A 72,089-nucleotide genomic window follows, 5' to 3' on the forward strand; every position below is an offset into this window, starting at 1 on the left:
CTGTCATATCCATGGCTGATGTCATTATCGTTTGATAAATAGTATTTCAGACTTAGAGCTGAAGTGGTCTTTTCTTTCTATATACATAGTGAAGCTTAGCAGACATTTTAAACTTTCCTTTAAAATTTCTATTATGGACTTTTTCTAATGTAATGCCTCAGGTGCTGCTGACAGTGATTGTGGCTTTCCAAAATTACAGAATTCTGAAAACGAAAAATAAATCTCTGATGTGCTTTCTAAAGTTCTACAAAACTCTCAGTGTGGAGAGGCAAATTGAAACAATGTACCTGTTTTTTTTCCTCTTTACTCTTATTGGATATTACTTTTCTTGGCAGTCCCTTATCTTTACTTGGCTAGCATTCTTGAACTTTCTTAACTATAAAATCTGAATCTCTGAACTGCTTATTCATTGCACAGGATTTTTTTGTTTACAAATTTTTTTTTGCTACATTTTACCCTGAACCTATTTTACCTTCTCTGACCTGAAAGCAGCACATTCTTCCTATTGTATAATCTTCTTTGGGTTCATACCCATAGCATCCCTTATGCCTTATTCTGCCACCTTTTTACGTTTTTTTCTAGTTAAAGTTCACTGTATTCAGACTCCCTAAAAAAATAAGAAGGTAGGAGAGAATCTACTGTTTCTCTCTCATAAAGCTCCTCAAGATCCTGTTGAGGCTTGTGTTACTAAGAGCTGTTTAGATTCTTTGGTGACCTTGCTTGACCTCAGATCATTTATTACACTCTTCTTCAAGTGGAAAGCCGTATAAGAGCACACAGACGAGCAGCTGACATGTAGTAAGATTGGAAAGTATTTTTAATTCATGGATGATGGATCTTGGCAGGGAGTGTTTGTCCTTCTTTTTCTTTTGTATTTTCTCTCACTCCAATATTCTAGGTACCAAATATGAACATTAGGCTATAATGCAATAAACACATATCATCTCTCTTAATTGAAGAAGGAGCTCTCCATATTTTTGAAGGTAAAAGAAATTAATATACAGTATTCAATGTCAAAACAGGACATCTTTTCATCACTGCTATGGAGTTGAACATCCATTCATTCATCTCTTCAATAAAAATACATGGGCTTCCAGTATGTGTCAGACTTTACCACAGGCACAGTGATGAAATGATATTTAAGATATTGTTTTTGTTTTAAGGATTGCCTTGAATGAATGAATAGGAAGGCCTGGAGTGCACATATAAATACCATGAAAAGCAATGGACTAATAATAATAATAATAAGGCAAATAGCTTTTTGTGGGATCATATATTTCTGAAGGTTATAGAGTATTCCCTTCTCCTAGGTTCATCTAGGAATTTCCCAGTTTGGGGAAGATGATTTATGATCTGTTAAATCCATTATTTCAAGGCTCAGTAAAAACCAGACAGATTTGGGGGTTTGGGCATTAGGCCTGTGGTATTGGGTACTTTTTAGACAGAGGATGTCTTCATTCCTGCTCATGCCTGTGGCCATCACAGTCACTAGCCTCATGTTGACACTGGCTGAAGTTCTAGAACTGTGGCCCCTAGGTTAGCCCAACTTGGTTAGCCTTATTTTCAGGGTTTGAGATGATCACAAAGGTGATCTGTAATTTTAGAAGCTGCTGTGGCCTCTGGAAGTGCCTACTTTCCTCCCAAGGGAAAGACTCTAGCTCTCCCTTTCCCACCACCATTTCCCAAGGGCAATCACTTTCCCCTAGCACCTGCCACCCTGGTTCTGTCCTGCTTCCACCTGAGAAAGAACTTCTCATTGAGAGTCCTCTGGAGGTGGGCTGAGATTTTGTAGATATGTGGATCCATGGGTTGAGTTAATTTTTTGTGTTTCAGATAAAAGCAGCACCAATGAACACTGGCTTTCTCCAAGCCCTTTAGGGACTCTTCAAAGCTGAGCCACCTCAGTGTGGGGAGGCAGAATGATCACTGTGAACTCCTTCATCTAAATGGCTGAATTATGGCTGAATGCATTCTCCTCACTGTGCTGGGACATAGAATGAACAAATTTGATCTGAGTTTTAAATAGTGAGAAGGCAGCTCCTCATGAAAACATTTCCCCCACCTTGAGTCCTGAGGGTCATCTCTTTTCCCTTTCTAACAAAGCCCTGTGCTAAGGAGGAAGGAAAAAATAGCATCTTCAACGAATGATCTGATCCTGTAGGGATACTTACATTTCAGAGAAAATTAAACAAATACAATATTTGACCACTTATTTGGGTCAGTAGAGATGTGCTTTGACTCACAACTTTATTTCTTCTCTCTGTTAGGGATTATAAGTCTAGACTGTTTGGGAGAGTCAGTGATCTCATATTCAAGTTGAGTTACTTCTAATCACATCCTTCCACACTGACCCAAAGGATACACATTCTGAGGTAGACAAAGGCTGGTGATGGGTGGGAAGCAAAGAAATTTCAATATATGAGGAGACATTCAAAATTATACCCAGTTTGAGATTTCCTATGTTTCAAGAGAATCCTCCAATTAGGAAACCTTTCATGCCGAGTTTCTCCTAGGTATTTTCCAGCTATATTTATCCCAACCTTATAATCACAAATCCATGTTTCTCTGTGTCAGAACTACCTTTTTTTTTTTCTGTTAGTAGAATCCCTCACTTAGGAAACTTTCCTTCCTTTTCATTGAGATTGCCCTCAGCCCAGGATTCATCTCCATTATCCTAATGAGTACATGCAACTGAACCATAGAAAACAGCTGATGTTAGTACATTTTGACCTATGAAAATGGCAGTTTCAGACGTTTAAGATTGATATCTCCTGAATTCTGATTCAATATGTCCAGAGCAATACTCCAGATGTTGCACAGAACAATTCCATGTGACTACTGGTACTACAAATCCTCCCAGAGGGCTTGGTGATTGTAGCCTTTCCAAGTATATATTTTTTCAAGGTACCTCCACCAGTTTGAGTTGCAGACATGCTTAGTTGTTCAAGTCCAATCAGTAGCCATAGCTGCACGTTTGCAAACATGGTTGTGTGTGTACGCATGCGTGCATGCGCGCGCGCGCGCACGCGCACGCACACACACACACACACACACACACACACAGCAAATGCCAATTCAGTTAGCAATAAGAAGCAAGAGAAACACTTTTCTAAATGTTTTATAATTTGAAAGGCAAATTCTTCCACAAATAAGCAAGTCTCTACCGTCTTTTATGCAGAGATCTGCTGGTTCCTTTTATTCATCTCTTTGCCTTTATATCCATTTCCTCAGCTATGCAATCACCAAAGATGGGATATTGATTTTCCCAAGGGGACCTTTTATTGTCTTAGACAAGGTCCCTCTACCACTCCAAGGATAGGATAAGGTGGAAAGGATAAAAAATCATGGTAATGCCTTTGTTAATTCAGTATGAGTATCTGCTCTGGGCTGTTGAAGTTTGACAAATAATTTTCCCAGTGCATCTTAGGAAAGAAAATTAGGGTGCTATGCATTTGTCCTACCCACTTATTTAATCTGTTCCCTTTTGTATAATGAGGAATTATTTGATGTTTTGCCTTTTTTGTTACTAATGACAACACTGGTCACATGCAGATGGCCATTCAACTATTGGGTGAAGACAAAGCCCAATGTCACAATCTTACCTTTAAAGTAGTATAAGAAAATTTTAGATTTATCTGGAAATCACCATTTGATAAGTCACTGTGTTTCTTTTTAAATCACACCTTTCTACATAATAGAGCAGCACAACAAGGGAGGAGACTGGTCCTGAAGCCATATGCTCCTTTTGGGTCTTGAAACTGGAGCACAGAGAATGAAGCAGCTTACACAGAATCACACAGCTAGACGTGAAGGAAGCAGGATTCAAATCCTGCGTGCCCAGCTGTGGAGTCAGGAACTTGCCCCTACATTTTGCATAACTGTACAATGCGTACTACGCAGCATGAAGAATATCACCTCCAGACTCAGACTCCAGAGTGACAGCGAACACTGAGAAACTAAACAGAGCAGCTCCCACTCCGGCTTCCCTTCCTCAGCTTTTCCCTGATCTAAGGTACCTAGCTTTCCTGGATCTTTTTGTCCTGTATCAGTTTGAAAAGAAAACATGCTTTTCAAAGCAAGGCCAAGTCAGAGTAGGAGCTGCTGAGGCAACTTAGGTGACATCCTCCTTCAACATTGCCCCAAACTGCTTTTGAAGCACAGTTTTCAAACGCTTCCGATGTCCATGACCAGCAGCACTGGGCTGTGTAACTCTCTGGGGGTCCTTTGCTGCTGCTTTCCTTTCGGGTCACTTTTTCTTGTAAACTTGCTGACTCATTCTTTCTAATTCTGAAGATTTCCCTAAGTTCCTTTGTACACCACCTCACAGCTGCATATTTAACTCCAAAGTTGGATTCTCATGTTGTGGTGATGGCTCTCTGATGCCTTTCCAGGCAACTCAAATGAAGCAGAGAGAAGTCTTCTGGAAAAAGCATTGGAAAGGACACAAGCTCTGGAGATAGGGCGATGGTCAGAAGTTCTCTTCCTAATTCTGAGGTCAGAGGCAAATCCTTTAACCGCTGTGACTCTCAATTTGCTTATGGATAAAAGGGGGATGATGATAATAGTAGCTCACTTATTCTGAGTACTTTTTTTGGCAGGAGGCAGGCACCGACTTAGGCTCCTAGGTTACCTATTTGTTCACCACAACATTCTACACTGTAGGTAAAAAAAAAATTACAGAGATCAGGAACCTGAGCCTTAAGGAGGATAAACAAATTAACTAAGGTCTCACAGTCAGTAAATGTTGGAACTAGAATTTAAACCTAGTTCTGTCTGACGAGGGAGCTTTTGTTTTTATCTTTTACTACATACCAGTTGCGCTCTTAGTATTATATGCATAGTAGTTTCTTAGGACACTTGTGGAATTTAAATTAAATAATGTATCTAGAAAAGGTTCAAGTGCACTTTCTTAAGAAATAATAGTTGCCTTTCCTCGGCTCCCTTTCCCAAGTTCCTCCAGTGATGGGAAACGGCGTTGGCAGGAAAGATAGGGCAGCTATTTTTGGCTGGGTGAGCAGGGCTGCAGAAGGGGAGAACTGGGAGTTATTCTGCATCTCCAATCAAACCAGGCTGGCAGCTTTCAGCCATGTCTATACATAGGTCTGGCTGGCCTTGGTGGGTATGTCTTTATTTAGAATCTCATGTCCCTTTTTGAACCTTGTAACTTGAGATCAAGAGTGAACAACTGAGGGAAAAATGAAAAAGATTAATGGATTAAAACATATTTGCAAAAAATTCCTATAGGAATTGGGATTACTTAGCCTGGCGAAGGGAAGACAGGGGGGTATAATTCTTTGACTATGTTTAAGATTATATTCGTGATAGTGGCGATATACTTTTCTCTAAAAGTAAAAAATTGGACCGGTTGACATCCAAGTCCTTTCAAAATCTAAAATGTATCGTGTCTCTGAAAATGAAGCATGGAAGTATTAGGATGAGAAGAGAAATTTCAGAACCATGAGGACTTCATGACAGTGTAACTGGATGTTAATTTTTTTTTTTTTTTTTTTGTAGGTTGAATGCTTTGGAAAATATTCTAGATCCTTCCTTCTTCTTGTGGCTGCTTCTGCTGGTCTGTTTAGGTGAGATTCAGTTGTCTATGTTATGGATCTCAAAAATAGAGCTCACTTAAGCTTTTATTGATGTAAAAATTCTGTGATTCTTTTTCATGGTAAGCCCTACATATTCCCTTAAAAATAAGAAGACATATTTTACTTTCAGTGAATGAGAGTCATATGATAAACTATTCTCACTAATTTACACCTGAGAATAACTTATTTCATTTATTTTGGTAATCACTTAGGAAAGAAGACAAAAAGAACTTAGTAGAAGATGGGAGAATATCAAATGGCAATGATGCTTTCTTTTAGTCTGTTAGTCCTTTACAATTATGTGCCAAGTACTGAGTCAATGCCAGAAGCACAAATATTAATAAGACGTGACCTCATCCTTTAACAACTGTGCCAACTAGGATTGTGTTAGATGCTATGACAAACACTCTAAACACACACACACACACACACACACACACACACACACACAGAGTCATTTCTTGGTATCCTTAGAGGATTTGATTCAAGGACTTTTGTGATTACCAAAATCCATGGATGTTCAAATTCCTTAGTTAACATATTGTAGTATAAACTACACAATCTTCCCATAACCTTTAATTCATCTCTAGATAATTTTGGTAACTACTACAATGTCAGTATTATGTAAACAGTTGCAATACTAGGTGGTTAAGAGTAATGACATAAGAGACTTCATATGTTCTACACAGGCACATTTGGGTGGGGGGATACTTTTGATCTGCTGTTGGTTAAATCTATGAATACAGACCAGAGGACAAGGAGGGATGACTGTATACATAATTGTTCAAATGCAAGAGATATGTATTTACTCCTTTTATGATGGTCTAGGATAGATGTTCCTGGTTGATGAGTAGCTCCTCTATAGGCAGTCCTTAAGGGATGAAACCTCCTTCAATTCTGTGGCTCCACCATTTATTGGAACTCCACCATTAATGACATTCAGCTGATGGGAGAGGGAAGAGAGCATGGAGGAGAACTACACTCTTAGAGTGATTCATCTCACTGGAGTATTGTGACAATAGTTACATGGCCGCAACTAGAAGTCACCCTACATGACCATGAACAAATTAAATCAGAGTTTTGGTAAAGAACAGCTAGTGCAGACTGAACTTTGACGCACAAAATTTTGTAAGATAAGTTACCAGGTCTCACAGAAAGTTTGCCTGTTCTACCATGCCACTCTGCATGAATGAAATCCCATAAGCCCTGATCAGGGGCATTATTAGATTGAACTTCCCAGTGGGTTTAAAAATATAACTTCTTATCCAGGGCCCTTTCTTTCTCCCTCACTCTCCCCATCTTGCCTGCATCCCTGGGGCCACTCTTCTCCCTATATGCTCTAGAAGGGTCAGCAAACAATGGGCCAAATCCAGTCTGATGCCTACTTGTATATGGCCTGTGACATGAGAAGTTTTTTTGAATTTTTAAATAGTTAAAAAAAAATCAACAGGATCATTTTTGTGACATGCTAAATATAAAACAATATTTGAATTTTTGTGACCTTAAACGTTTTAAAAAATACAGCTGTGCTCCTTTATGTACACATTGTCTATGTTTGCTTCTGCCTATAACCAAAGAGTGAAGTGGCTGCAACAGAGAGGGTATTATCCATAAAGCACAAAATATTTGTCATCCAGCTCTTGGCAAAAAAGTTTGCAGATCACTGGTCTAGGGCATAAGACAGTGGGAGAAAGCCTCTATTGGGTATAAAGGTATGAAAACCATGCTCTAAGTGTGCTGCAAAATTAGAAGAAGAGGCAATAAGGAAGGGCAAGGTGAGCCCAAGTTCCCAATTCCCAGTATCAATAATGATGAGAAAGAGAAGGAGATCGGACTTAGAAGATGAGACTTATAATTATATCCAAGTCAAGAAAGCAAAGCAAGAAATTTTGTAAATAAAAGGGCCTCTCAGAAGGAATTCGGGGGGGGGCACCTATTAGGAGGAGCTACTCCTAATATTTTATTAATGTTTCTTTTATCCTTTTAAAATTTATGTTCACGTGCATGCTTTTGATCCTAAGGCTGCATTGTTTCATCTTTTTATTTTATTCAGTATCTACAATAGTGCCTTCCACCCAGTAGGTACGTAGTCAATTTTCATTGATTGATTGAGTAAGTGAATGAATAAATGAGAGGAATACAGGCTGTGGCATTGGTATGATACTTCTATGCAAATTTTAAAAACATGACTAAATTGGGCATATGCAGCCCTGTAGGCACACACCTCTTCTTGCTCTCTAGCCTGACAGTTCTAGGCAGCGAAGAACCTGTGCTGGAGGATGCCCTGTCTTTATTGGAATATGTTACTGGGCTTTTTTATTCAGCAGGACTTTTGAGTATGCAATGCAACTTAGCAAGTGTGTTGGTTAATTTTATGTGTCAACATAACTGGTTAAGGGATACCCAAGTAGCTGGTAAAACATTATTTTTTTGTGTGTCTTTGAGGGTACTTCTGGAAGAGATTAGCATGGAACCTATAGACTCAGTAAAGATCTACCCTTACCAATGCAGGTGGGCAACATCCAATCCATTGAGGGCCTGAACAGAACAAAAAGGAAGAGAAAAGGCAGATTTGCTTTCTCTGCTTGCACTTGGACATCATGTTTTGTCCGTGGACATTAACATGCTTGACTCTTAAGACTTTCGTGTTTGGACTGGAACTATGCCAACAACATTCTGGGACCTCTATCTGCACATGACAGATTGTGAGACTTCTTAGCCTTTGTATTGCACAAGCAATCTCTTGTAATGAATCTCTCTTTATATAGCTCTGTGTGTGTGGGTGTGTGTGTGTGTATGTGATAGCTACCATGTATTGGTGAGGGTGAGTGTGTATATATATATGCACATACACACAACCTATTCTCTGGAGAATTCTAATACAGCAAGATTCGTGCTGATACTCACCTATATGTGATACATGGAAGTTATCTGATCTCCTAAATTTGCCTAAAACAGAACAGAAGAAAAATGCAAAGAAATTGTGAAGTCATTTGCCTGCAGCATGTAAATTGCTTGGTATAAGGATACATCTTCAAATACTCAGGTGTTGATCAATTTTCAGCTTAAAAGATGACCAGATGCTAGTTCAGAGGGAAAGGTTATATGCTATAAAAATACTTCATGCCAGATATGGGAGTAGTGTAGAAATTGGAGCCTATATAAATGCTTTGGTGTTATTCCATTTGGAAACATGCCATGAAAAATAACCTAGAGTAGTTCTGAAAAAGTGTCAATAAATCATCTATTTAGCTCAACATTGCAATGTACCAATTTATTTCTTTTATAAGCTTAAGTGCTCTTCAAAGCCAGACAGCATTAAAGCTCTAGTTTGAAATTTGCCCTCAGATAGGCCTAAAGGATGACCAAAAACTAGTTTAGAGAAAAGATTAGGGAAGGTGCTCAACTTCATTTGTTCTAAAATAACTGACATTTCATGTAGGACCCCTAGCCCTAATAGGATTTTGAACTAGAAGACTTATGCAATGGCTTCCAGTATACTTTTCCTTCCCAAGTGCACCCTAGTCATTCCATTATCTTTTATTTCTTCTCTTCTGTCACCCCTTTCTTATTAACATGTCTTTGCCTCTTCCTGCACCTCTGTCATTCTAACTGGCTAGTTAGTAGTCTCTTGCTGCATTACTAAATCATGTGAGAGTGACCTCAGAACAAGGACATTGGCAGTTAGTTTACTGTAGCATTAATGGGGGAGAGAAAGGATTCAGCGGCATGGAAGAAACTCGGAATACAGCAGCTTAATTAAAAGGTGGCTTCATCAAAAGCCTTCAGTGTACTAATGATCATGTGATCCCATAAGGTATGGGACACATATCACATACAATGTCAAACATACTTGGGATACTTTTTTGACTTCACAACTTCTTTTGGTGAGAAGGAAAAATGTTCTGGGATGCCCTATGTTCAGAGCCAGGACAAAATGGCCCTTACTGTGTTGAAGAACAAAATTTAAAGTCTAAGACAGTTTAGGAAAGGTATATATTCAGAAACTTGCATAAGAGAACTCATCTGGAGTCTCTTACATTAGCAGGTGTACAAAGGGGTGTGTGTGATTTATAGACTTTGAAAGATGAAATAATGAGTCTCTCTGACTGTAAAGCATTCTGTTAGGATGGGACTTAGGAACTGGAGGTCACTTTTAAAATTTGTTTTCAAAGGTATTTGGCTCTTATCCTCCATAAGGGGACAAGTGATCAGTGTAAGTACATTTCACAGAAGGAAGAAGGTGTGGGGTCTGATGGGACTCACTGCCATCACCTGTCATTGTCCTTATAGAAGGAGTTGCTTATCAAATAGCTTCTCAAATGTGACAACAGGTCAGAATATGTAACTCTGGATTGAAGATTTCTGAGAGCCAGTTACTATACTAAGTTACTATACTATACCCTTGCATTAACTTTCCATGTAGCATTTTTCTTTATTTAAGGACACCAAACGTTCAGGCAGTTGTTATTCCATTTTACACCTGGAGAGGAATTAATTGTCCAAGTTAATGACAGAATGATTAGGAAGTTCAGTCTCTAGTCTGACCAACCCTGAAAGTTCTTCCCAATACACCATTCTTCTTCTCTTACTGAATCCTGGTAAATCCAGAAGTACAAGCATTTCATATTATTTTATATTTCACAGGTCACAAAAGAGTATATTACAAAAAAAGAGACCAAATTTTGGTTATACTGAAATACTGTCAAATTAAGAATTACTTGTCACAAATGTAATATTCATCTGCTTTTTACCACTCTGAGGTCCCTATTTTGGGAAAAGATGTGTGCTTTTTTTTGTTCTATGATATTTGCTGCTACTGTACTTGATCTAAAGTGTTTTTCCAGACCTATGATGATTCTCAATAAATACTTCAATAATGGATGAAGACAGAGTTTAGAATTAGAATAGAGTTATATTGTTTTTTTTTTGCATGGTTTTCAACGTTTGAGATTAACCCAACAATCCAAACTTGTTCATTTTTTGATATTAAAAAAATTTTTTTAGTTTTAGATGGACTCAACATCTTCATTTTATTTATTTTTTTAATGTGGTGCTGAGGATCAAACCCAGTGCCTTATGCATTCGAGGCAAGCGCTCAACCACTGAGCTACAACCCCAGCCCCTCCAAACTTGTTTTATACTGTTCCCCCATCTTCCACAACTCATATCCTCTTCTTTAAAAAGTCAGCTACTTTTACTTTATAGAAAATCTGTTAACATTTCGATTCAGTTTCTTTCTATCTTCCTTTTCTTTCTATTTAAACTTCCCCCATAATTCAAAACTCAGCTCAAGCCTTCATGAAGATAATTAGTGCAAAGGAATGTCTGAACAGAGAAAACTGGTCTTCTTTATAAAGTGGATATTTTCTCCAATTTAATACGGATTCAAATAATAAGGAATGGTCACCCACAGTTCTAGATCCAGGTTTAGGATCTAGAAACACTGCAGATTTGGGTTTATCTGTTGTCCCTACCACCACTCTTCCCCTTAATCTGCTAGTAGAATCCTGAGAAGCAATTCAAGACATCATATCATTCTACCTATATATTCTTCAGATAAGGGTTTTACTCTGAAATCTTAATTCACTTTGTCATTTATTAGTTGTGTGATTGTGGGAGGTTTTTCAAAATCATTCTGAACCGTTTCTTCTTTGACATGGTAATCGGTGATGATGGTGGTGGTGATGATGATGATGGCGATGGTGATGGTGATGATGATGATGATACAAACACATGCATTCATTTCTTGCAGTGGTCCCATCAGGCATAAATGAGATAATATCTGTGAAGAGTTTTAGCATATAGTGAAAACTTAAGCAAATTTTAGTTCTCTTATCCACTTGTAGCATTTTCTGAAGACATTTTATTGAATGCTTTCCTTTTAAATTATATTACTCCAATTTGTGTAGCTCTACTCCTTTATATTCCATTAGCAATTAAAAATTATATTCTACCTCATCCAAAATATATATGAAGCATAAGAGAAGACAGAAAAATAATCCAATAAATATGGACCAAGGGAAAAAATGAATTAAAGAAATACATTGGAGGGTTAAATGCAAAGAAAAGTTTAATATGCTATAGTAATGCAATGCAATTGTGAGAGGTACTGAAGTTTGGATATTTAAATGCACATAGATGTAAATGCATATATTTGTAAACTGTGTGTTAGTTCTGTATCTGTACTGAGGTTGCTAACTATAAACAGAAGAGTTCTTACCTTCACTGTTTACTTTCTCCTGAAGAATGACAGGCACTGAAATCAATTGCTGGTCCTCATGGAGATGATTTTTGTCAGAGAGATTGTTGAAAAATTATTGTGTTTTAAAATGCCATGTTTAATGATTTCCTCTGATTTCAACAATAAAACTGACTACAATTTATTGAGGTATAAAATACAGTGGAATACTAGCTCTTAGTTTACAACTATAGAGACTAAGTGTCTCACTGAACTAGAAACAATTTTACTTCCTTCTGTCTATATTTTGTCTTTCAATTCCTTCCTTTTGAAAGAATTCCCCACGCAAAGACACTTCGCCGGGAGAATTCCAATTTTATTGCAAAAAGCTGTGTGCTTATATAGAACTAAAGGGGAGATGGTAGGGCTTAGATAAATGGCACGCCACCCGTTTATTGGCAAGTTCTTCCAGATATCAGCTCCCGCGCCCAGGAATTAGTTCTCATTGGGGCTAAGGTTCCCCGCCAGAGAGGTTTGAAATTGGCGCCTGCGGGAGAGTTCACAAGGGCGGGAACTTTTCGCGCCACTGCAGAGAAGAAGAAGGTAGGAAGAAGAGGTCCTTAGGCGCCATGTTGGGGTTTTTTCTCTGGGGTACGGCTGCTGTTTATACTTTTCCCAACATTCCTCCCTTTTTGTTTTCTTAGGAATTGGGGCGTCGTTAGTCAGATCCGGCTGCTTCCTGCTGTGTGGGGGCGCCGTAGGGCCTAGAAAGGGAAGTGGAGGAATGTTCGGGGGGCAGGTCTGGGGATATCATGGCAGCCAGAAATAAAACCCAGTGGCTATAGACAGCTACTTCCGTAGGGGTGAAGTCTATGAAAGTTCCCTGAAGCCACAAGTCGTCGATGGCATCGAACCAGTCCTGGATGGAGGAGATTGTTGGTATCAGCCATTGGTCCTGTAACAGAGACTCTAGGAAATACTGGAAGCGTTGCCTGGACATGGCATCGCCAGCACCTGAAGAAGATCAGAGCGAATAAAAACAGAATGAAGATAAAAATTAAAGCAAAGGTCAATTTTTGGCAGAAGTTCCATGTTGGGGGACTGACTGAGAAGAGGCCAAGGGCCATGAGGAGGCTTAAAAGGACATAAAGACTTATGGATCCAGGATGGCAGATTAAGAGGTTCTTTGGGCTCGTTGTCTCCCGCTGTCTGATGTCCGTTGCATTCCATCGTGCCTGGTAGGGAGCCTCAGCACTGAGTGAACTGTTCTCTTGGAGATGTTGGGGGTTCATCGGTCATCAGAGGCTGGTAGTGCCTAAGCAGAAGCTGGTTGAAAGTTTGATTAGAAATTTTCTGCAATTGGGTTTGAAGGAACTTCATTATGCAGGGCAAGAGAGCACAAAAAAGGAGCATCCCAATAAGGGGCCCCAAGATAGGTAGTAAGTACGTGGCAAGAGAGGATTGGAAGAACCCCGTTATGGGATTAGAGGAGGTGGGTTTGAGCAATTGGATCGATAATTCCTGCAATTTAACAACATTTTTTTTATTAGCCCAGACTCATTAACATAGTAGCAACATTCCTCTCTGAGGAACAGGCATGTACCCCCTTTTTCTGCAGTGAGAAGATCAATCGCTCTTCGGTTCTGTAAAGCCACTTGTGCCAATGAAGTAACCTGCCGCTGCAAGGAGCCCAGAGACTCAGCAGTGGTATCGAGTGCTTCCTGCAGTTCTTGTTGCAGGTCATTGGATGCCCATAGAGCATGACCTATAGCTCCACCAGAGAGTCCGAGACTCGCCACTGAGGTTGTTAAAGTGAGGCCTACCAGAACCGGCAGAAAGACTGCCCTACGGGTGCGGGAAGGCAGGGCCAACTGTTGGAATTCGGTGGGAGTATACAAAGACAGCTGAGGGACTACAGTAACCAAGAAACAGGTGCCAGAGACATTGATTGTTGAGGTACTTAAAGACCCGTTACACCAGAGGAAATGTCCAGGTTGCATAAACGCAGGGCTCGATGGGGTGCTATAGCTCAAGGAACAAATGGGTAAAGGATTCATTGTTGGCGGGTGGAAACAGATGAAAGGAAATGAAGTATTGGTGGAATAACTTTCCCATAGTGGGATACGTGTCACGTGTAGGGGTTGTCCTTTCTTAGAGAAATTGTAGGTTTTTGCTGAAATATTTCCTGCTGCTAATGGGACCGCTGCTAGAAGTGGACGACTAAGTGAAGCACAGAGAAAGCACTGAGAAGTAGGCACAGAAAGAGGGGTGGAGTTTAATAATCGAAGAGTTTGGTGTAGCAAATTGAGCCATGTGGGAGGGAGGCCTGAGGGAGTTGAAGGCTCTGAATCCTCTTTGGATGGGCTATGGATAAGATCTCGAAGTTTTGATTCTGACTCCTTGATGTGCTCGACTACCTGGATGGTTGCCTTAGGTGGCGTAATCAGGGTGCGGCCAACAGTCATCCACCCTGTGGGTCTGGCTGAGGTTGTCCAAGCATAGACAGCAAACTCAACATAGTCCCAACGTTTGGCCTTGGGGTCAGGTATATCTAAAGTATACCATCCATGGTTATCGGATGAAGAGCCTTTATGCCATTTTAGGTAACTAGAAGTCCATCCTACAGGGTAACCAAGTGAGTGGTAAGAATAGCTACCATGTTCATCATGGAACCTGCATGACCAATAGGGGCACCCATTATATATCTCAGGCCACCAATGGCAATAGCCTTTGGTTTGATCAAAAAGGAAGCAAATGAAAGGCCAGTTCCAGCTACCAGGGACGAAGGTCCTGGAAGGTGACAATTTTAGGGAAATAGAGGTGCAGTTGTGGATGAAGCAAGTACTTGCATCCACTTCGCGGACCTTCAGCATGCCATGTTCTGAGTATCGTTCCCAAAGAGTGAATAGATACATGGTAGGAGAGGAGGGTAAAGACCGGTCCCGACAGAGCACAGAAAAGAAGCAGAGCACAAAAAACAAGCAGAGAGAGAAGACTGAGGTGTTGGGAAAGCTCATTGTGCCTTCTTTAAGAGGAATGGGGCTGCGGGGAACACCGTGTGAGCCGCAACTTAAAGGGGTGAGATGGGTGTGGAGAGCAGGAGTAAAGGGGAGGTTCAGGAGGTGATTCTTGGAGTTCCTCTGGGGTGGTCCTGTCGTCAGCAGGTGGGGCCTCCTGGTGATATAGCTTCAACCTAGAAATGTGAATCCAGGGAGTGAGACGGTTGTCTGGTAAGGAGAGTTTGGCGGCGGTGGGGGTACAGAGAATGACAGGATAGGGGCCTTCCCATTTTGGGGTAAGAGGCCCTTTCTCCTCTGGGGTATTATAGTAGACTAGACTTCCAGGTGTTAAGGGAGGAGTGTTTGGAGAGGAGACTGGGTCCGGAAGAAGCCAGTCTTGATATTTCCAGAGTTCTGAGCGGAGATGAAACAAGAGAGGCAAAGACAAATCTCGGGTGAGAGGTCCTTGTGAAACGACCAACCCAGGGGGTATAAGAGGTCTTCCATACATTATCTCAAAGGGAGACAGTAAAGATGGTTTCTTAGGGAGAGCTCTGATTCGAAGCAAAGCCAAGGGAAGGAATTTGACCCAGTCTAAGTTTAATTCCATTGTCAATTTGGTAAGGACTTCCTTTAGAATCCGATTTACCCTTTCCACTTTCCCTGAAGCCTGGGGGCGATATGGACAGTGGAAATGCCACTTGAAGGAGAGGGCTTGAGAGACCTTTTGTGTGATCTTAGAAATAAACTCAGGACCATTGTCAGATTGTAAGGAAGTGGGCATACCAAACCTAGGGATGCTGTCTGTCAGTAAGATTGAAGCTACAGTGGAAGCCATTTTATTGGAAGTGGGAAATGCCTCAACCCAACCAGAGAAGGTGTCCACAAAGACAAGGAGGTATTTAGTGCGCCGTACTGTGGGCATGTTGGTGAAGTCCACCTGCCAGTCAGCAGCAGGAGTGTGTCCCCGAGCTTGGTGGGAGGGGAAAGGTTTAGGCCTTAAAGGAGTATGAGGGTTGGTCCGATGACAGATCTGACAATTAGAGGCTATATTCTGTAGCATGGCTTTGTCAGAGGGGGTGAGGGAAAAGAAGCTCTGTAAAAAGAGGGTCAAAGACCGAGAGTTGGAATGGAATAGAGTATGAAGGAACTCGAAAAGATCCTTGTTCTTACTGGAAGAAGTAGGGGCTTCAGATGAGCTGTCTAAAGTGGCCATTATATGTCCCCCAGGGGGGCCATCATTGGAAGTGGTAGCAGCCATTCGTGCCGCCTGGTCAGCCTTGGCGTTGCCCTCAGTGATAAGAGAGCCGTCCTTCTGATGGGACCTACAATGGACAACTCCCAACTGGGTGGGTAAGTGGGAGGCCTCTATCAGATTGGTTATAAGAGCCGAATTAGTGATTGCATTACCTTTGGTGGTAAGTAGGCCTCGCTCCTTCCATATTGCAGCATGGGATAATAGAATATGGAAGACATATTTTGAGTCAGTATAAAGGGTGAGGGATTTGCCTTGAGCTAGAAGGCAGGCACGAGTGGCTGCTATGAGTTCAGCCTGCTGGTTGGTAGTTCCTGAAGGCAGAGCTTTGGCCTCTATAATCTCAGTGGCTGAAACTGCAGCGTATCCAGAGTAATGAGTGCCGTTCTGTCTAAAGGAACTGCCGTCAGTGAACCAGATAAGGTCAGGCTTGGTGAGTGGTCCCTCAGAAATGGAAGGATGACAGGGGAGGAAATCATCTAAGGTTTCCAAGCAATTATGAGTTGGGGTGTCAGACGTGGGAGTCGTTGGGAGCAGTGAGGCAGGGTTCAGTGCAGAGCAGGGGAGGAACGTAATATTAGGGTTTTCCAGAAAGGAAGTGAGGAGTGACAGAACTCTGGATGGAGGAAGGGTTTGAAGGCCCTTATAAGCTAAAAGATCCTTCAAGTGATGTGGGGAGTGGATAGTTAAAGGGGCCCCAAAAGTCAGCTTAGAGGCTTCTTTGTGTAAAACTTGTCCAGCAGCCAGAGCTCTTAAGCAAGGGGCCCACCCACGGATGGTAGGGTCTAGTTGCTTGGACAAATATGCCACAGGTGCAAATGTAGGCCCATAGTTTTGACCTAAGACCCCAAGTGCTTGCCCCCTTTTTTCATGGACATATAGATGAAATGGTCTTGAAAGATCAGGAAGGTGAAGGGCAGGTGCCTTTAAGAGGAGTTGCTGAAGCCTGCGGAAGTGGTAGTTGGGGGAGGAGGCAAGAGATTCACTAGGGGGTCCCTTTGCTAGGTTATACAGGGGTTTGGCTAGAAGAGAATAATTTGGGATCCAGGCCCTAAAATAACCTGCTAGTCCTAGGAATGATAGTATTTCGGCTTTCGTATGGGGCACTGGAAGATTAGAGAGGAGTTGCCTCCTATCCAGTGTTATTTCCTTTTTCCCAGGTGTAAGGCAAAAACCAAGATAGGTGACAGAAGACTGGGAAACCTGGGCCTTGTGGGGAGACACCCTATATCCCTTGTCTGCTAGGAAATTAAGAAGCTGGGCGGTGTGGGATTGAGAGTGTTCCCAAGAGGGACTACATACAAGAAGGTCATCGACATATTGAAGGAGAGTAGAGTCAGGACAGGTGGGGTGAAAGGATGTGAGGTCCTGGGCAAGAACTTGGCCAAAGAGGTGGGGGCTATCCCTGAATCCCTGTGGGAGGACAGTCCAGGTAAGCTGATGAGAATGGCGGGTGTGAGGGTCAGTCCACGTAAAAGCAAAGATATCCTGAGATTCTGAGGACAAGGGAATAGAAAAGAATGCATCTTTCAAATCTAGGACCGAGAAGTGGGTAGTAGTGGCAGGGATCTGAGAGAGGAGGGTGTAAGGTTTGGGCACTAGCGGGTGGATGGGGACCACAGAGGAGGTGACAAGGCGAAGGTCTTGAACCAGCCTGTAGGACCCGTTAGGTTTTTTAAATGCCAGAATGGGGGTGTTGAAAGGAGAGTGTGTAGGCCTAAGATATCCCTTTCGTAATAAATCTTGGATGATGGGTTCTAATCCGAGAAGGGCTGTGGTTGTGAGTGGATATTGTGGTTGACTAATATATCTTGAAGGGTCCCATAAGACAATATGAATAGGACTGCATTTAGCCATGGAGGGTGTAGTTGTGTCCCAAACCTCAGGGTTAACTGGTTTAGATAGTTGTGGAAGAGTGTGTGAAGGAGGTGTATCTGCCCCTAGGAACATCATGAGGAAATGAGAGGTAGGAGAGATGTGGGGTGATATGTGAATGGTGACCTTCAATAGTGAGAGTATGTCCCTTCCCAGAAGGGGAGTGGGGCAATGGCTCATAACGAGAAAGGAGTGTGTGAAGGACAAAAGGGATCCCTGCATATAACATGATAAGGGGGGGGGGTTCGAGGGAAAATCTGTTTACCTCCTACCCCAACAATAGGAGTTTTTGAGGGTGTGGTAGGACCCCAATACTCCCTCAAGATGGAAAAAGTGGCACCAGTGTCTAAGAGGAAGGTAATGAAGCGTCCATCCACCAGGAAGGTGACCCTAGGCTCTTACTTCTTGGTGGTAATAGTCGGGAGGGAAGGCCCAGGGCTCCGTCAATCCTCCTCTGCCAAGCCCAGGAGAGGCTGGGGTTGCCGGGCGGCTGACCAACCTCCCTTCCGGGTTGTTGGGCAGTCCACCCCCCAGTGTCCCCTTTGGTGGCATTTTGTGCAGGGGGTGGAGGGTGTCCTCAGCGAAGGACAATCCTTGGCCCAATGTCCCTCCTTACCACATTTGAAGCAAGCTCCAGGGGGTGTCTTATTAGGACGGCGTGGTGATGACCTTCTCTGAATGACCTGGGCCAACATTTGGAACTTGGCATTTTCAGCCCTCTGCCTACGGCGTTCGCTTTCATCCCCTCTACCATGAAAAACCTTGAAAGCGACAGCGAGGATTTCGATCTGAGGAGTAGCAGGGCCCTGTTCAAGCTTTTTAAGCTTGGCTTTAATGTCAGGGTAGCTTTGGGCCAGAAAATATGTCATTAAGACATGACGGCCATCAGGGGTTTCTGGGTCGAGGTTTGTGTACTGTTGAAGGGCCTTGGTTAGTCTATCCAAGAATTCTGAAGGTGTTTCTTCCTTCCTTTGAATGACCTCCTGCACCTTTTGAAAGTTAACAGCCTTGCGGGTGGCCTTTTTCAGGCCCGCCAAGAGACTGCAAGCCTTCAGGGGTGTTGTAATCCCATAGGGGATCCTGCTCTGGGACAGCATGAGGGCCCGTGGGGTGGTTGGGATTGGTCCTATGATTTTCATCAGCATGGGCTTGGGCTAGCTCCCAGACCCGTCACCTTTCCTCAGGGAGAAGTGTATTGGCCAAGAGCATGTAGATGTCATGATGAGTGAGGCTATATGCTTGCAGGACCCATTGAAACTCCCGAATGTAAGTGGTGGGGTCAGTGGTGAATGAGCCTAGCTTCCTCTCTAGCTGAGTAATGTCCGACATGGAGAAGGGCACGTGGACTCTGATAACACCCTCGGGACCAGCTACCTCACGAAGGGGTGCGATTGTCTTGGGGGTGGGAAGGAGTCCCTTAGACCTGGTAACAGGAGGACTGAAAGAGGCAGGCGGTGGACAGGAAGGAGAGGGAGGGGAAGGGGGTGTCTCTGCGGAGGAGGAGGTGGAGCAGGCAGAAGAGGGCAGAGGGGAGGGGGATGAAATGGAAGGCTGAGGATCCGTGGAACCAGGCGGAGGAAGAGGAGGGTATAGCGGGAGAGAAGGAGCAGATGGGGCTGGGGGATAAGGTGGGGGTTCATCTGCTGGGTCGAATGAGGAAGAATCTGCGAAGTCAAGAGTAGAAGTAGGGGAAGGGTGGGGTCTGCAAGCAAGGAGGACTTGAGAAGGAGAGCAGGAGGAGCAGAGAGCAGGGTGCTGTGCGAGAAGGCTAAAACCTTCAATGCAGGGAATCTCCCTCCACTTTTTCAGACGCTGGCAGTAGTTAAAAAGGTCTCGAAGGAGGTTTGGATCTAAGGAGCCTTCTGGAGGCCAATGATTGCCATTATCCAGTGGATATGTAGGCCAATCTTGGGTACAGAATTTGATTAAAAGTTTGGGCTTGATGTCTGGTGTGAGGGAGAGTGTGGCCAGATTTTTTATTAAACATTTGAGAGGCGAGGCTTCAGGTACAGACGAAGAGGTGCCCATAGTCACAGGGAGAGATGGAAGAGAGAAAGAGAGAATAAGCGTAAGCAAGAGAGACAAAGGGAAAACCCGGGCTGGAACGGCTTCCAGGAAGCCCAGGGCGAACGGGGGTCAGGTGGGCGTCCCCAAAATGACCAGCCGTCGCCAGGAACTGCAGAGGGCACTACCCTGTCATCACCAGTGAAGTGCGATCTGTGAGACCCAATGGGGTCGGAGCCACGGGCAACCTGACGTCAGGAAAGTTTTCGACCGCAGCGGAAAAAGTCAGTAATGAAAACAGAACTCCGGCTCCGGCGGAATGCAGTTCCAGGCCGGGAGTTCAGTTTTCCCTGAGTAGAAAGGCAGCTTTAGCTGGACACAGGAGCCCCGCAGGAAACAGCAACTCTAGCCGGCAGAAGAGGCAGCGGCAGCGGAGGAGGAAAAAAACCATAGAACCTCTTGTGTAAACTCAGAAGCCTCACGCCCCAAAGGGAAACGGATCACCAGAGGGTCCACTGCGACCAGTAAAGGTCTTAGTGGTGTGAATTCCCTCCCCCCACCGGGCGTCTGGAGTGTGCCGGATGATCAATGGTCACAGCTCCAGCTCTAGCCCGAAGGGAGTTGGCGAGCTGGGGTCAAGGGAACCTTACCTACAGTCGGATCAATGGTGAGTGCAGAAAAGCCGGCATCTGAAAAGAGCAGACCAGGGCGGAGAGTCTTCGGCGGAGCAGGGGACGGGGCTCTTGTTGGAAAGAGCTCACCTGGATCCTCACACGGGGCACCAGAATGAAAGAATTCCCCATGCAAAGACACTTCGCCAGGAGAATTCCAATTTTATTGCAAAAAGCTGTGTGCTTATATAGAACTAAAGGGGAGATGGTAGGGCTTAGATAAATGGCAGGCCACCCGTTTATTGGCAAGTTCTTCCAGATATCAGCTCCCACGCCCAGGAATTAGTTCTCATTGGGGCTAAGGTTCCCCGCCAGTGAGATTTGAAATTGGCGCTGGCAGGAGAGTTCACAAGGGCGGGAACTTTTCGCACCACTGCAGAGAAGAAGAAGGTAGGAAGAAGAGGTCCTTAGGCGCCATGTTGGGGTTTTTTCTCTGGGGTACGGCTGCCATTTATACTTTTCCCAACACCTTTGACTTAACTATGTTAGGTAGTAGATCCCATATGATGTTGAGTAGAAGCACTTAGATGAGATTTTTTAAATGTTTCCCTTGATCCAAGGGGACTTGTTTAATATTTTGTAATTGATTAGACTAGTTGTGGGGTTTTATAGATGTCTTTTTTTCCTAATTGAGAAAGCTCTTTTTCTTTCCTAGTATTTCTGAGAATGTTTATCTTGAATGGAATTGAATTATGTGAAATGTCTTTGGTTTGTGTATTGAAAAGTCATATAGCTTTTCCCTCTTTGGTCTTTTAATATTGTGTTTTATAATGATTGACTTTTGAGTGTTACAGTAACCTTAGATTCCTGGAACAAACCCCACTTGGACATATCATGTTATCCTTTTTACATGTGGCAAGTTGCATGTACTTAGAGTTTGTGAAGAAATTTTATGTATATCCTATAGGTCTTTAATTTTGTCTTCCTAAAATGTTTTAGTTAGATTTTGGTATCAGGGAAATGTTATAGGTAATAAAATAAGGTAAGAAGTATTTCAAAGACTATTTTCTGAAAGTGTTCGTGTGAGATTGGCATTATTTCTTCCTCAACTGTTTGCTACAATTCACTAGCAAGACCCATCATGACTTGGAGCTTTCTTTGTGGGATCTTAAAAAAAACTACTAAATCAATTTCTTTATTAGGTATGTCTTCTCATATATATGTATGTATATTAATATAGGAAGGTATCCTTTCCCCTTATTTCTTCTTGCGTCAGTTCTGGAATACTATTGTGATTTTCAGGAGAAAATCTTAAACTTTATTCAAGTTGTCAAATTGATTGGCATACAGTTATTTCCTTGTGCTCATGATTCTAGCAAGTGGCAAAGAACAAGGCAAGCCATCTTGTGACCTCATGTTCAGTAATTTATCTACTATCCTAACACACAATGCAAATTATGACTTAATGAATTGGGCAAATATTTGTTATTAACCTATCATGCATGAAAGTTTTTGCAATGCTGTGGAAATTAAAATGTTTATGATGATATCTTTGGCTTTAAGTATTCCATAGTCTAGTAAAGCAGACAAACTATAGATTTTTGATACAAAGTGATAAGAGCTACCATAAATTGCAGATCACAAAAGAGGAAGTAATTAATTACCCCTGGAAGTGGAGAGATCAGAGAAGGGTTTATAGAGAGGGAAATATTTACCCTGGGCCTAAAAGGAGCTATGGGAATTTCCCAGTAGAAAAAACACTCATGGTATTGAAGTGAGAACATGGAAAGGAACCCAGGTATGAAAAGGCAGGTTGTATTCAAGGAAGAATGACCAATCTGTGCTAGTAGAGGGTTATGTTCAGAAGAAGAGTTTAAGATGTAGGTGGGGGGAGGTTTTGAAAGCTCTAGTCATAAATGCCTGCTAGTTGGTATCTGAGCAGCCACTTGGATTCCCTAAGTAAAGACATGGCACAGTCAGGGTGCAGAGACTGAACAGAACTGGCTGTACTCCTCAAAAATGAATTTGAAATTAGATGCATAGGATCACCTGGAGAGGTTTGTTAAAAATGCAGATTCCTGAATCCAATCCCATCTCCATTCATTGGCACCAGGACAGGAAATGTGTCTGTTCCGGCCCTCAGGTGATTCTTGACACACACCAAAATTTGAAAATAAATTGGAGTAGAATTTTGGATTTCAAACTGTTCTCTGATCCAGGTTCTCCTGAACTTACTTCCAACAAATCATCTCCTTTTTGTTTTCATTTTGAACATCCACATAAAACTTTACTGTATCAAGGGGTTTCTGCAGTTAAAAATAGAAAACCATGGGATTAGAGATTAGAAAAACTAGTGTTGCATAAATCACTTAGAAGCCACAGCAGTGATTTCTAAGTTCCTTATTTTATTTTACTTTATTTTTTTGGTACCAGGATTGAACTCAGGGGCACTCAACCACTGAGCCACATCCCCAGTTCTATTTTGTATTTTATTTAGAGACAGGGTCTCACTGAGTTGCTTAGTGCCTCACTTTTGCTGAGGCTGGCACTGAACTCCCCATCCTCCTGTCTCAGCCTCCGGAGCTGCTGGGAGCTGGCATTGCAGGTGTGTTCCACCACACCCGCCTTCTAAGGTCCTTCAGACACGCCAGAAGGAATGGGGAAGAGAGCAGTAAACTTGAGCCACATCCCCAGCCTTTTTAATTTTGAGACAGAGTCGCACTAAACTGCTTAGGGCCTTCCTAAGTGGTCACTCCTCATTCCTAAGATATTGTCAACAAAACTTGTAGAAGAGCTGTAGAGAATGAGGAAGCAGAGGTAGTCGAGGATTACTCCGAGTACGAGTGCTCATTTAAGTCCCTAGGACCTTTATTTGTGTATCTTTTCCACTTTTTGACCCCTGTCAACTCAATAATGATAGCAGAAAATCACTAAATACAAACTATAAGATTGTTATGTTTATACCCAAGTTGGCAGTTTAACTCACCAAAGTCACTTGCTTAGAGGATTAATCCTTAAACTAATTATTTATCATTCAGCATTACCACCTCTCACTATAAAGTACCTAGATTTAGTTTAAAAAAATAAATGTCTGTCTAATCTAGAGAACAGGCAGACATGAGCTGGGAAATTATGCTGTTACAATGATTCAGTGCCAGAAATTCTCCTCTTTTCTGGGACAGTGAGCCAAATTTACTGCTCTGTTCTTGAGCAGAAAGAATTCACAATCAAAATAAAATAACAACAAAAAAACCCTTAGAGTTCAAAAATACATAATTTTAAAAGCTTGGAATAGAGACTGTTTGCATGATCTTAAAATCTTTTTGGTTTTTTATTGTCTGTCTTTTATTTTTAAAACAAGCTGGATAGTTCACTTAAGTTTGGCCCCCTGACCAAAATAAAGGCTAGGCCCCTATTGTTTTGGTGCCCTTGTTGATGGTTTTCTAACGTGGCACCCCCTTGGGTACAAAGAGGCTCACCCGGATGGAATTGCCACAAATAAACCAAGAGCAATCCCTTTAGAAAACTGACACAGATCTGCTGACCTGTTTGAACAGGCAAAGAAACAGAACATACTGAGTCTCACTAATGCTAACTTCAGCGGGTTGGGGTTATTTCTTGGGTTCTAATGAAACTAGTTCCCTGGGCCAGTAGCAAAAACGTCCACTTACCATTCAAATTTTTGTGTTCTGACATCCTTCTATAAAGTATCCTAACCAGTACCACTGATTAAATATAGTAGTAAAATACGACTTTGTACAGATACCCAAAAAGTAGGAATGGGATTCCCTTCCTGTTAGTCTTTCATACTAACTAGAATGTTACAATAGAGATAATCAGGAAGTTAAATGTGACCACATCACAGAAACATAGTTTAGACAATGGAGCCCAGTGCAGATCTCTTTCAGAAGAGCATCAAGAGAGAATTCTGCTCCTTTAAGAGAGGTGGTCTTGCTAGCATATTCTTCCTCTCTCTCTCTGTCTCTGTCTCTCTCTCTGTCTCTCTCTCTCTCTCTCTCTCTCTCCCTCTCTCTGTCTGTCACTCTGTCTCTCTCCACTTCTTTTTTCCCAGCTGAAAAAAAGTGTGATCTTGGAAATAAAAATTCTTGCCTTGACTCAGCTTTGGTTTCCTAAATGTGAGTAACTATCACATTTTTAAAAATTACATAACGTCATTATTTTTAAATTTTTATTTTCATAGAATAAATTTTCTTATCAACAATTTCCACTGTGGGAAAATAATTTGTTACTTACAGTCTTATATTTGTAGACAGATTATTTAAGGGCAAGTAAAACACCTATGAGGATTAAGTCTGGAATCTGTAATATCCAGATACATCTATGAGGGAGAACTTTTCCCTACATGGAATTTCTCTAAGTTCAGAAATTTTCCAGGCTTTCCTTCCTAGGACTTAGAAATCTATACTGTGTTATATCAACATCTCCTAATTTTAAAGTTTCCCTAGGACCAGTAACCATCAGTATCTGGTGTCAATTGAAAAGAGAAGGAAGTTTCCCAGAAATAAACACTAATTTTGTGCAAAGTCTTCACTCATGTATTAGCAATCTTTTTCATTAATCTCAGGAAAAATACAGAAGTATTTTCATGTATTCATAATGAAACAATTAAATTCTCTTTAAGAGATTGATAAGCTAAAAGGCAAAGGATCATTTGGTTATACTGAAAGTCTTCTGAGCTGGGAGACAATCCCATTATCTCTCCAGAATATAGAACTTGGTCTCACAATTCCTTGGACACTTTTCTCTCAAAACTTTTTCTCAGAAATTAAATTATGACAATAGTCACGTGATAAGGAGATACCTGCTATCAAACTCCTGCATTATTTTCTCCTTTTTGTGAGCAGAATGTCATCACAGAGAAGAAGCAAAGGGGCAAACTATCAATTCTTTTTTTTTAATATTTGTTCTTTTTCGATATACATGACAGTATAGTGTATTTTGATATATTGTACATACATGAAATATATACAATATACTATTTTAATTAGGATCCTATTCTTGTGGTTGTACTTGATGTGGAGTTACCCTGGTTTTGTATTCATATACAAGGATAGAAAAGTTATGTCTGATTAATTTTACTGTCTTTACTGTTCCACTCCTGCTTCCCTTCCCTTCATTCCCCTTTATCTAATCCAATGAACTTCAATACTACCCTCCCTACCTTTTCTTGTTGTGGGTTAGCATCCGCTTATCAGAGAGAACATTCAGCCTTTGTTTTTTTAGGATTGGCTTATTTTAGCATGATGTTCTCCAGTTCCATCCATTTACCAGCAAATGCTATACTTTTGTTCTTCTTTATGGCTGAGTAATATTCCATTGTGTGTGTGTGTGTATACAGATATGTACATACTACATTTTCTTTATCCATTCATCTGTCCAAGAGCACCTACTTTGTCCCATAGCTTGGCTGTTGTGAATTGATCTGCTACAAACTGATGTGGTACATCACTCTAGTATTCTGACGTTAAGTCCTTTGGGTATAAATAGAGAAGTGGGATAACTGGATCAAATGGTGGTTCCATTCCAAGTTTTCTAAGGAATCTCCACACTGCTTTCCACAGTGGTTGTACCAATTTTCAGTCCCACCAGCAATGTGAGTGTACCTTTTCCCCCACATCTTCGCCAACATTTATTGTTACTTGTATTCTTGAATAATTGCCATTCTGACTAGAGTGAGATGGAATCTCAGTGTAGTTTTGATTTGCATTTCTCTAATTGCTAGAGATGTTGCACATTTTGTCATATATTTTTTGACTATTCATATTTCTTTTTCTGTGAAGAGCTTGTTCAGTTCCTTTGCCCATTTATTGATTGGGTTATTTGAAGGTTGTTTTGGTGTTAAGTTTTTTGAGTTCTTTGTATTTCCTGGAGCTTAATGCTCTATCTGAGGTGCAGGTGGTAAAGATTTTCTTCTATTTTGTAGGTTCTCTGTTCATGTTTTTGACTGTTTCCTTTGCTGTGAAGAAGCTTTTTAGTTTGATTCCATCCCATTTATTGATTTTTGATTTTACTGCTTGCACTTTAGGAGTCTTGTTGAGGAAGTCCATTTCTAGGTGAACATGATGGAGAGTTAGGCCTGCATTTTCTTCTAGTAAGCACAGGGTGGTCTCTGGTCTAATGCCTAGGTCCTTGATGCACTTTGAAATTTGTGCAGGGTGAGAGATAGGGGTTCAATTTCTTTGTACTACATATGGATTTCCAATTTTCTCAGCACCATTTGTTGAAGAGGCTATCTTTTCTCCAATGTATGTGTGATGCCCCTGTCTAGTATGAGATAAACTGTATTTATGTGGGTAGGTCTCTGTGTCTTCTATTCTATACCATTAGTCTTCATGTCTGTTTTTGTGCCAATATCATGCTGTTTTTGTTACTATAACTCTGTGGTATAATTTAAAGTCTGATATTGTGATGTCTCCTGCATCACTTTTCTTGCTGAGGATTGCATTGATTCTTCTGGGCATTTTCTTTTTCCAGATGAATTTCATGATTACTTTTTCTATTTTTATTTATTTTTATTTTTTTATTTTTTAAGCTTTCTGTTTTTATTAGTTGCTCAAGACAATACAATGATATTGACATATCATACATTTGATCCAAATAGGGTATGAATTCTCATTTTTCCACATGTACAGATTGCAGGATCACATTGGTTATACATCCATGTGTATACATACAGCAATCCTAGTGTCAGCTGTATTCTGCTGCCCTCCCTATTCCCCCCTTCCCCTCCCCTCCCCTCCCATCACTATTCTCTACCCATTCTACTGTGCCACTTATCTCTCTCTCTCTTTTTTTTCCTTCCCTTCCCCCTCACACCATCGTATATGTATTTTGTGAACCCATGAGGGTCTCCTTCCATCTTCCGTGCAATTCCCCTTCTTCCTCCCTTTCCCTCCCTCCTCTTTTCCTTTTTTCGTGGTAGTCTTCTTCTCATGCTCTTCCTTCCTACTCTGTTTTGAGTCACCTCCCTTCTATATCTATTTTAATAGGAATTGCATTAAGTCTGAATAGTGCTTTTGGTAGTGTGGCCATTTTGACAATATTAATTCTGCTTATCCAAGAACATGAGAGATCTTTTCATTTTCGAAAGTCTTCTTCAATTTCTTTCTTTAGTGTTCTATAGTTTTCGTTACAGAGGTCTTTCATTAGATTGATTCCCAAGTAGTGTAGACAAGTACTGAATGTTTTCCCAATTTCTCTCTCAGCTGATTCGTCATTGGTGGCATAGAGTCAGTTCTTATGGTTTTGAGTAAGAAACGTCAGAGCTTCCATGGCATGATGACAGCTTTGCAGAGCCATCACAGTAGTAGAAATAACAAAGCCCAGCAAAGGTTAAAGCTGAGAGGGCCAAAATTTCTGCCTGTGACTCAGCCCCATGAATATAGTCAGTACCAGCCTGTCCAGAGCCACAGGGACTTTGGAGAGTAAGGAAGAAAGCCAGGGTGCAGTCCATTACAGAGCAAGTATTCGAACATGCAGCTGGAGGAAAGTCCAGGAGCAAAACATTAGCAGCTCTTTTACTAGTCCAGTGAGGACATGCCGCCTTGGAACCAGAATGGAGACTTGATGGCAGGTAAATGTGCTGGGCTCCACACCATCCTGGGAACAGTCTGTCTTGGAACAAAGCTGTGACATGAGCAGGTCTGATTGTTGGGATTTGGAGAACTGCGGCACCACAGAGGACACTCAGCCTTGAGAGAACTGCCATCATGCTTTTGAGGGCTCAAGATCATCCACCAATCTGGCCAGACGTGTGACCCAGAACTTAAAACACAAAGGCTTCTGTTATCATCCTGAAGACTGATCCAGCTCTTTCTTATGAAGTTGCATTTACCAGCTCTGCAGTTTTGGGGTCATTTCTTCCATATAATTTATGAAAAGCTGAATTAGAACAAAAATGTTTGCCAACAACTCTGAGAGCTTTTTAGTCCATAAAGCAAATTTATAGATTCTGTATTTGGATCCTCACACACACTTTAAGGGATGGTTGTATTTCCCAGTTTATAATGTGAATACTGAGGCTCAACGTGCTAATAACTTATGTAAGATCATTTAATCAATACTGAGTCCAAGTATTTACTATATAATATGAGATGCCTTATTTCTATGCATATAGTTCAATAAAAGTTCTAGATGAGCATGAAATTTATCATACAAGTTGGGAAATGCTTGCATGAAAGGAAGTGGTATTAATAATCATGTCAGAACTGTGGAGGTTAACTGTGTCCACCTTGGGCAATCAGGAACATCTTGATAAAATCCAAGTTTCATGAGACTGGATGGACAATATGAAATCCCCTTATCAGTCTCGTTTTTAGACTATGCTTGACAGAAAAAAAATTAGCAGTCTTAAACTGAAGCCTAAAGAAAAGGTTTCCAGGCAGAGGACATAAATAGAAAAAAGAACATTGACTCTTTGGCACAAGGCAAGACAGTACAAAATAATTTTTGATTTTTAAATTGCATTCCGTCCGCTTGTAGAGGTGCATTGTCATTTACTCCTCTTGAGTCAGATTCCCTGTGATATAATTTGGATCAACACTGAAAATGCCCACAAAAGGGAAAGAACCATTTTATGCAGCAAGATGACTAAAAAACATTGAAAGATTATAAAAATTTACTAAACAGAATTTTCAAAGCAGCCTGGGGGCTATTTAAAGAGTGCGTGGATTTCTAGAGAACCTAACGTGATCTTTAAAGAGGTTCTGTCCCCTGTATTCAGTGATAACTGGCCAAATAGGATATAAAATCTATAATTTCACAACAAAATTCATGAGGCTAAAAGAAGAACTTCTTTAAAATTACTTTCAATGAGGGGAACAGCCATGAGTTGGAGGGGGATTTCAATTGCCTATGGATGCTTGGGAAGGGTCTCTCTCCCTCTTCTCAATCATCTTCCCTCGTTCCTTCCTTCACTTAATTGTCCCATTTCTTTCTTCCTTCTTCCCTTCCCTTTACTCTTTCCTTCCTTCTCATTTTCTGTCTGCCTTTATTGACATTTTTTAAAATATTTTTTTTAAATGTTGATGGACTTTCATTTCATTCATTTATTACATATGGTGCTGAGAATTGAACCCAGGGCCTCACACGTGCTAGACAAGTGCTCTACCACTGAGCCACAACTCCAGCCCCTTTATTGACATTTGTTTTTTCCTTTTGTCCCAAACCCTAGCACTATGCTTTGTACTTTCTAGAATTCTAACTACACTAAGGATTGAGTCTTCGTTTTTTAAGGAAGTTCAAGTTTTTATGCTGTTCTTTAGCAAGATGGGTGGGACTACCTTGGTCAGCACCTCTTTTCTCAAATGGATATTAGGAACAGCCATTATGTGTTATCTGACAATGACTTTGCACCTCATCAAGGGAGATCTTAGGCAAATACAACCTATCATTACGTCTTGGCTATTGGACACTTTTTAGTTGTCGTAAAAAGAAAACATAAATCACTTCAATTAGAGCAATCTAAGACACTACTAGGCTCTTGGACTGGGGAGGGAAGAGTCTGCTTCTAAACTTAAAAAGAGAAAGAGAAAAAAGTAGGAACTAAGTAAATGAAATAGCTTCAAGTAAGGTTGTGGGAACAGTAACCCACACTTGGTAAGCACTAAAAAGCAGTGTTATTATTCACTTTATTTTGAGATGATTTTCCCTTAGATGGCATTCATGCCGTCCTTGACAGTCTTGTCTGACACTCATGCAAACTGTGCTGCAACCTGGGTAACGTTCCTTTAGAGGTTCTGCCAGGGTGACCCAAACCCTAAATACTTCATGTGATCAGCCACACCCCAAGATCTTTGACAGGGAACAAAACCTCCCACTTCTAATGTTTAAGAGTCAACTCTTCCAACTCTGGTCTTGGTCTAAAAAAACACTTTTAAAGGAAAGAATAACTTTGGACATGGAAAACGTTAGAGGGTCTAAATGTTTCCTGGGCGTGAGGAGGAAAGACAGAAAGAAGCAGAGGGGAAGGAGGTAATGAAATCATGTTCCGCTGTCCTCAAACGGTCTGAACCTCCTCAAAATTTACCAGCATCGCTATGCCACAAATATTTCATTCATCCAAAACTTTGAATCAAGAAAGGGCAAGAAAGTAACAGCAGCCCACAGGGTATTTTTCAGGATAAAAAGATTCCCAGAGTGGCAGGTTGCCTAAGTGACACCTGGGGATATGTTGGTGCACATGAATGAATATTCCATTGTTGTACTGAGGATTTCTTCCTAAGTATCTTGCTTCAAGAATGAAGGGTGACGTCAATCAGGGGGAAAAAAGCCCTGTGAATCCTAGGACTTATTGCTCCAATTGAACAGGGAGGCACGTTGTAGCATGAAAGATTGGGTAATAATTCATACCTGTTGTGTTTCAATGTTAACCGTGAGCCTAAATGTATACTACCCTCACTTATGCATGAATTCTTTTTATACAATAGCTCAAGGCCTCGAATATTTAATTTAATTTCTTTCCTTCGAGAAGATTACTTATAAGGAAATGTTGAAAAAGAATCTCCCTGTAAAATAGTAGGGATCTTATGCAAAATAAATCTGGGTAAATTGAGTTATAAAAGATCTGTTGCAGTAGGAACAGAAACTTTGAAGTCCTTTTCCTGTTCAAAATAAAACAGCTAAGATTGCCAGATGATAAATTTCTGGCACAATAGGTTTTTGGGTACCACAGGAGCCTGTTGTCTATCTAGGCTTCCAGATCATGCTGGGTTGAAGCCCGACTACTGTCACTCTTCCTTCAGTGGCCCTGGCACTTTTGGTGCACAGGAACATTTAGAGACCTTCAGAATCTGTCTCTTTTTGTGAAGGATATTGCTTTTTCAGTCCAGAGCAGCTGCTGCTTGTGTGTAAGCTGGGCCTGAGTTCTTTCTAAGAAATGACTTTTGGAATAAGGACCTGGAAGGCCTTGCTCTGCTGACCGGGAGGTAGGATTATACAATGGCTATGAATATGGAAGTTGGAACCAAATGGCCTGTGTTCCAATCTAGTTCTGCCAGTTCTGTAGGGTGAGCTTGGGCAAGTTACTTCATTTTTTAACCTCATCTTTCTTAGTTGTAAAGAGGATTATCTGAGAGGGATTCAGTGAAGTTTAAATTGGGAAAATGTAAATAAAGTACTTAGCAGATTGCAGGGCATAAAACAAGCAGCCTTAGAGAATTAACCACTATGGTGAATTCTGAGCATCTTAGGATATTAGATGGGGGTTCTTTGATCGATAGTTAAACTGAACTACAATCAGATTCATTCACTTGTATAAAAACATGCAAAAATTGTGAAGGCCTCCTATGGGCAACGAGTATGCTACTCAGAAGTGTTTTCAGGGGTATTGCTCTCAAATAGCTTGACTCTGCTTTGGAAGATTAGACGTGTCTAAGGAACACTGATGCCAAGGGGAAAGCAACAAGGTTCTCTGATGAAGTAGAATAAAGTGCTATTGGAGTTCATGAGAGGGAGAGTTTATAAGTCTAGTTTCGGGGAGTAGAGAAGACTTTGCAGATGAGGGCCCGGAGGTGCATGTCTCTGTAATCTTAATATTTTGACAACAGGACTCATATAATTATATTGACTTGAAAATTACAGGTTGGAAAGATCCACATTCTATAGTGGACACGTCTGAGACACGTCTGAGAGAGTTCAAGCTCAATGTATATTCTCTGATTACAAGTAACCTAGGGCCATAAAATCACTACCCATTTAAAATGAGAATCAGGTTTGGCTTTCCCCAGAGGACAGTTGGCCATTTGCCCAGTGGTCTGTGCAGTAACATACTTATATACAAACTTCCCTCGTTTAAAAAGAAGGGGAGGGCCGTAGGAGGAGGGAAAAGGCAAGCAGTGCTCATCTTTTTCTATAGAAACTGCATTATGGCCAGGTGTCAAGAAAACATACTCATGTTCTCAGGGAAGGTTGCCCTGCTCTTGGTGGGAATGATGAAAACTTTCTCGTGGGACTCTTTTTCTCCTCTCCCATCCTAACTCTCTCTCAGTCTTCTTTCATGTGATTTGCCATTGCATTCATTCTTTTGTCCATTCATTCATTACATTTCTAGACTTAGCACTTACATGCTGCTGGAGGTAAGAAGATAATCGCAGCAAGCTTCTGTGTTCTAATCATTCTCACCAGGAATGCCCAAATATAAGGTACCAACCACCCAAGGTACAAGGAGTAGGGTCTCGCTAAAATGCCAGGGAACTTGCAGAGAACGTGCCCTTTTTTTTTTCTTACTTACTTTCTTTCTTTTTATATATATATATTTTTTATTTTATTTTTTTAGTTTTCGGTGGACACAACATCTTTATTTTTTATTTCTATGTGATGCTGAGGATTGAACCCAGCACCTCGTGCATGCCAGGCAAGCACGCTACCACTTGAGCCACATCCCCAGCCCCTTTTACTTTATTTCTATGTGTTCCTAAGCACTGTTAGGAGCTAAGTTTGTAGACCTCTTTGATTTCACATGCTCTTACTTCAATGCCTCGAGCTCTTTTTCTTATGTAAGCAGCTTAGCCTAAATCTACAGACATTTTTAAACTTCAGGATAAAGAAATGATTTCTCTCGGTAGGTTGAATTATAGGCATTAAAGGACACCTTTGGGAAAACTCAATTGGAAATGTATTCTGAAACAGCAACACAAAAGTAAAATTTGTTTGGATTATAGGAGAAAAGAAAAATAATTTTCCTTCTATTCTATACTTCTAGAAGTTTCCATTAATGGCTAATTTTATGAGTGGGCCATTATTTGTATGTTATGGTATAAAAGGATTGAAGAGTGAGACGAAGGTCCTAGCCAAAAGTATTTTCTCCTGATTTCTGAAATTTCCAGATAATCAATTTAATTCTGTCTTAATTATTTCCTTCTTTGGTCCTGTTTAACTTTTTTTTTTTTTTCCAAATGTTTCTCTCCTGGGCAGTATTGTATGAGAAATTCCTAACTTTTTAGGAAACTCTCTCTTAAAATCACCTTCCTCTAGAGTTGGGAAAGAGTTCTGTTTTTTTCTAAATAGGATCTAACTCCATTCATTCCACTCTGTGTAAGTAGGAAAGTACAGACTGTTGATTCATTTCCCCTCTTTTCCTGGAACTCTGGGACATATCCATGATGAAAAGTAAATAGAAAAAGGAACATTAACTAAAGAATACAGAGCTTATATATGTCCACCAGAAATAGCTAAACTATGGAGGTGCCAGCTTATTTTCTGGCCTCTGATTTTGGGGACAACTTCTTCATCTGTTCCCTTCTCTGAACCTGTGGCATTGGCTTATCACAAAGACTGTTATGGTCTTCAAAGTACTGTAAGAGAGCTTGTCCAGTTGTGATAGTTGGCTTCACTGACACGAGGCAGAAAGCAAGAATACATTTGCATTCATTGGTTTGGTGGAGCTTCACGCTGGAGGGTTGAGCCACATTATCTCATCACTGCTTTATAACTGACATATGCCCAATTGTCTTATATACTTTAGAGGCAACTGTCATTTTATCTTGAAGAACGATTAAGTCTTCTGAAGGCTAAATGTTTCCAAGGGGAGGGGGGAGGGAGCCAGACTACAGTTTAATTTATTGAAAGTTATTTATAATTTAGTACTTACTGTCCTGAAAATGCCTGTCCCCTTGGAAATATGATTCAGATGCCCTGAACTGAAGAAACATTTTCCTTTTTCCTGTGTAAAATATGAAACAAAAGACAACTGAAAAACACTTCATTAAAACAGTTCCTTTGTCCTTTTGACAATGAAAATTAAAAAGAGTCATGCCAGTTTGGCTATGTGGGTGGTCCTCTATCTATGCTCACCTTAGCATGACCTCACAAAAATCACTGAGAGTTATTTATTTGATGATTCTAGAGGTTTTTAAAAATATGCGTTAGAAAGTAATAGTCCCATGCACTAGGGGATTTCAGAAATGCCATGTATTAAAAATGAGGTTCTAAGAGCTGAAGGATCTGCCCAGGAACTTCTGTTCTACCCAGACCTCAGTGTACTCAGGACCCCACATATGTTCACACCTGGGCAAACCTCTTTCTAGTGGGTTCATGCTCCTTGATCCTTTGGATGCACTCTTTCAAGGTCTTCCACAGGCTGATTTTGCCATCAAATGCATGTAATTGATCTAAGTCAATGTATGTATGATACGTATCAAATGAACTTAAAACATGTTCCCCATGGGAATATCTCTGACATTTCTTTTTTTGGTTCAGTAATTCTAGAACATTCCTTATAATGTCCTGAACTTCTTCAGAGTGCAGTAAAAAGGGAAGTTTGATTATCTGATGAAAAATGAAAATTAGATACTGTGTTCTGTTTCTTTTCTTTTTTAAAAAATAGATGTCTTCTACCTTTTTGAGTTAGTTTTTAATTTCCTATGATTGTCTGAGAAAAATTAGTCTAGTTACCAGAAAAAGTGCCTTTTGATTAATCTGTGTTGCCAGTCAGACAACTCAGTTTAATAGTTTTGAGAAATGAAAAATGAACCGTGTACTTTTGCCTTTGGTTAACGTTTCTCTGTTAAATGAAATTTAATATCGTAACTCTAACGCCATTAAAATGATGCTGTCCAAAACTATCATATGGTAAAATCCACTCCCTTTTTGTGCTGTTATAAAGAACTTTTGTCTAGTTTGATTGTTGAAAAATAAAAATAATAAGGCAAATGGCTGTTGTTGTAGTGATTAATCTCTACTGAGTAACATATAGAGAAGCTTCAGGGATATTGCCATAAAGTCTTAGGAAATATAGCTCCTTTCTCTTAACTGTCATAAGTTTAAAAAATGAAAAGGATAGCTGCTTTGTGACCTTCCTGTAATATGGAGTCACTGCAATATGTATTTTTTTTAACACATAGCACACCTTTTGTTATTTGAGTTGACATGAATCATGCCTACAGAATGTTTGGCAGGATTTTGAATACAAATTCCCAAATGAGTGTTCAATGTAGTTTAATTGAGAGTGTTATTTCATGTAGTATAAATACAACTGCTTATTAAAACATATTTATTGAAGATAAACAATTATGCAATAGAAACCAGCTATAGAATATAATAAGATGACTAATGAAAAAGGCAATTGATTACAAATGACATAATTACTGAAGGTTAAACGCTATGCAATGGATATTACTTGTTATTCCTTATGCAGACTTTAATAAGCATTGTGATCATTATTTAACATGCAATAACTCACTTATTACATCCAGCGAATGAACTGCTTTCCAGTTTGGTACACGTGGCCTTTAACAATGCTTAGGGGAATTGAGGAGCTTATGGCTTTACCCATAGGACTAAGGAAAGACATTGACAAAGAATGTTAATCAAGTGTTACCAATTCTATTTTATTTTAGGAAATGTAAAGAAAAAAAAAAAATCTAAGGTCTTTGATTGAAACCTTCTGCCTGCTCTGACGAACATGGACTGCTGCACACTACAGAGATTCCTCAGTTTCCACAGAGAGTATTTAAGACTACCATTCGAATTTTTGTGACTTGCTCTCTCCTAAGAATTTCCCTAAGAAATAATTTCATAACCATCATCACCCCTGAGGGGGGTCTACCAGGGATTAGTAGCTTTGTTTTGCCTCTGGTATTAAATCGAATCATTTCTCCCAAATTCTCTGTGGTTCCTTACTTTCTACAGTAACGTGATATGCTCAGTGGTACCGAGAAGAGGGAGAGAATTAAAGAGGCACAATCAGTAACTTATGACCTCAGTTTTAGGCTGTGGAAATAAGAAATATGTTATGAACTTAGAATAGCGTGTAAGGAATTAGTTCTTTCCCAAGGGCTTTTAAGGGACCCACAGATGGGAGCTGGAGCCAGGAGGGAAAGACTAGACTGAAGATAGTTTCCAGTGTATTTGGTGTGTCAGAACCACTATCAGGTCTTTGTAAAGGTATACAACAATTTGCATCATTAAGCAAGATTGTTTTCTTTGTTTTCTAAAATCTAGTTGTGATCACTCTTCTCCAAAATGTCAAGGTTTCTGGTGCCTAAGAGAAGACTCTAGTATCTGTTCTTGAATTTTTTTTTTAACTGATCACATTTTTCTAAAGGATATATAAGAAGACTTGGCTTTTATTCAATTGTGAAAGGAAACTGTACATGTGCTGATGCATTTGTATCCTAGAGGACACTTGGAGAACAATTCTATTTAGAAGTTGTGTCTTTAAGATGTAAATATCATAATCACTGCTATAGTTTAACCATTGGGGTAGAATGACCTTGCTCTTATGGTTGAGAGGAGGCTTTAGGAGAGTCTCCACTTGACCTTTCTCTTAGGGATAAGCACAGCCCCAACTTTTATCTTTTAGAAGGGCTAGGATTTGATGGGATTGTGAGACTGATAAAGTGTGAGTGTTTCTGTGTAGGTGAGTAAAGATCCCGGGGCTCACTGGCTCATGTCTCTGTGCTCTGCTCAGCTTGCTGTGTTACCTGCTTTGTGGTACTAGTATTCAGATTCCCTGATCCCCTTCTTTACTCCTACTTACACTTAACTGAATGTGCTTGAACAGGATCACGCACGCGCACACACACACACACACACGCACGCACAGTACAGGTAACTCTATGGTTCTTAACATTCTTCCTCCACACTCAATTCCCAGTTAGAAACAACAACAGCAACAAATCACAACTTATCTCTTTACTGAATTCTCTCTGGGTTCTGCTAAAAGCAGAAAAAATGTTGTAGTGGTTTGTTTGACAGCACTGATTTTGGGTCAGACTGCTTTGGACTTGAGTCCTCATTTTAATACCCTGTCTCTACTATGTAAGTTTTCTAAACAAGTTTATTTTTCTATAAACTCAGAAATTCAATATCATGTCTACTACTCCATGTTATTGTTACAATAAATTAGATGATCCATGTAAAACATTTATTTAGCACGTTGCCATTCATACAGTACGTATCCCATGAAGTTGAGGATAACTGTTGCTGCCTTGGAAGAATAAGGGACTGCTGTGAATACGATGTGTACCCAGGTGTGGTGAGTCACACTAATTGTCTCTTGTGCATCAAGGCATCAAGCCTTATAGGAGCCATCATCCTCCCTGAGTGCCGCACATACTTCTGTCTTCACTGATTCAGTTTTATTAATTTTTTAAAATTATTTTTAATTAATTTATTTATTCCAATTTGTTACATAGCACAGTAGAATGCATTTTAATTCATAGTACATATATACAGCACAATTTTTCAGGTTCAGTGAACTTTTTAAAAAATGTTTTTATTCTAATTGGTTATATATGACAGCAGAATGCATTACAATTCATATTACACATATAGAGCATGATTGTTCATATCTCTGGTTGTTTATAAAGTATATTCACACCATTCATGTCTTAAAGTTTTTTTTTTTTCTTTTTCATGACATCTTGCTAGGGGCAATGGGCTATCAAGAGATGAATAAAAATAAGAATGCTTCATTTTCTTTATTCATATGTGAGATTTTTTTAAAAAAAATTCAACCTTATTTTCTTTGATGTGAATTTGACAAGTGTCTATTTTTGAAAGTTATAGGAGAGGAAAGTAAGCCTGGGCAAAAAGGTGGAGGAAGGAAAGGGCTGGTGGCAGAGTTTATTCAGGAGCTTTCTTATTCATTTTTGAATTCTAAGTTTAGTTCTTAAGTGCATATGGTGCACATGGTGCTTAGTAAGTGTCAAATTTGTAAGTGTGCATATGGTGCTTAGTAAATGCAGGTTAAGTCAGTGAATGAATATTCCTCCATACTTTCCAAGTAAAGAAACCACTGCACTCTGGACTGGTGGTTAGGCTTCTGGCATTGAAGACATTTATGCAGGTCCTTGATGTGACAGTGATGATGGCTTATCGTTAGCCATTTTTATGAAGTTATAGATCACTCCTTAAAAACTGGAACTTCCTGACTTGTCAGCATAAGAAGGAGAATGAAACAAACTGCTTTGCCTTAGTTTCTCTTTTAAAGCAACAGGATCTAACCTGAGATTAGAAACTTCAGTGGGTCTTAGAGTCCCACGAAAGTACTTCCAAAAATATGTGTGTGCATGTGTGGGGGATGGGGTGGGGAGGTGCACGCGCGCGCGCGCACACACACACACACACACACACACTCTTTATTGGGGAAATGAATCTTTTTTTTAATTCTAAAACCAGATTCTTCAAGGGACCCAATAACATAAAATGCTACCTGCGATTTACAAACCATTTGATTAAGGAAAGATCAAATATAGGCCCCTGATTCCATTGCCATCCAAAATCCTTTTAAGAGTCCAACTCAATTGCTCAGATTTAAATTTAAGATTTGAGAAACTAGTGAATTATTCTATCCACATGCATATTTTGAAATATGGCCTACAGGTAAACATTAAAATCTACAATGAATGAATTAGGAGGATTTAGATGTAAGATGGTGAAGAGTACAAAAAGTCTTTAGGAAAAGAAAACAAATTTTGATGAGAAGGAAAGGTTGGAATTAGAACAAACCAAATGTGTCTTGTGGATTGAAAAGATGAACAACCAGTATCAACTTGACAAGTGTGGGTTAGTGACTGTACAGTACCTTCAGGAAACCTAATCAACAACTCTACCTTTAAAAATGTAATGCCCTGGGGTTGGGGTTGTAGCTCAGTGGTAGAGTACTTGCCTAGCACATGATAGCCACTGAGTTTGATTCTCAAAACCACATATAAATAAAATAAAGGTCTATCAATAACAGAGTGTGTGTATATATATATATATATATATGTGTGTATATATATATGTGTATATATATATATATTGCCTTGTTAAGAAACTTCAGGATATTATAAGATGTTAGAGTTAGTGTGGGGGGGGGAACTTGTAGCAATAGCATATCATCAAATGGTGATAGGGATAACATATTTTCATCTTTCATATTTGGGACTCTGATTATTACTCTGAAATTGGCAGATAATAGAGACTACATTTCATTCAGACAGTTTTCAGTGATATAGTACGGGTTTATGTCAGGCTTATTTTATAGAAAATAGTATGTGTCTTGAAAATGGGATATGTGAACATCCATAAGACATATTTCTCCTTGAGTAGAAAAATTTGGCAATTATGATTTAGTAAAAGGTGCATAATCTTAGTAATAAGAAAGAAGTAGGTTTGAATACCAAGCTTCTTATTGGCAGTTGGCTGGTGTTGGAAAAAAAAAAATTCTCCTAACAAAGCAAAGTTCTGTACCTGATGGCTTCATTGGTGAATTCTACCAAATACTTAAATAATTAACAATTTCAAACTTTCCAAAACAATTGAAGACGAGTGAATACTTCCTAACTTATTCTATGAGATCAATATTACACTAATATCTAAGCAAAAGGAGGCACTACAAGAAACAAAACTCTATGCCTTGTGAGCATTGTTGCAAAAATCCTCAACAAAACACTAGAAAACTGAATTCAGAAACACATTACAAGGATTATACCTCATTGCAAAGTGGGATCTATCCCTGAAATTCAAGGATGGTTCAACATATGAAAAAAATCAATATAGTATAGCAAATTAAATTAACAGAATGGAGGTAGAAATACAATAATCTCAATTGATACAGAAAAATAATTTAACAAGACTCAATGTCTTTCCTGTTAAAAACACTCAACAAGCTAGGAATAAAAGGAAAGTACTACAACCATATGTGGAGAACTCACAATGAACATCATACTCAATCATGAAAGATTAAATACTTTTCCTCTAAGATTAGAAAAAGAGCGAAGAGCTAGCTTTCTTTTGCTACTCATGTTTGAGATAGTACCAGATGTTCTAGCAAGAGCACCTAGACAATAAATTGATGGCATCCAAATTGTAAAGGATAAAGTAAAATTGTCTTTTCTCACAGATGATATGATCATATATATAAAAAACTCTAAGATTCCATCAAAATGAAGAGAAAAATCTTTTAGAATTAATTAAATGACTTCAAAAAAGTAGCAAAACACAAAAACATCAGTTGCATTTGTATACAATAATAATGAATAATATGAAAAGGAAAATATGAAAATTCCATTTACAACAGCATCAAAAACAATACTTAGGAACATATTTAACAAAACACATGCAAGATACGTTCAATGAAAATCACAAAACCCATGGAAAAATATTAAAGAAGACAGAAATAAATAGAAACACTTCCCATTCTCATAGATTAGAAGATTTAATAGTGTTGTCAACGTTACCTAAAGTGACTTATAGATTCAGTGTAGTCCCTGTTAAAAATCCCAATGACATTTTTGCAGAAATAGAAAACCCATACTAACATTCATATACAATCTCAAGGGGCCTCAGAGAGCAAAACAATCTTGAAAAAGAAGAACAAACTGGAACTCATTCTTCTTGATTTCAAAACTTACTTCAGATAATGCTATAGTGTTCTGTTCATATAAAAATGAAATAGAATATGTATACCAATTAAATAGAATATGTGGTCAAACGGTGTTTGACAATGATATCCAGACCATTCAATGGAAAAATGAGTCTTTTCAACAAAGGGTGCTGGGGAAATTAGGCATTCAAATCAAAAGAATGAAGACCCATGTTTAACATTATCAAAACTAACTGAAAATTCATCAAAGACATAAATGTAAGGCTTAAGATTATAAAACCCTTAGGAAGAAAACATCAGGCAAAATCTTTATGATATTAGATTTGGCAATGATTTCTCAGATATGACATCAAAGCCACAGGAAACCCAAAAAATAAATAAATTAGGCTTAATGAAAAAAAATTAAATGTGAATCAAAAAACACTGTCAACAGAGTAAAAAGACAATCCATCTGCGTAGGGATGAATATCCAGGATATATAGATAATTCCTAAAATACAACAACAAAAAATTAAAAATAAGTTGAGCACGTTGGTGCATGGCTGTAATCCCAGTGGCTTAGGAGGGTTAGGCAAGAGGATTGCAAGTTCAAAGCCAGACTCAGCAGAAGTGAGACACTCAGTAACTCAGTGAGACCCTATCTCTAAATAAAATCTAAAATGGGCTGGGAAGGCGGTTCAGTGGTCAAGCACCCCTGAGTTCAACCCCCAGCACCAAAAAAAGTATTGTTCTATTCAGATAAATTATTTCTCTGATTTAGTCTTAGTAGATTTTGTGTCTCTGGTAATATTTCCATTTTATTATTTTTGCATATAATGGTTCATAATATTATTTTAAGTATCTTCTTGCTTTAAAATTGGCAATGATATCTGCATTTTGGCTTTGATCTTAAAAATCGAGACTTCTTTTTTATTTTCTGCCAAAGTTTTGTCAATTTTGTTGATATTTTCAATAATCAACTTTGGTTTCATTGATTTTCTGAATTATTATTATTATTGTTATTATAATTGTCATTGAGGATTGAACTCAGGGGCACTGGACCATGGAACCACATCCCCAGCCCTATTTTGTATTTTATTTATAGACAGAGTCTCAGTGATTTGCTTAGAGCCTCACTTTTCCTGAGGTTGGCTTTGAACTCATGATCCCCCTGTCTCAGTCTCCCAAGCTGCTGGGATTATAGGCATGAGCCACCGCACCTGGCTCTGAACTGTTTTGACACTTTTTTTTTCCTGTTATTGATTTCAAATTCTGTTCAGAAAAAAGTACTTTGTATGAAATATTTTTAATACTATTAAGACTTAATCTGTGGCCTAACATATGGTTTATCCTGAAAAATGTCTCATGCACACTTGAGAAAAATGTATATGCTGCTGTTGGTGATTATGCTGCTGCTGTTAAATCTAGTTGATTTATTTTGTTGCTTAAATTCTCTTTATCTTGGGGCTGAGGTTGTGGCTCAGTGATAGAGTGCTCGCCTAGCACTCGTGAGGCACTGGGTTTGATCCTCAGCACCACATAAAAATGAAATAAAGATATTGTGTCCACCTCCAACTAAAAAATAAATATTTTTAAAAAATTCTCTCTATTTTGCCTTCTGTCTGGTTATTCTATCCATTATTGAAAGTATGGTATTGAAATTTCCAACTAATATGTTAGAACTATCTACTTCTCCCTTCAGTTCTTTTGGGTTGTGTTCCGTGTATTTTGATGATCTATCATTAGGTACATAAATGATTATAATGGTTAAGTCTTGCTGTATTGAAATTTTTATTAATATATGATAACCTTCTTTGTCTCTTTGTAAATATTTTGGACTTAATATCTATTTTTTTCTGTGTAAGCATAGCTACAACTTTTGTGCTCTCTTCATTTTAATTTCTATAGAATGTAAGTCTCCTTTTCACTTTCATTCTATGTATGTTTTTAGATGTAAAATGAATCTTTCATATACAACATATAGTTGAATCATGTGTTATTATTCATTATGCCAATTTATATCTTGATTGCAAAGTTTAATATATTTACATTTAAAATGGCTTCTGATAAGAAGAAACTTCTGTAATCTTACTATATGTTTTTATATGCTTTATAACCTTCACTTTCATTTCCTTTAGAATCTTCTTTTGAATTTAGTTGACTTAAAAAAAATCAAATGTTTAAGCTATTTCTTCATTTCCTTTTGTGTATATTTTATAAGAATTTTCTTTGTGGTTACCATGGAGATTACATTTAACATCCAAATGTTATACTATAAATTTGAATTTATATCAGCTTGACTACATAATAAGAGAAGAACAATGGTCCACTAGCAGCTTTATCTCATCCATTTTACTTGCTGATGTCATAAAATTACATTTTCATGTATTATCTACCCCAAAATATAACTTAATGATTATTTTAGGTAAATCAATTTCTTAAATTGTGTAGTAAGCAAAATGTGGAGTTTCAAAACAGAGTAATAAAAACACTACCTCTTGTACTAATAATTTTAGAAATGTATTGGTCTCAAATAATATAAAAAAACAAAAAATAGAGTTCTATACAAACATTTAAAATGATACTATATTTTACAATTATGTGGGTCTTTACTGCTATTGAGATCACATTTCTTCATATGGCTGTGAGTTACTGTCTTGTGTCTTTCCATTTTACCTTGAAGGAGAGCCTTGAACATTTCTTGCAAGGCATGTGTAATGGTGAAAGATTTTCCTTCAACTTTTGGAATATCTTAATTTCTTGCTCACTTTTGAAAGGAAATTTTGCTGGATAGAAGATTCATGGTTGATAATATTTTCTTTTAGGACTTTGACTATATTGTCCCATTTCTTCTAGCATTCAAAATTTCTGATGAGAAACCCATTGGTAATCTTAATGAGGATTCCTTAAATGTAACAAGTCACTTATTTCCTTTTGCTTTCAAGATTTTCTATCAAAATACTGATTATAATCTATTTTGGTGTGGGTCTATTTGAGTTCATCTTGTGGTTTGTTGAGCTTCTGACGTGTTTCTATTTCACCTTTTATTAAATTTGAGACCTTTTCAGCCACTATTTCATCAAATATTTTCTCTGTGCCTTTCTCTCTCTCCTCTCCTTCTGGAGCTCTCATAATGCATATTTTATTCTACTTGATGGTGTCCTATTGATCCCTTAGACTCTGTTCACTTTTCCTCAATATTTTTTTTCTTTCTCTGTCTCAGAAAAAAACATTTCTACTATCCTATCTTCAAGTTTGATGATTCTTTCCTCTGCCTGCTCCAATGTGCCTTTTAATCCCTCCAATAATTTTTGTTGTTGTTGTTTTGGAGACAGTGTCTTGCTAAGTAGTTGCCTAAAGCCTCATTAAATTGTTGAGGTTAGCGTTGAACTTTCGATTCTCTTGCCTCAGCCCCCTGAGTCACTGGGATTACAGGCATGCATCACCAGGCCTGTAATTTTTTACTTTTATTTCTTATACTTTTCAACTTTAATATTTCATTTCAGTTTCTCTTTATTAATATTTTCATTTTGTTGATATATTGTTTTCTTGATTTATTTCACATCTTCTTTTAGTTCTTTTAATCTACTATATGTATAATAGATTATTTTAATCTATTATATATATTATTTTTAATCTATTATATCTATCTGCCATCAGGTCTTTTTCAGGGATAATTTATGATTTTATTTGTTTATTTTTCTTCTTCTTTTGAATGAACCATACTTTGCTATTTGTTTGTATGACTGTGACTTTTTTGTTACAAACTGGACATTTGAATATAATAAATGTGGTAACTCTGCAAATAAGTTATATATTGTTGATTTTTAAAATTGTTAAGGTACAAGTTAAATCAGAAATTCAAACCATACTCTTTCTTGACTTTTGGCACATTCTATTTTATTTTGTCATAGCTAATTTTTTTTTCTCACTATGATTGGTTGAAATAGTGAACACATGCTTAGTAAATATCCATTTCTATGGAATAAACGATGAAAGAACATAAAATTCAGTTTTCATCCCCAACAACAAATATGAAATTCACAAGGGACCATAGGGAATGCTAGGAGGGAATACTGAGGCAGCATGTTATCTCCTTGACTCTGCTATTGCCCTCTGCTGATGGTTTTCTTACACTTTTAGAGATTTTTCTACTTTGGGGTTATATTCTACCATGAAGATATGTTTTAAAAACTGTTGTCATAATCATAACATTATACCACAAGGGGTCAGGGATTAGTTGAGCAACATCAGGAGTAATTTGGAAGCCCAGTTCCTCAAAGACTTGGTGATATAGATAGTAATAATAGGAAAGCAAAGAAGTGCAAGAGAATATTTAGTTGTAAATATTGCCTTGATTAGGCTCTCTCCTCCTCTGGAGATGGCCCACATTCTCCTCTGAGTGTGTATTCCTTGCCTTGCCCCCAAAGATGTCTATCTTTTGAGATATTCTACATTCCCTCTTGAATGCGAATCTGCTTTCCTAAATAAATCTGTCTCTGAAAAATAAAACATGACCTTGCCTAGATACAGCTCTGCCATTTACCAGCTGCACGTCACTGACCTAGTCATTCAAGTTTTCTAAGCTTCAGTGTCTCATGGGTGAAATAGACTACCATTTCCACTTACTTCATATAGTTCTCTTAATAATGTTTCATTGTTTAACATATTTTGCTGTCTTGTTTTGTCCGCTAAGTCAAAAATGTCTAAAACTTCTTCGGTCTAAACCATATCAAACTAGTAAAAAGACTGATTGTTTTTTGTATTGTTGCTAGTGTTTATAGATAAAAATAAAGAAGAAGGTACATAAATACTCTTGGTGTTTTTTTCCCCCATTTCGTTTTGCATAACTTTAGGGTCACCATATTCTTTGATTCAAGCCACATTTAGCCCAAATCCCTCAGACTGTAACTATTAAAATTTTCCATCTATTGTTCCTGCAGTTAGCCAATTATACACCATCGCATACATAATTGTCTGCCAATGCAGTGGTTCTGCTAAATTCCATAATGTTGGCACAATATTGACAGTGTTTCTGATTCTGGATGGAATAAGAGCAGCACAAAAACTTTTTATGGAAAGTGTCTTTGTTTGATTGCAGATACTACCACTAATTAGGAAGAATGTAAGGGAAAAAAACCCCACCAAACCCCCAAATAATATTAGAAATGTTTAAATATATGTAAGTCACTATCTTTGTTGAAGATAATAGAGATATGTTCTGTTTAAGATCAGGTTTGCCTCGATGCAATGCTGTACACTGTTGCAGAAGATGGGTAGATATTACAACCCATAATAGAGCTCTTTCTTAAGGCCTGAAGGATGTTGACAGTGGAAGGATTTTTAGGGTGACTAATGCTCTCTATGAATAAAATAGATACTTAAGTTCTCCTCTGTAGGTTGGAAGTCTTAACCAAAAACCCCTCTTAGGAAAATTAAGTTTTTCTGAAGGTCCACATGGAAATCTAGTTCTTAAAGGCAGATCTGAGATTCAAATTTGACTAAAATATATTGCCATCCTTCTGTCTGGTGAACCTTTTATTTGAAGCTCTCAGATCCCTCATGTCATTGAGTCTTTGCTGATTTTAACCTTGAATCAGATGGTTGTATTAAGGTGCCAATTTACTTTGCAACTTGAGGCATATTATCAGTTTCCTTCATTTCTCACTCTTTGTGTACCTATTTGAAAAATCACACATTATTTTGCTGACCCAGTCTCACTAGGACCTGATCAGCTCATCAGTGCTTGAAACTCTCTTCACCAGAACAGCCATATTAGGTCTTTGCCATGCTGAGCCTTGTCTGGTCTGACTCTCCAGGGAGCTGACACCAAGAGACCAGAAGCATTTGTAAAGTAGAATGGGAATTACCAATGAAGAAACTTGGTTTATTTTTCCTTTTTAAAATAATTCGAATACCCCTCTTAGCTATGCAAAGGAGGGGGGTCAGTCTAGGCTCCCAGCCCTGTTGTTATTTCAGTGGAGAGGAAAACATGGATACTTTACCTACCGCTCTACCGGTTTAGCAGAAATGCTGGAAGTCTGTCGATCAACTGGAGGATCTTTTCTTGCCTTGGCTTGTCTTGGAGCTGGTACAAGGGCTGATAGTCTTAACCCTGTTTAATTTATGTAGCTTCAGAAAGAAAGGTTGTCAGGGCCCACATGATGAAGAAAGAAGAAGAAAAGCAAATGAGACTGGGGACATGTCTAAACCTCCTCCAGCAGCACTGTCACCCTGCTCATCAGGTAAGAAAAAAAACAGATTAAAGCAAGGTCTTTGTTTCCAAATTCCAGGCTTGCAAAGGATGTATTATGATACGCATTTCAAAATATGGTTACATCTTGAAAGCATTTTTTTGTTAGAAAGGCATATTATCTTTAACAATGAAGCAAGGAAAAAAGCTTGGTTCTTTACAGTAGACTCTTAAAATACCTTAGCAGATCTGACTTTATATATATCTTTGTACATTAGCATTCAAAAATCCTTGGCAGGAACAATAGGAATGGTTCAAAGTTCAATTCATAATCATAAGCAGACGTCTCCCTCACCCCCCCCCACCCTGATTTAGTTCTCTGTGTGGAGGGGGTGGAGCAAAGAAAAAGGGGGTCACATTTAAACATCCCCCTTTCCCCAGGATGAGCTCTAATTTCATAATAGGATAGTTTGATTCAGAGTTAACTACTTTGGTTTGGGTTCAAAATGATAATCGTAGAAAATATAAAATAACGTTTTAAAAGCTCAGACTGTGAAAGAAAGGAATCGTGCAGCTTAGTAAAAGCATATGTTGCTAGTGGGACCTCACAGCCACATTCACATCATGCTCTTGCCAAATCACGTTATGTTTCTAAAGCTCCTTATTTAAATTTCCCCAGTGAGGCTCGTACGGCGTGTTGTGTTTTTGCTATACAGTATTGAAGGAGGTCTTTAGAAATCTTTCCCCTTAAGAACCAACTTTTTCTTTTCTAAATAAAAGTCCAAATTAAGCCTAGTTTTCATTTATAGGGCTCAGGACTCCAGGCCACCGACAACAACAGAAAAAAACATCTGCTCTTGGCACTGTTGGGGGTTGTGATATTGGCCCACGGACCTATAGAGCAGCAGAGCCTGCAGTGGAAGCTCCTGCCAACATGGGCAGCCGCTATGCAGCTATGCAGGAGTTAGGTTTGATCTGGTCAGCATTTGCAGGACCCTAAAATGCCATCTAATCAAGTCTCAGTCTCAAAGAAAGACTTTGTTAAAATCACCCCAGGCCTGTGTATTCTTTTCTTTTAAAAGATTAAAATACAAAGTCACTGCCTTTCAGTTCTTTGTAAAACCTGGAGTCAGGAATTCATACTGAAGTTGAATGTCACCAGTTTATGTATATGTTTGCTCTCACGTTTGAAGACTGTTTCCACTGTAGCCTTCTGTTCTGTTTAGAAAGCCCCAATTCTTTTTTCTATTTTTTTGCTTTTTTTCAGGCTCTGTTTAATCATTGTTTATGATTTCGGTAGTTGTCTCCTGGCACCTCTGAGTTCTTTACGACTTAATTATCATATCTATCACTACAATGAACACAACTATGACTCCCCCTCCAAGTCTTTGATACTGTTTGCCCATCCAAATTTAAAAGCAAACCACATGGAATTGTGTGCTTGCATTAGGCTTGGAGCTATTATGACTTAGAGATCTTTCTGAGTCACTTTCGGAAATAAAGAGTACAACCAGAGAGAGAAATGATCCCTGTCCGCGCTCCCTAATGGCTGTAAACTTATGCTCTCCAGTTTTGACTGCCAATAGCCATAGGGGTCTTCCCAGTCTAAATATCTATCTCCAGAAATGAAATCGTAACTCAACATTTTATTTAGAAAACAAAAGGATTTATTGAGAGTAACAGAATCCATCTTATGAATGACACAAACTATGGCTTATTTAAATATAACCCTACCGATGCATTATAAATCTGATACTATGGGGTCCATTACCCCCACACCTGCCTTATGCCATATTGCCCAAGAACTAGGATTTTAAAAGAGGCAAAACCCAAACTCTTCTGCCAAGAGAAGGGGAAAGCTTCCTTCTTTCTCATCCAGATCACTCCTCTCCTTTGTTTATTTAGGATCTGTTGATCTCTTAAGTGCTTTACCTGGCTTTTGTTTTCTGCTTATGTCTGCTGGGCTTTCACATTTTGTTTAAATTTCACTTAAAATAGAAAAAATATTTTCCCAACAAGCAGTATAATGTTGTGGTTATGAGCTCAGACTTTCTAGAGCTAAATGCCAGCGCTGAGACTTTGGGCAATGTACTTAACTTTTCCGCATATATCTCAGTTTCTTAATCTATAAAATGGGGATAGAAATCATCCCTAACAACAAGGGTTGTTAAAATAATTTAATGGGTTATTGTATTCCAAGCACTTACAATTGCACCTGGCCTTAGGAGGCCCTCTATTTTAATAACAGCCATTACTATTCAACTGTATTGCTCTGCGGAATGTCTGGCTTCTTTTTCTATCCACACAGCCTGAAGTTATTTGTCTCTCTCTTTTGCAAGTGCTCTGTGTTCTGCCTTTTTGTTCTGGCCAAAGGAGAGCCTGCGCCACGTTATAGCAATGAAAGGAGATGTGTACTTGGTTCCTTTTGTTGGAAAGGGCAGTGTCCAGATTATAGTTCAAGTCAAACTCCTTCTCCCTAATGAGGCAAGGCAAGGAGGCTGTTTCTTCCTGTAAGTTTCTAAGAAACATTTTCTGAGCCATTATAGTCTTGTCTTCTTCCTCTGAGGTAGGTCATACTTAAATAAGATAATTTGTATATGTACAAAATCTGTTTTTTCCCCAAATATTCAATTTCCTGAGGTTTTACTTCCATTTTGTCATTTTAAGACACAGATATATTTGTATTGCTTTTAGTGCCACAGGAAATATGATTTAACCTGTTATTTTTAAAGAAAGCTAAAACATAGCAAGATGAGGACCTCAGAACTCTGTATGATGCTAATCACTTCTCAATGGGTCCTTAGAACTAGTGGACCTTCTAGGCAGGATAACATGGAGCTGCAATCAGTATATAATCCGAGCCAATGTTGCTAACATGCTGGTAGTGTCAAACGTTTCAAAACTGACATTTCCACTGGTAAGATACCCAATAACCTTTGGTTTTGCTATGTATGCCTGAAAAACTCGTTCATCTATAATGGAAGAGAAATAGATTCATCTGAAGGAAGCAGTAATCAGAAAATATGGGTTAATTTTCTTCACAAAATAGTATAAACATTTTATCTGGTATTCTTTGATCTTTAGTGGCTTACAAATTCACTTCCCTGTGTCATATCACAATAGAGATACATTTTTTTTTTTTTTTTTTTTTTTTTTTTTGCTAAAGCCTGAAACAACAGGCTCTGAAATCAGATTTCTTAGCTATGAATCCTGGCTCGCCTGTTGATCAGCATTGGATGTTCATACAGATGTCTTAATCGCTTTAACTCTGTTTTCTCATCTGTAAAATGAGGATGTTAATAGTTATCTCTTTCAAAGAGCTGTGAGGGTTAAATGAAATACCGTATGGAGTTGTTCTTGATATATAGGTGCACTGAAGAAGGAATAGCTCTTACTAAACATGTACGACATTGTTCCTCATTGTCTTTAATCATTTATTTTGCTCTTGAAACTAGTGGCCTGTGCTCTTTCCATTACATACAATAGTGAATATTTAAATGTGGCAAATAAATAAGTAAATAATGGAAAAAAGGGGAAAAGATGTGAACTGACTTTCCTCCTTACCTCTGTTTCTTTTCTTACCAGATATCAGAAGGTAAACAAAATTCTGATATGAGACCTTTTTAGTATCAGCAATTGAGAAATTTTCTATAAATATATAGTCATCTCTTGATATCTTCAGGAGTCTGGTTCCAGCAACCCCCTGTGGACACCAAACTCTGTGGATACTCATGTCCCTTATATAAACTGGCACAGCATTCACATATAACCTACACATTCTCCCTTGTAGTTTAAATAATCTCTAGATTACTAATAAAAGCCAATCCAGTGTAAATGCTATGCCAATATTTCTTATAGTCTTGTTTAGAAAATAATTACAAGAAAAAGGTCTATACATGTTTCATACAAATGCAATTTTTTGAAATATTTTTGGTTCATTATTGATTGGTTGAATCTGAAGACATGGAACTAACTGATATGGAGGAACTGACTTTATGTTTTAAATATCTCTTTTCTTTGAGGCATGCTTAAAGAACTCTGAATTCTTTTTTAAAGGAATATATAACAATGAATCCCATCATTATGTGTAATTATAATGCACTAAGTATATGGGGAGAAAAGAATATACTAGACCCTGGGTGAACTTTCAGTTTTACAATTTATCTGAATTTGTAAAGTCCTGTTTTTGTGATTTTGAGTGTAAGCAAGACCACAGCATACATTAAATTCACCAAAGCATTTAGGAAGAATTCTAAATTCCCGAGAGTACTATGTGTACTGAGTTACAACTGCAGTCTATATTCAGAAGCAGGCAACATTCAGCTCCCTGTTACACAGTGTTTAAGATAATATAAGAAAAGACAGCTTGGCAGGACCACAATTCCAGTACACAACTTGGCATATTGGAAAGGTAAACATATTATTGTCAACTACTCTGAGATGACAGGGCGAAACCACCACTTTTTATAATTATGTTAGGACAATGGGTGTATACCGAAGCTGTGCTGGGTAAACATGGGCAAATGGTTCCCCTATTCATATGTATGTTTGGTATCTATATTTTGTAACAAATGATCCCCAAATCTAGTACCACGAAACAGTAACCGCATTAGCATATTTATAATTTTGTGGGTTAGCAATTCAGGAATGGCATAGTTGGTCACTTAACTCAATAGTGACTGGATCTTACCTGGGATGGTTGAAATGGTCAGAGATTCTGGGATAACTTGACCAGGCCAATATGTCCTGGACCTTGATTCTGGTTGTCAGCTGGGTTCCCTGGTTAGTTATTCTTCATGTGCCGTTTGCAGTGGCTAGAATGGTGTAGCTATAAAGATCAAGCCCAAGAACAGCTAAGAAACATTAGGAAGGCCCAGGGGTCTTTGCAAAAAGAAGTCCAGGCCTATACTCAGCAGGAAATAGCTAGCACAATGTTTCCCAAAGTTTATAGAACATGTCATTGTGATCTTGAAGTGAACTTGATATTGACTATTATTAAATCACATGGTTGAAAAAATTTTTTTTTTACTTTCAATCTTTTTGATGGCTCATAAGAAAGCAGAAAAAAATCTCCTTTGCTACTAGTGTGTCCTCAACATGAATGTGTAACCCATGACAACATCTCTCCTTAGCAAGGAGGACAGAGCTCAAGCCAGAGACTTCATGGCAGCACCATTTAGCAATTACTAAACATCATGGTTTTGTTTTCATTGTAATATTTTCCTGCTATTACATTCTAATTTTGACAGGTGATGTGTTTTTAAAAAGAATTTATTGTGATACAAAAGCTTTCTTTTAAAACACACACACACAGAGACCACTACAGTGGTGATGATTGTGTATGGAGTGAATATTACTAAAAACCACTGAAGTGTTAAAAAGTCATGTGGCATTTCCAATGGGAGCAGAGCTATAGGGAGTTGGGAAAGGTTGGGCTAGAGCTGTTTGGTGTCTGCACACAGAGATCTACAGCACCCAGAAGTCAGAGACAACCAATTCCATGGGGATGTCTACAAAAGGAGGCCTTGAAAAGGCAGAGTGAGCAATGAATTATGGAGCAGATCGTGCATGCCCACCCTCATCCCTGGGCCAACAAGGTCAAAGATGCGTGAGAAGAGTAGAGGGACCAACTTTATACTCTTCTCCTTCAGGTCTCTGAAGCCTCTAGCCTGGGCTTCAGTGGTGGGTAAATCAATGTGTCAGTATCGTAGAGAAAGAAGTTTTGAACTGTCTCAAAACTAATAACTGAAAATGGAAAATTACAACTTTAATAGCTAAAAGTGCCTGGGAGATTTTGAAATCCACCCAATCTGTGATTCAGTAATCTGTCCACAGCACAGGGAGATTTGCCATATCACAAGGGGAATGAGTTGAGGAAAAAAAAATGCTTTGTGCTTTTATCCCATCAGTCCAAGAAAACACAATGATCACTCAGCTGTCATCTAAAAACAAACACAAGCAAATATATGTTGGTCAAAAATGGAGACCACTAGCAACAAATATTAAATAAAAACACCAGACCTATAACTGAATATGACAGCCATGCTGGTGGAACAAGGATAATTAAAATTTGTGAAATGCTTAACGTGCAAATGATGACAAAATTTCTAGTATGATTCTTAAAATGAGTTCCAGTTAATTTCTTTTTCTTGACTAAGGCTTGAGGTTCTACTAAAAAGGTTACTAAACTAAGGTTCTACAGAAAAGAAAATGAATCATCTGAAAGTGAGGCAGAGAAAGGTTCACCTTTAAGTCCTTGCTGATTATTGTCACTAAAAAAAATGATCAGATTATTAGAGAATTGGTTGTCACAGAGTTATATTGTGAATTTAGGAAGTCTCTGGAACTTGAGGTCTTGGGTGGCAAGGGGTGCCACCAAACATTGAGGAATAAATGGATCCTTTCCAAAATTTCCCTTAGTATAAAAAAATACATGACTTTGGTCCCTTGCTCTTGTTCAAACTGTATTGTTCTATCCTTTCTTCCCCTTCTTCATTGCTTCTACAACCCCCAAAATTTTTGCATGGTTTTAAACTCCTGACATAGGCTGGCTGCTGCTAAGGAATTCTCTCCCCCATTAAACAGAGATTAAAAGTGTCTAATGACAATAATTTTATACACAGCCTAGTTTTAGCAGTTAAAAGTCAATATTCACAATAAGGAATTAAGAACAGAACTTTTCTTTAAGAACAAAGACTATACACATACATGTGTGTGCTGAGTGCAATGGTTTTGCTAAGAAACATGTTTTAGGAGAAAGAGCCAGAGTTTCCTTCCAGACAGATTTTCTCTGTGTGGGGCTAGATGTGTGATGCACCATCAAGAACCATTCTCCACTGCATACTAAGTATTTGACTCAATCAAGTTGCATAAACTCTCTGGGTTTCAGTATTCTCAGGTGTTACCTGGAGATAATCCTTCTTTCTTCTTTGGCTGTTACAAGGTTTCCAGGAAGACAGCACATACAAAGCACACAGTCAGGTGCCTGCAGCCTGGTTTGTGCTCAGGAAAATTGGCAACCATCCCTGTTCCTTCTTATTCTGATTAAAAACATTATAATAGAGACAAATAGACACAAAAGATTATATGTATGCATATGTATGTATGTATTTGTATACATATTTATGTCTGTATATCTGTATTCCCAAATGTAAATAATCAGACAATCAATGCAAATTGTAAACACTGGAAGTAATGAGAAAATAGCCTTCCTAAATTCCTATCAAATTGAAAATAAAAATTTACTTAGCTCTGGGAATTCAGAAATAAAGCCCAACAATCAAGAGCATAAGAACCTAATAAAAGTATAAATGCAGAAATTTGTTTGCAGATGAGTCTAAATCATCATCCTCTTGCTATGTAACCTTTTAAGACTGTATTCACTTCAAGAGTGTTTAAGTGTATTGGTAAATTCAGAGGACTGAACCTTACTAAAATTTTGTCTAAAGGTCTTAGTCTTTTTCCTTTTTAAGTCAGTCCTACAAATCTCCTTCTTTTCTCCCTCTTACTTCCTCCCAAATCCTTAGTGACTCCAACAGCTGCAATGCCTTCCTCCCACTCCACCATTCAGGGTGGAATCTTTGCCATTGGAGACCTCCCCAGCTCCCAGAAGCCAGCTCTGTCCAAGAACTTAGGTGGTGGACTTAAAGTAGCAGAAAGTAGTCAATAATTAGAAAAACAGACTTTCAGCCAAACTGAATAAGTAGAGCTTGGAATTTCATATCTGAGATATTGGTTTCGCTAATTAATTAGCACAAAAATAATGGTCTGTGGGGGAACATAGCTTTATAAACTTTTGGCTGGGACTATTACAAATGAACAATATGCACAGGAAAACGTTAATAGTTGGGGAGAAAGGCATTTTAACAAAGTTTTACAGTATGTGGTTTAGGGTCCTCAGGGCAAACATATGCATTACACATCTAACCCCACACTGAGAAAATAATCTCTAATGTTGGTTCCTCTGCTACTCCTATTAAAAGTTCTCCAAAATGTAAATCCTGCCAATTTCAGACTAAGAATAAATGGCTCATGGTTCCTTCTGAAACAGCATCCAAGATTCATGCTCTCAACACTGCACACAAAATCACCAAGGGAGGAGTCTCTCAGGTCTGGGGTGCCAGAAAGGGCCAATGTGTTCATCCAATCCTGTTCAGTGTTTATTTCAGTCAAGGCACCCAAAGGCCACTTTTTGCCACCGATGGCTTGTGTAGGGATTTCACAGTAAAAGAGGTCAACTTGTCAACTTTCATGGTTTACTTTTTTGTACAAATTAATCAGAGTGTGAGGCTTGGAACTCACTATGGCGGGGGACTTACTTTTTTTTTTTTTTTTGGTACTGGAGATTGAACTCAGGGGCACTTGGCTACTGAGACACATCCCCAAGCCTTGTGTTGTATTTTACTTAGAGACAGGGTATCACCAAACTGCTTAGTGCATTGCTTTTGCTGAGACTGGCTTTGAACTCATAATTCTCCTGCCTAAGCTTCCAGCCCCTGGGACTACAGGCGTGCGCCACTGCACCCGGCACATTGAGGGGGACTTTGAAACTCATTCTGTATTCTGTAGGCTGTCCCCTCTCACAGAATTAGCATTCACATACAGTAAGAGGGGAGAATTCAGACAATGCATAACATTGACCATTTTTGTACATGTCTTTAATATAGCATATTATGGTTTGGATCTGTAATATCACCCAAAAGCTCATGTGTTGAAAGGTGTGTCCCCAGTGCAGCAATGTCTAGAGGTGGGGCTTTAGGGATGTGATCACATCACGAGAGCTCTGATTTCATCAGTGGATTAATCCATTGGTAGTTGAATAAACTACTGGAGACGGTGGCAACTGGAGGCAGGTGGACATGGATAGAGGAAGTAGGTCACTGGGGGGTTTGCCAGTGGGGAGGAATATATCTTGTCTCTGACTCTTCCCTTTGTCTCTTTCTTTCTGCTTCATACCTGTCATGAACTGAGCGGCTTTCCTCTGCCACACCCTTCCACAAGGATATTCTACCTCAACTTATGCCCAAACAATGGAGCCAGCTGGCCATAGACTGAAAGCTCTGAAACTGTGAGCCAAAATAAAACAAGGTTTAAACTTTCTCCAAGTTTTCTGTGTCTGGTATTTTGGTCACAGCGATAGCAAATAGGGGCTGTCATATATAAAAAATTAAAATTAAAAAAAAAAAAAGAAAACAGGGGCCTTGGTATTTAAGGTTTTACTAGGCAGTTTATGTTACTCCTGTAGGTTCTAGGGATATTTCTGTATGTGATCTTCAGTTTATATGACCATGTTCTACAATGTCCTGTCTTCCCAGAGGTGGAAACATTTAATCATGTTCCCTAAACTTCTTTGTTTTGGAATATGATCCACAAAATGAGTTGCATGTTTTTGGCTGTTCCCAGGCCTGTATGTTACTTTCTGTGTGTGCTGTAAATTTTTGAGGACCTATAGAGAGAGGACTGCTTTGCATTTCTGAGTTTAAACAATTACACCGGCATAGATACCCAAGGCAATTTCTGTAGAATGCTTTTCAAGAGGCGTGGCTTTACAAATACTATCTGGTATTTTTGTTGTCTGGGAATTGGTGAGTGAAAATGATGATCTATTCTAATTCAAGCTCCCTGCAGTATGACAGTGTTCCTTTTTATTTCTAAGACCAGCCTGTTTTCCACCTTTGTCCTCTTTTATGTGTGCAAAGGAAAGTGTAATTCAGTTTTTTATCATATGATGACAACTTTGACTTCATGTCCTTGGAATTTTGCCTGCCAAGTGGATAAAGGGCTAACATTAGGTTACAAGTACACTGGACTCTGTTTGCAATGAGAAGAGATGCAGGACAGATCTGTTTGCCATAAAAGTACTTAGTTTTCCTCTAGTTGTTCTAAGTAACTAAGAATCTGATTCTCAACAATTAAATCCGCTGTCACATTTTATTTATAATGGAATTTCAAGATCACACTAATATCTACATGTCTTAGTCTTCCCTAGGTTGAGGAAATAAAGTGAATATTCTGCAGTTGTGCTATATTAACCTCCATTAGGAAATATTTTGGGTGTGTTTTGTGTTAAGGACTATGACTCCAAGTGACTGCTATAAGAATAAAGAAGCATACACATTCTTGATGAGAGTCATATTAGAAATGCATGTAAATTACTTGAGAGCTCTGTGCAGGGGTTGGAGACCTATAACAAGCAGAAAATGGTTTCTGTATCACATTATAGTTCTTCCCTTGATCTAGCCCACATATGATTCAGGATCTTTTTGAAAGATACAGCACACTAATACCATTGATTGTTACAATATATACGAAAGGACAGGAGATACGGTAGCATGTGTCATGGTGGTGTGAAGGCCACTGTGGCAGTAGTACAGGATAGATATTCTTCATTTGTGTTGGGAAGAGCCTTCTGGATAAAAAGGGAAATAATGGCATTGGATGAGCCTGGACAAGGAAAAAGAAAACTTAGTTATACTAGATCAAGACATTTATTCTTGGTCTATGACAAATAGAATGTAAGGCAAAAGAGAGTAGTGTAGTTTTATGGGCACCTCCTGTAACTAAATGAGGCAAGAGACCTTTGACACAGCTGCAATCCCTCCCTGTGTTCCAAATGGCAGGCAAGTCAGGGAATGTTACTGTGAGAAACAGTTTTACAAAAAGGGTTTAGTCACCATCACCTGAGAAGGGTTAAGGCCACAACAATATATCCATGCAGTGGCTTGCCAACTTGGTCTTGCAGTAATCTGGGAAACAAACAAATAAAAAGATTTCTGGCACTCACCCTAAGGGGTTCCTGATTCAATGAATCTGACATCAAATCCAGGGATTTCTTTGAGCATTTCAGGTGACTATCTTATCAATAGTCTTTAGAAACCATTTGTGTAATTAAGGTAGTCTCTTTAATTCAAAACATCTGGTGTCCACTGTCAACTCCAACAAATTAGAACCACTTCAACTTTCCATGATAATAAAGTAGGCCCCTGTTTTCTTCTAGGGCATGTGGTAAAGTTCTGTGTGATCATAGATATGAAAAATAAATCAAATGAAAATATGAATCTATGACTTATTTTAAAATTCTTTTTCTATCTATACAATTAACAGACAAAGCTTTCACATTTTTTGAAGATCTTTGTTTTAGCAATCTTCCAACACAAGAAAAAAAAATAAGAAAAGGAAATACTTAGCCTGTTTTTGAGAAAACTAAAAGATATCTGAAATCTGGAATAGGGTATTTTGAAAAAGGATATTCTGAGAATAGATGGAATTAAGGGAATTGGGATTGGAATTATTATAGTCTTAATTCAGAATTAAGAATATAATAACTTAAGTTCCTACAAAAAAAATCACTAACACATTTGGATAATAATGTTATCCAGAAATAAAACAAATAGGTAGACAAAAAGAGAAAAATCCAAGGAACTGAGAGGTTAAACTTAATAGCAATTATGAAAAAAAAGGTAAAATATATATGTATAGAAAAAGGAACAAAAGACCTAAAGAGAAAATATTTTCAATTCAAAATGTTCCAATACCCAAACCAAGAGAGATTTGGAATGAAAACAAGTTTTTAAAATTTCAAAGGATAGAAGATAAAAATAGATTCACACATAAAATGGATCAGGTATCAGAATGCTGTAAGAACAGTAATCAGCTTCCTGACAGCTTTGTTAAAAGACAGAAGACAATTGTGCCTTCAACATTTTGAAGTGATCTTCTCTCTACAATTTTCTGATTATAATAATTATAAAGAAAATACAATAATAGACTAAAAGCATTTTCAGACATAAAATCCCTCAACATTTTTCAATCTAATGTACTCTTTCTCAGCCACTGGAGGATGTTTTCCTCTAAAACAAGATTAAATCACCAATTGAGCAGGATACCAGAACCAGGATTGAGTACAGAAGAAAAAGAAATTCACAAAGTCAATATCCAAGATAATATAAAGTTATGCAGATTGGAGCAGCTGCATGGAAAAATCAAGCACGATTATATACATTTCAGAAAAAGAAAGTTACAATTTATCTAATGGACCTGATCATGTGCAAAATTGGCTAAGGGGTGTTGGTAGGTAAAGGGGGAATTTAACCAGAGATTTGAATAAATAAATAGAATGTTAAAAAAGAAATGATGGCATTAATAACTTCAGGAAAAACAAAGATCTGCACACACACACACACACACACACACAAAGAATGTTAATGCAGTATATTACTTGACTGAGCACTGAACAATATTTATGTAATCTAATAATAAAAATCCTGTGGAAGAGGGACTATTTACTAAAATAGGACTAATAAAGTCTAAATCTGACAAATCACAATATGGGAGTAAATACGTGTGTGGTTTAAAAAAGGGAAATAAATTTTAAAGGACATAATTGTAAAAAGTTAAAAGTGCTTACCTTTAGGGAAGAGGATATATTCAAAAGAAAGGAAATAAAGGATTGCATGCTTTTTCCAAACCTATTAACACAACTTGATGTTTTAACGCTTCTACATATTTATTTTTGTAAAATCATAATTAATTAATTTAAAATTCAAATAAATATCAATTAGGGTTGAAAATGAATTTTGAAAAAAATCACAATTTCCTACCTGCTGATCAATTTGCCTGTAGGTTTAATGTTGTGGAAGTCCTCCTTCCCCCTCTCCTTCACGCCTTTTAAACACCCTTCCAAGGTCTGGGGACTGCAGGCTTGCCCCAAGTATATGGTTCACAAAGGAGATTTGCTAAGCTAATTTCCTCCACAGCATAGGTCACAAACTTTATATGACCTTGAAAATGAAGACCTTTGAGATTCAATACAGAGATTTTTATTCAAGGGGTTTGAGAGGTGCTGGTGATTTGACTTAAACAAATACGTGAGATGAGTTTGATACAATCAAAGGACCCACTTACATAAACTTGATAAATGTATTTGGACTGAAAATGTTAATATTTCTCAGAAATATGTACTAATTCTTCCATCCCATATTTATTTGAGTACATTTTGGTTTCAGACACTGTTTGACATTGTTGAGGAGATAGGCATATTCTCAAGAAATTCACAGTTTAGTCATTGGTAATCTAAATAAGGCTCAGCTTATCTCATATAATTGAATCACAGTACAGAAACCTAGAGATTTAGTGCAGAAGAAATATAGCACCACTGAGAGCCTTCTATTACCTGAGCCTAAAGTCAGCTTGAAGTCAGTCACAGCATCTTTCATCCTGAGTGCAAACTCCAAATTTACCCCTTCCAAGTATGCTGTGAACCTTATGAATATGGGCCACCTGGATACAGTTAAATTGCTTGAAATACATGTAAAATGTTGAATAGTATCAGGTGTACAGTAGGTCCTCAACAAATGTTGATTGCTTTATACTTTCCCAGTACATTCTGCTTGGAGCAAGTGATCCTATTTGTGATGTGACTGGCAGTACATGGAGGTGGTCAAAAGCACAGGCTTATATTTAAATCCCCACTCTCTACTCTTATTTGAGGTAATGTTTTGTACATTGATAGGTTATTGGACCTTTGTGACTTATAGATTCTTTATGTTCAATATGAGGATTATGTCATTCTGTGGGTATATTGAGATAATGTATTTAAAGTGCTTAACACACATGCATTTAAGAAATGTTGGGATAAATTATTACATGTATTCTGAGGGAAGTTGCAGGCATGTGTGTGCATGCTTGTGTGGAAAAGCACAAATTGATGAAGACGACAAGGAGTAGCCAGCACTCTGAAACTCAGAGTCCTGACAAAGGAGACTCAAGTCATGGTGAAAGTGGAATTCAGTGGTCAGAATTCAAGTGCACACTAGGAAGTGAAAGGGTCATTGCTACTCTTTGTGCAACTCTCCCCCATTTTACTTCTTAGAGGCAGCCTTCATTTTGTATGTCCAGGAGTATTCTCTAATGCTTTCAGCTTTATTATTAGCTTAAATTCTAAGCATGTGATTGAAAGAGCATTTTATAGCTCCATCATTTTATATTTTAAGTGGGAAATTTGAACCAGGATAATATTTGCTGACTGCATTCCAGGGTTAGATAAAATATATTGAAATAGGAAATGACATGGAAGTTTGTAGTGAGCAGCCCAGAAAGGAAAGCTGGCTCACATTATCATACCTGAGAGGGCCAGCAAGAGTGCTGGCTGACCCCATGGCATCTTCCCTGGCTGCAACCTGTTCAAGGAGGGAATGGCAGCAGCAAGCATACCCTGTGTAGAGGGAAGAAAATACAGTTGGGGAGATTGCCTAGGGTGCTGTCATAGAGCTAAAGAGCTGAGAGGATGTGGAACCATCACCGTATGTTAGGGACAGAAAGATTGTTAGATAGCTATCCCTCCTTCTTTTGCACATAGACACTATTATAGTCTCCTTAAATCCTTATGTTGAAATTTTCACCGCCAAGATAATATCAGGAAGAGAGGCCTTTTGCAAAGTGACTAATTCATGGGTTTAGAGCCCTGGAGGATACGAGTATTGCCTTTATAAAAGAGGCCCAAGGGAGTTTTTTATTCCTTCTACCACATAAGAACACAGCTAGAAGGCATCCTCTATGAAAGTTTGCTTTCACCAGACGCTTATCTGTTAGTGCCTTGATCTTAGGCTTCTCAGCCTCCAGAAGTATGGAAAATGAATTTCTGTTGTTTATAAGGCACCCAGTTTATGGTATTTTGTTACAGCAGCCCGAATGGACTAAGACAGAGACAAATACATGCTCCTAACACAGACTGAGGTTTTGGCTGAGAGAGCCTGCTGCTTGGGAAGTGGGTTTGGCTCAGGAAATCTCCAAGGAGGCCAGGGTGGGCCTCTGATGACAGCAGAAAGGATCTGGCTGCTTCAGGCTCACTCCAGCATTAACAGGAAGGCAGACAAAGGAAACATTCCAGTTTCCTTTTTGGTCAATTGAGCCCAATGTTATATATATGGTATCACAGGAGGTTGCTCAATCTATCTTCCAAAGAAAGGAAGGAAGCAGAAATTCCAAGCCAAACCATAATCAGTGAAAAAAGACAGGATAAGTAAGGATTATGTAAAGTAGAGACACCACAGCCTGGTGGAAAGAACTTGGATTTTATAGTCAGATAACTCCAGACTCTTACTAGTGACCTGGCAAAACTGCCTGACTTACCTGAGCTTCACTGAGTTTCCTGCTTTGAGAATGCCTCATTTGCAAATTATTACACATAGAATACTCAATGTAAATTAAGCTCCAAAGAATCTGGCATATAAATAAATATGGAATGGATGAGAATTTGCATCAAAGTTGATGGTATAATAGTAACCAAGTTCTCTTTATATTCAAGCATGTTTTCCTAGCATTGCTAACAATATTAAAGGTCCTGGTTAACTGGAGTGATGTTAAAGTCAGAAGGGCAAGAGAAGATGTTAGAAGAAAGAAATGAATGAAGCAGTTATTCATAAACTTTACACTTAGATGTCTACCACTTGATTGAATTCCTTGAAACTCAAACTACATTTTACTCATTTTTATCTTTTGTACACCTAACACAATACTGTCCACTTCTAGTAGAACGTGGATAAATGTTAATTGACTTAAGAATGAGTAAGTGAACAGTAAGTGAACTGTTTTTAGTCTGTCCTTCTTGCTACTATAATACATCTCCAGATTGTGTTATGGTTTGGATTTGGAATGTCTTCCAAAAGTTCATGTGCTAGGATTGGTCCTCAGTGCAGAATTCAGAGGTGTAGTTTGGGGAAGTGATTGGATCATAATAAGGACATTCGCCTCATGATTAATCCACTGATGGATTCATAGCTGAATGGACTGTTGGATGATAGTAGAAACTGTAGGAGATGACCTAGTAGGAGGAAGTAGGTCATTGAGGACATTCCCTGAAAGAGTATTTTTCCTCCCTTCCCCTTTCTCTCTACTTTCCTGGCTTCCATGAGTTGAGCAGTTTTTCTTCACCATGCCCTTCCTCCATGATGTCCTGCCTCCCCTCAAGCCCAAAGGAATAGAGTCAGCCAATCATGGACTGAAACCTCTGAAACTTTGGTCCAAGATAAATATTTCCTCCTTTAAGTTGTTTATGTCAGATATTTTGGTCACAGCAATGAAAAGGCGACTAACAGATTGTTTTTATGGAAGTGAAATTAATCACAGCTTAAGAATGGAGGATATGAAAAAATGAAGGCTTGAGTCATGTAGCATTAAGAAGAAGAACTCCGGAGACCTGACTGCTAGGCTTAGAATCGCTGTGCATATCCTCAGGCAATGAGTTTGAACTCTCTGTACTCAAATCCTAAAGCAGTAACATGGGGATAATTATAGTATTGACCTGAAAGGAATAAATGAATCAATCTCTTTGAAGTATGTAGAACAGTATCTGGCACATAGTGGGTGCTAAATAAATGTTAGCTGTTGTTATTTTAAACTTTTGAGTATGGCGTTCAACTTAATTTTTACTTATAACATCATGGTTGTACATTTATTTTTTACCAGATATTATTCTTTAAAATGTTATGGCTATAAAGCAATAGGTCAAACTAATAAATTTCCTAGTAAAATTTGTATATAAATTAATGAGCAAAGTTGTATATAAATTTAATGAGCAGACCTAAAGCTGCCACATTTCTAGACTTGATATACATGCAAGAAGCCAGCTTGAAAATGATTCCTAGTCCCTGTTATTAGAGGAAATCCAATTCCAAAATTTAATCATCTTAATTTTCCCTACCACAGAGTACAATAATAGAAAAAGTCATTTTCTACATTTTCCATTCAATTTGATTACATTTTTTTTTCTGAGTGGTATCTGACTCTCCCTTTGGGTGGATCTCAAGGTCTAAATTTGGGTCACAGGTTCAAGCCAAGTTCTCTAATCCAGGTTTTGCTGTAATAAGACTGATTGTTCAACGCTTAAATAGAAAGTGAATGTATTTGCCATAGGGAGGGAATTGCCTTTCAATGGGAAGAAATGGTTTACAAAAAGACTGAGGAATTGAGAGCTGTGAGGTCTGTTTGGAAGTCTGATGTGCATGGAACAAATGGAAGATAAGGTCAAGAAGTACTTTCCTCTATGAAAGTACTTCTCCTTATGTGACATCAGGTAAACAAAAGAGAAGAGGACAAGTGCTCCTCAGGATAATTATTCTAGAGTGTTCTTGGAATGCAGTTATCCAGAATAGGGAAGGATGGCGATGGGTCACCTGAGTCCCATACCTTGAGCACATTACCACGAACTCCATTGATTCCTGAGAGGAAACAGGTGAGTGGGGGTGCTGCTCAATCAAGGGAAGCCCCAAACAACTGGGTGGAAGGGATTCAAAGTTTCCTGAAGTAAGTTCTTGCTACTCCTTGAAGAGAGGGCAAGTGTATTTTGTTCTCTGTACAAACAGTTGCCCTGTAGCTCTCTACCTTCTAGATACAGCTAATTAATTTGAAGAGATTCTGCACCTCAAAATATGGCTGGCCTCACACTCAGAGGTGTTATGATTCCTTGCTGTTCTGAAACTAATCTCTGATCTGACTACTGATGCTTGAAAGTGTAAACTATGGGCGCATCTGTTAATTTCTTTGGCTTAAAGAACTGTTTTAGTACAAAACTTACAGAGAATCCAGTTCCCTGTTTCGCCCTCTCTTCTTCTGCCCTAACACATTGAAGGACCTCTTAATTTAAGGAAGCACACACTGGCTTTGGGAATCAAACTAAATTGCCCTTGCTACTCACTCACACCACCACCTGGTTCTTAGTCCAGTTCTTAACCTCTCTGAGACTCTGTTTCCTTATTGTAAAATGAGAATACGAACATTTTTTTTTTTGAGGCTTTTTGGTGAAGATTAGGCATTTTTATGAAACACAGGAAGTACCTAAAAGAATGCCCAACACATAGTTATCACTCATTAAATATCGTAATTAACTAGAGCCGTGAGATCAGGTGAAACATTTCATAGTACACACATTTTGTAATCCCCTCACTGATTTTTTTCAAGAACATTAAACTCAAGGGATCCATAATTTTCCAGTGGCACGGCTGGAGAACACAATCTTCTGACCTGCCTTCCAGACAGGCATGAAGGCTCAGCCTTGGACCATCACTTTTCCTCAATAGCTCCCTTTCTGGGTTCAGCCTGTGGAAAGGCCTACAATGCATACAGGAGAGATCCTGGGGATGATGGGCAGTCTTCTCTGCCATCTTACCTTGTACACTGGGAAAAAGAGAAAATATCACTGTGCCTCTCTAGCTTTTTCCTCCCCCACCCCATCCATTTGCTGGCTGCCCACCTCACTCCCACCTTCCCCAAAATGCCTTTATTTAGAAACCTTGCTCATTGTCTTCTTGTTTCCCATCATTTCTGGTTTTCACCATTTCGCCATTGACAAGAGCATCTGAACAATTATTTGTATGTTAATGATCCCCAGAAACCCTGGTAGATAGTAATTAAATATTGTTAACTGCAGTGTTGTGTGACACCCTCTGTGCTGGCAAAAAGACCTGGGAACAATACTACCCCAGACACTCTCTTACCTGTCTCTGGTCCTATTTTCTGCTGACGTTATCTGTCCTAGGTTAGAAAGCTTAGATCACCTGCCATGTCCCTGGAGTTCTTTAGTAAGTACTGGTTTGCATGAGGGGAAAGCTGGCCCAGTTCTGGAACATTTTTATTTTATTTTATTTTATTTTTTTTTTGCTGAAGGGATTCATTCAGGAATCTGAGCTCTTCTGTAGGGAAGGGTAGCTGTGTATTTGTCAGAAACCATTTTATCCATTAATCCAGCTCCAAAACTCTCTTCTCTATTTCCTGGAACACTCTCCAAAGGATATCAAGAGAGCTTACTTCCTGTGGGATATTTTGTATTTATGGTTTACAACTTGCAGCCATAACCATGAGGAAGTAGCATCATGTTTGCTTGCACTTCATTCAATTTAAATCCTGGTTTTGCCCTGAGCAGTTACATGAATTTGGGTACATTACTTGATATTTCTTATTTTTAAAAAAATTTTGCTTAATCATTCAAATTAATGTACTAATGCTTGGTTAAACTGCCTAATAAAGCCAAGCGCAGTGGTGCACGCCTGGAATCCCAGCAGCTCAAGGGGAGTCTGAGATAGGAGGATTGTGAGTTCAAAGCCAGCCTCAGCAAAAGCGAGGCACTGAGCAACTCAGTGAGACTCTTTCTCTAAATAAAATATAAAAAATAGGGCTGGGGATGTGGCTCAGTGATTGAGGGCCCCTGAGTTTAATCACTGCACCTCCTACCCCCCACCGCCACCACCAAGAAAAACAACTGCCTAATAAATCAGCTAATATAGATAAGAGGCCTAAAAAGATATTTACTATTAGACCCTTGATGTCTTCTTTTTTAACTCATTTTCTTCCTTCCTTCATTATTCCTTTTATAAAGCACACACACATACACACAAAAATACACATGCATATTCACACACAATTTAACATGAAGTAACTAAATAAAATATCTCAGAAAACCAAGAACTTTTCCTAAAAGCCATTTATTCCTGGCAAAGGGCAAATGGGTCTATACCATATCTTCTTTGGGAAGATGACACATTTGTTTTCCTTTGTTCTGTTTTTTTTTTTTTTTTTGCCATTTTGAAAATCCAGTAACAACACAAATGAATGGGATGGTCAATAGGGACCAAAAGGATTACAGCAATAACAGTGCACTCTGCTGTTTAAAAGCTGGATTTTGGTCATCAGATGTAGCCTAGAGGTCAGTAAGGACCTTTTGCAAAGGTTGCCTTCTCCCTGATTGGGGATGCTCCCTGCCTAACACGATTGAAGGATCCAGGTCATCCCTGTTGACTATGATTCTGAGCCATCTGAGGGACACTATACCCTTCTATATTCAAGTCTGGGAAAAATTGGGGTGGAGTTCTGCTACAAAGGCCTCCAAAAGTCTCACCTATCAGAATTCACAGGCACATGCCAAGTTCTTTATGGAAGGGTTAGGACACTTTCAGAGATAGGTTATAATACAGGAGAAACAAAGATTATGAGTCTAGTCAACTCAATTTTCTCTTCCTATCAAAGGAAAGACCCTTGAGCCTTAGCTCTTTATGAGGCAGGAGACCTCTGTAGGGATTTCCTGCTTCCCAAATAGGTTCTGCTCTTTACACTTTGTACTCACAATCCTTATGCCTGCCTTTCAAATCTCTTATTTGACAACACAAAGGAGTTCTTAGGAAAATTGCTACCTCTTCCATAGCATGAAGCCTTGCTGTTTGTAACACTCCTGAGTCACTCTTTGCACGTTAGCCAAGAAGGTATGACTTCTGGCTGTCTCCCAAAGCAGGAATAAGACATAGAAGAAAAATGGACTTCTGTTCCAGGAACAGTGATGAACAGGGATGCAAACTCGAGTATCCTTTCAATCTTTTCAACAATGTCACGATGGTTCCTTTACTAGTTATGGCACATATCTTGCTCTTCAGAGTAATGGTTATCAATGTTTGCTGGAGGGGTATTTGCTTGATTCCTGCTGACCTGGAGTGGTCTAAAATTATAATGAAGAATTACTTTAATGACCACTCTCCATGTGAATCTAGGATCAGAGTCAGCTTCTATTACATTCTTTTGATGAAGAAATGTCTTATGATATTGAGTCCTACCCCACCCTCAGTTTCTAATACAATATTAATGCCTACATTTGCTTCATCACCACTTACATTTAAAAAGTCATCAGTTCCAAGGAGCCAGTGTAGATCAGAAAGGGATGGGATTTCTTGGTCAAAGATGACTAATGTGGCATAGACTATTGAAATCTATTACTGGACTATAAATATATTTGTATTATTCAAGAAAAGTAAGCAAGTTGATTTTGGCAGATGATTTAAGGAAATCTCATCCATGTTTTCTGCAATATAAGGTGGAATTTGATTGGGTAAGTTCTTTTGGTTGAATCTCATTGCAGCCTTAAGGTTAACAGGAATTAAGTTAAAAGTGAGAGTCTTTTATTCTAATTTCTGAGTTGTAGAACTTAGATATAACTGATATCAATTAAGAATTTTACTAACACCTTAGAGAAAATTGAGAGTTAATCACAGACCTAATTACATTGATACCTTTATGATATTGTTTTCCACCTATGCATACATTTAAGCACTCAGTAGTTATTAGAAGAGACAGAGTAGTATAGCAGATAAGTATCTAAATTTGGGTTGGTCATACTTCTGGTCAAATCATGATCTTTATTAACTATTTATTTTGGGCAATTTATTCATCATCTGTTGGATTTTTCATATTAACAATAGAGATTAAAACATCAAAAGATTTTAGAATAATTTAATAAAGCAATATATGTAAAGTACCCAGCACAGTGAATACCATGCTATGTCTACAGCAAATGGCAAATATACCTATATTTTTAGTAGACCATGCACAGTTCATTCTATAGAGTAGGATAAGTTATTCACCCAAGATACATTTTATGTCTTATATTTTTAAAAGAAAGTTTTGCAGCTGTACTGAAGGAGAGATTCCAAAGTCACATAGAGTATACTGACAATTGTATCTTGGATCATGTTGTCCTGAGTTGAAAGGCTAAGTAATAGGTCTCCCATTGAGAAATAAGCCTAAATAGATATGGCACACTTTTCACATCTTGTCTAAAAGCAATCTCAAAGTTTTATAAGCAATTGGATATGTCAGTAATGTGAAGAGAAAATTTGCCATTGGGCCTTGTATTTCTCCATATATTGCATATTTAGTGACTGATTGCCTTTGTTCTGAATTATCTTTTAAAAAATGTTTATATAATGGACAAACTTGGAAGATAGAGATGGTATCCCTTTCTTGAGGGAAGGACATGTTTCCTCACAGTTAAGTGAGGAAGAAGATCACATCAGAGCAAAGGGAAAATGCCTATTTCCCATTATAAAAGATGTGGCTTCCCTAAGCTCAGGGTTCCTTTTCTATAATATAGCCTACTGGACCCATTTGTATCACTCCTGTGGCACTTAGGGACAAGGGAAACTATTATAAATATATGGCTCTTGCTGTACTACAAATAATAAAATTCTTTTCTTTTCTTTCCTTTTTTTTATTGGTTGTTCAAAACATTACAAAGCTCTTGACATATCATCTTTCATACATTTGATTCAAGTGGGTTACCCATTTTTACCCCAAATACAAGTTGCAGAATCACATCGGTTACACATCCACATTTTTACATAATGCCATATTAGTGACTATTGTATTCTGCTACCTTTCCTATCACCTACTACCCCCCCTCCCCTTCCCTCTCATCTTCCCTCTCTACCCCATCTGCTGTTATTCAATTCTCTCCCTTGTTTTTTTTTCCCCTTTCCCCTCACAAACTCTTATATGTAATTTTGTGTAACAATGAGGGTCTCCTTCCATTTCCATACAGTTTCCCTTCTCTCTCCCTTTCTCTCCCCCCACTCGTCTCTGTTTAATGTTAATCTTTTCCTCATGCTCTTCCTCCCTGTTCTGTTCTTAGTTGCTCTCTTTATATCAAAGAAGACATTTGGCATTTGTTTTTTAAGGATTGGCTAGCTTCACTTAGCATAATCTGCTCTAATGCCATCCATTTCCCTGCAAATTCCATGATTTTGTCTTTTTTAGTGCTGCATGATACTCCATTGTGTATAAATGCCACATTTTTTTATCCATTCATCTATTGAAGGGCATCTGGGTTGGTTCCACAGTCTAGCTATTGTGAATTGTGCTGCTATCATCATTGATGTGGCAGTATCCCTATAGTAGGCTCTTTTAAGGTCCTCAGGGAATAGACCAAGAAGGGCGATAGCTGGGTCAAATGGTGGTTCCATTCCCAGCTTTCCCAGGAATCTCCATACTGCTTTCCATATTGGCCGCACCAATTTGCAGTCCCACCAGCAATGTACAAGTGTACCCTTTTCCCCACATCCTCCCCAGCACTTATTGTTGTTTGACTTCATAATGGCTGCCAATCTTACTGGAGTGAGATGGTATCTTAGGGTGGTTTTGATTTGCATTTCTCTGACTGCTAGAGATGGTGAGCATTTTTTCATGTACTTATTGATTGATTGTATGTCCTCCTCTGTGAAGTGTCTGTTCAAGTCCTTGGCCCATTTGTTGATAGGGTTATTGTTATCTTATTGTTTAATTTTTTGAGTTCTTTGTATATTATGGATATTAGGGCTCTATCTGAAGTGTGAGGAGTAAAAATTTGTTCCCAGGATGTAGGTTCCCTATTTACCTCTCTTATTGTTTCTCTTGCTGAGAAAAAACTTTTTAGTTTAAGTAAGTCCCATTTGTTGATTCTTGTATTTAACTCTTGGGCTATGGGCGTCCTATTAAGGAATTTGGAGCCCGACCCCACAATATGTAGATCGGAGCCAACTTTTTCTTCTATCAGGCGCAGAGTCTCTGATTTGATATCAAGCTCTTTGATCCATCTTGAATTAACTTTTGTGCATGGCGAGAGAAAGGGGTTCAGCTTCATTTTGTTGCATATGGATTTCCAGTTTTCCCAGCACCATTTGTTGAAGATGCTATCTTCCTCCATTGCATGCTTTTAGCCCCTTTATCAAATATAAGATAGTTGTAACTTTGTGGATTAGTCTCTGTGTCCTCTATTCTGTACCATTGGTCCACCTGCCTGTTTTGGTACCAGTACCATGCTGTTTTTGTTACTATTGCTCTGTAGTACAGTTTGAAATCTGGTATCGCTATACCTCCAGATTCACACTTCCTGCTTAAAATTGCTTTTGCTATTCTGGGTCTTTTGTTTTTCCATATGAATTTCATGATAGCTTTATCTATTTCTACAAGAAATGCCATTGGGATTTTGATTGGCATTGCATTGAACCTGTAGAGAACTTTGGGTAATATCGCCATTTTGATGATGTTGGTTCTGCCTATCCATGAACAGGGTACATTTTTCCATCTTCTAAGATCTTCTTCTATCTCTCTCATTAGGGTTCTGTAGTTTTCATTTCACCTTTCACCTTTTTTGTTAGGTTGATTCCCAAGTATTTTTTTTTTTTGAGGATATTGTGAATGGGGTGGTTTTCCTCATTTCCATTTCAGAAGTTTTGTTGCTGATATACAGGAATGCCTTTGATTTATGCATGTTGATTTTATATTCTGCCACTTTGCTGAATTCATTTATTAGTTCTAGTAGTTTCTTTGTAGACCCTTTTGGGTCTTCTAGATATAGGATCATGTCGTCTGCAAATAATGATATTTTAAGTTCTTCTTTTCCTATTTTTATGCCTTTAATTTCTTTTGTCTAATTTCTCTGGCTAGTATCTCAAGGACTAAATTAAATAGAAGTGGTGAGAGAAGGCATCCCTGTCTTGTTCCAGATTTTTGCGGGAATGCCTTCAGTTTTTCTCCATTTAGAATGATGCTTGCCTGAGGCTTAGCATATATAGCTTTTACAATGTTGAGGTAAGTTCCTGTTATCCCTAGTTTTTCTAGTGTTTTGAACATAAAGGGATGCTGTACTTTGTCGAATGCTTTTTCTGCATCTATCAAGATGATCATATGGTTCTTATCTTTAAGTCTATTGATGTGGTGAATAACATTTATTGATTTCCGTATATTGAACCAACCTTGCATCCCAGGGATGAATCCTATTGATCATGGTGCACAATTTTTTTGATATGCTTTTGTATTCGATTCGCCAGGATTTTATTGAGAATTTTAGCATCTATGTTCATTAGAGATATTGGTCTGTCGTTTTTTTTCTTTGAAGTGTCTTTGTCTGGTTTCGGGATCAGGGTGATGTTGGCCTCATAGAATGAATTTGGAAGAGCTCCTTCTTTTTTTATTTCTTGAAATAGCTTGAAAAGTATTGGTATTAATTCTTCTTTGAAGGTTTTGTAAAACTCCGCTGTATACCATCCGGTCCAGGGCTTTTCTTGGTTGGTAGTCTTTTGATGGCTTCTTCTATTTCTTCCTTTGTTATTGGTCTGTTTAAATTGTGTGTGTCTTCCTGACTCAATCTGGGCAGATCATATGACTTAAGAAATTTATCGATATCTTCACTGTCTTCTATTTTATTAGAATATAGGGTTTCAAAATACTTTCTAATTATCTTCTGTATTTCTGTAGTGTCTGTTGTGATATTGCCTTTT

At 38.6% G+C, this 72,089-nt stretch overlaps 2 long non-coding RNA genes across 3 annotated transcripts in view; both read left to right on the top strand.

Moving 5' to 3' along the window:
- Positions 1 to 5,017: 5,017 nt before the first annotated feature.
- On the top strand, positions 5,018 to 37,488 carry LOC308640886. 2 transcript variants are annotated; one of them, XR_014020371.1, is made up of 3 exons: positions 5,018 to 5,119; positions 5,515 to 5,582; positions 35,873 to 37,488. It is a non-coding gene; the product is annotated as an uncharacterized lncRNA (long non-coding RNA). The 2 variants fall into 2 exon arrangements; XR_014020372.1 differs by having other exon boundaries at positions 5,021 to 5,115.
- Positions 37,489 to 63,925: 26,437 nt separating this feature from the next.
- LOC308640887 overlaps positions 63,926 to 72,089 on the top strand; it is a 13,606-nt gene continuing 5,442 nt past the window's right edge. The window contains exon 1 of the long non-coding RNA XR_014020373.1: positions 63,926 to 64,249. This is a non-coding gene — a long non-coding RNA (uncharacterized lncRNA). The remainder of the gene's footprint in view (positions 64,250 to 72,089) is intronic.

Source organism: Spermophilus citellus (genome assembly GCF_964194105.1).
Source record: "Spermophilus citellus genome assembly, chromosome: 2".
In the NCBI taxonomy this organism is placed as follows: domain Eukaryota; kingdom Metazoa; phylum Chordata; class Mammalia; order Rodentia; family Sciuridae; genus Spermophilus; species Spermophilus citellus.